This window comes from Phocoena phocoena, chromosome 11 (genome assembly GCF_963924675.1).
Source record: "Phocoena phocoena chromosome 11, mPhoPho1.1, whole genome shotgun sequence".
NCBI classification, from domain to species: domain Eukaryota; kingdom Metazoa; phylum Chordata; class Mammalia; order Artiodactyla; family Phocoenidae; genus Phocoena; species Phocoena phocoena.
Genome location: NC_089229.1, coordinates 42,248,981 through 42,321,069, shown reverse-complemented (window position 1 = coordinate 42,321,069; position 72,089 = coordinate 42,248,981). Strand labels below are relative to the sequence as shown.

At 40.1% G+C, this 72,089-nt stretch overlaps 2 protein-coding genes across 6 annotated transcripts; both read right to left on the bottom strand.

The window, feature by feature from the left end:
• Positions 1 to 18,851: 18,851 nt before the first annotated feature.
• PHLDA1 (pleckstrin homology like domain family A member 1) lies at positions 18,852 to 19,984 on the bottom strand. The gene is given in 2 exon segments (XM_065887991.1): positions 18,852 to 19,552; positions 19,555 to 19,984. Coding segments are annotated over 2 exon segments (1,131 nt in total).
• Positions 19,985 to 34,861: 14,877 nt separating this feature from the next.
• NAP1L1 (nucleosome assembly protein 1 like 1) lies at positions 34,862 to 68,231 on the bottom strand. Of its 5 annotated transcripts, XM_065887923.1 has the most exons (16): positions 68,072 to 68,231; positions 57,588 to 57,624; positions 53,228 to 53,313; positions 51,426 to 51,528; positions 44,567 to 44,708; positions 44,237 to 44,317; positions 43,377 to 43,505; positions 41,516 to 41,587; positions 40,557 to 40,696; positions 39,979 to 40,124; positions 39,866 to 39,885; positions 38,257 to 38,379; positions 37,467 to 37,496; positions 36,906 to 36,956; positions 35,830 to 35,901; positions 34,862 to 35,140 (listed from the first exon to the last, which is right to left on the bottom strand). In XM_065887923.1, the coding sequence occupies exons 2-15, from the start codon at positions 57,602 to 57,604 to the stop codon at positions 35,866 to 35,868; spliced, it is 1,176 nt and encodes a 391-aa protein (XP_065743995.1). In that variant the 5' UTR covers positions 57,605 to 57,624; positions 68,072 to 68,231; the 3' UTR covers positions 34,862 to 35,140; positions 35,830 to 35,865. The 5 variants fall into 5 exon arrangements, with proteins under 5 accessions (XP_065743995.1, XP_065743998.1, XP_065743999.1 ...); XM_065887926.1 differs by lacking the exons at positions 51,426 to 51,528; positions 53,228 to 53,313 and having other exon boundaries at positions 68,072 to 68,178; XM_065887927.1 differs by lacking the exons at positions 34,862 to 35,140; positions 68,072 to 68,231 and having other exon boundaries at positions 35,866 to 35,901; positions 57,588 to 57,646.
• Positions 68,232 to 72,089: the final 3,858 nt, after the last annotated feature.

Genomic DNA, 72,089 nt, shown 5'->3' with positions numbered 1-72,089 from the left:
GAAAGGAGATGAACTGATTATCAGGGATCACCCCGGGAGGGAAGGCAGCTCAGGGCAGGTCCTGCATGAGGACCTATGTTGAGACACCTGAATATCACATTTGCTGTCAAATGGCATCTGGCCCCGGCACAGGGAAGCCTTTCTAAGGTCCTCAGTGGATGACTCAACTCCAGGAATCTCAGAAGGTCCTGGTGGCCACGGGAGGGACAAACTGAGATGGCTATGACAGAGTCATGCTGATAATGGCTTTGACTGAAGGGTCAACACCAAGCATCCAACAAGCTGTCTAGACCTTCAAAGGAAAGGAGGCGAGAAGGGAAAGGTAAGTGGGTAGGGAACCAAACCAAACACCACTGTTGCCCAACCAAAGTTATCTCTGCCGTCAGGGGGATCTGGGGACATTCGGATTTCTTAACAGTACCATGACACGAGGACAAGATCAGCTCCTCTCCCCTTCCAGCCACCTGTGCTGACTCCCACCTGCAGTTCCCCACTGGGCCTCAGTCTTTTCTCAGCCATTTGTGACTCTGTGACTCTCATCTCCACCCCCAGCCTCTTTCTTTGCTGGTGATGCGCTATCACACACGCCAGCTGTACGTGCTTGCTACCGAGGAAAACGGAGCTGCTCCGTTCCCGGAATCCTGGCCCTCTCAAGTCCCAGGCGTTCCACGTGAGAAGCCTCCTTCTGGGAACTGCCCTGAGCACCCTCGTGGTAAGTGGTCAGACGTGGGCCAGAGCTGATGGCGTGGAGTGGGCCAGGAGAGGCTCAGACTGTAGGCAGGAGTCGGAGATGAGGTCCCCGTCCACACAGTAGGTGGACTGTTCAGACATCAAGGGCGAGGGCCTTGGAGAGATGAGGCTGTAGGCAGACCAAGGTGTGGCGGAGTGGGGAATACAGAAACACAGCTCTTAGAAAGATGCTCTCTGTTGGGCAACGCCATCAGCTGCTCTAGGAGGCACGGATAGAACCAGGTAAAAATGTGAATGCTTCCTCATTACGCTTCTGGGCTCTTCGCCCTTCATCTTCTCTTGGCGAGAGCTGGGGTTTGCATCTCCACTCAAAATCTCTCCCCTTTCTGCTTCCCGGCAAAGTCTGTCCTGCTTTTCACATCTCTGCCTTTTCTATAACTTCTACATTCCTTAGAAAACTCATCCTCCTAGGAAAACGTCTTCCACACCCCCCCCCACCTCCTCCCAAAGGGAGACGGAAGGGGTCCTTTAGGGCAAGCAGGTGGCTCTCAGACCTGGGGAGCAACATGTATTCCAAAGCCTTGCCTACGCCTTCAGCCTGCAGACTGAGGGGCAGCTCGGATCCAAGGCTCCGCGCGGTCTCTAAAGGCAAATGAGACACAAAGCTGGAAGGAGATGGCTCTGTGCTCCCACACTGAGCCTCAGCACCCCTTCTGTATGGGTGGCAGCACTGCCTTCACCTCCTGGGCCCTGAGGGTTAGGCCTGAACCCAGTAATGCCCAGGAACCATGAAGGAGCTGGTGGAAACCGACCTCAGGGGTCTCCCAGTGAAATCACTGTGGCCGGAGCACCTGCCTGTGCGTAGGATGCAGTCAGATGAGAGCCAGAGAAGGAGGGGCTACAGGACAGCATCACATCTGCGATGCCACAAAGACCCTCAAAGTGCTTATCTTCTTAGAAAGGGAGAAGCAAGAGGGCCAGAGGAGACTTTGATAAATTACCAAAAAAAAAAAAAAAAAAAAAATCTGATGAAATCAAGTGATGGTGGGAACCAGGTGAAGGCTGAGTGGTGAGTAGACCAGCTCTTGAGTCCCCATCCCCCTGCCTCGATTTGAGCTCCTTTCTGCTTGGATCCTGTGCCGGTGTCCTCACTCCATTGGCTGGACAGTTGTCCACCAGACTTTCCGTTCACCGTGATTTACGTGTTTTCCTCGGTTATGGCCCAAGGTTGAGCCTTGGCAAGGTGGGGGTCTCTGGGATGACAAGGAAGTAATCCTTGTCGTTGTAGTTGGAAGACAAGCCATCCATTCCATTACTTATAAAGGCATGTGTTTTTCTTGAATAGATGCTAAGTGAAACTAGTCTTTACGTCTTTTCCCATTGATCCACAACCTCGTCATTCCATAAATAAAATGATGCCTTCAGAGAACACAGACTGCTTGGCAGGGTGGTCTGGGGAGAGAATCTGCAAACTGTGGGATGGCCTATGACAAGGCACTCTCCTCCAGAAAGTCACAGTGGCCATGAAGCTGCCGTCTGCCAGGCCCCACTCTCCCTGAGGAAGGTGAGCCCTGCTGGGCTTGGACTCCCCCATTGCTCTCACTCTGAAGGGCTGGAAGTTGTGGAAGGCTTAAGGGCCTCTGGAGTCTCCCAGATCTGCATCATTGACTTCTTTATATTTATTTATTTATTTTTGCAAAAATATATATTTTTTACTAAATTCTTCTATTTATTTACTTATTATTTTTGGCTGCGTTGGGTCTTTGTTGCTGTGCGCGGGCTTTCTCTAGTTGCAGCGAGAGGAGGCTACTCTTCGTTGCGGTGTACGGGCTTCTCATTGCGGTGGTTTCTCTTGTTGCAGAGCACAGGCTCTAGGCACACGGGCTTCAGCAGTTGTGGCACACGGACTCAGTAGTTGTGGCTCACGGGCTCTAGAGCACAGGCTCAGTAGCTGTGGCGCATGGGCCCAGCTGCCCTGCTGCATGTGGGATCTTCCCGGACCAGGATTTGAACCCTTATCCCCCGCACTGGCAGGCGGACTCCCAACCACTGCGCTACCAGGGAAGTCCCGTATCATTGTCTTCTGATCTTGGGGATTTACTTAACTTCCCTCAGCTTCTGTTTTCTTATCAGTAAAAGGGAGATAATTACCTACACCTCATAGCACTGTTATGATAAAGAACCTGTCATAAAATAAATGCTCGGAAAATAGCAACTATTATTGTTCAATTTGTGTTACTCCCTCAATCTTTATTCTCCCTGGTGACATTACTGAAGTAAAATGTAGCTCATTAGTGTGTTCAAAGTAATAGAAGATTCAGCTTAAACACATTTTCTGCCTACATCAAGTCATTCAGAAGCACCCATTTTCATTTCAGGCCATGGAGTAGAAAATAATTCTAGATCATGTGAGAATACATTCCAACCTTAGAGTGTAATCAGGTAGTTGGATCATTTAGTATCTGTCATCACTCCGATCAGTAGATCTCGTTGTACCATTGGGTTTTCATTGGATAGGAGTCGGAAGACATTGAGTTGAAGGCACATTGGGCTGTCAAAACAACAAAACCAAAACCAAACCCCCCCAGAGTAGCATGCCTTGTTGTAGTTTTCTTTTTCCCAAAGGAAGGAGCGGGATAAAGCACAGAATAAAGACAGATGGTTTTGTAAGTTGTTAGAGATTTTTGCTGTCTGTGGTTCCAGGGGTTGAAATGAAGAGGTCATGAGACAGGGATGCTCTTTAGCTGACACTGGAGACAAACTCTTCCTAGATGTTTTGCCTGAATAGACACAGGCTTCCCAGTGGGGAAAGAGGTCTTTGGTGTTGTATCTAAACTCACTAGATGAACTGAAAAGAAACATTTTTTGATCTATGGGTACAAACTGTAAACCCCTTCCTTTCTTGTCTCTCTCAAAGCAGAGAGGACATAAAAACTCTCTCTCTCTCTCTTCTTTATTTTGGTATAAAGTAGATATTAAGCATTAAGCACTAAAAAGGAAGAGCTAGTATGGGTTAATGACATATCTATTGATCACATTTAGTGATCATCTGCTACTGTGAAAAGTGCTTTCACGTATGTTATTTATTTCAACCCTCACAATAGCTCTATGGGACAGGTTTCATTATTCCCATATGACAGGTGAAGAAGCTGAAGTTCAAAAACGCCAGGTGACTGGTGCAAAGTCACACAGTTTATGAGGGGCTAAGCTAAGAGTCAAACTCGTGTCCTCCAAATGCAAAGTCTGTACTCTTTTCCAAAGGCAACTGAGGCTAAAAATATCTAAGGATTATAAATATCATACTTGAAAGGGAGCAATTGAGACATCTTTACTTGAAAGATGAGGAAACTAAAGTCCTTACTATATATAAAATAAACAACAAGGGCCGACTATATAGCACAGGGAATTATATTCAATATCCTGTAATAAACCATAATGGAAAAGAATATATACATTCTTTCAACATTGTAAATCAACTATACTTCAATTTAAAAAAACAAAACAAAACAAAACAAAACATTGACGTCCAGAGAGGCAAAAATCATCTAATTAGGCTCTCACAACTTGTTAGCAGCCAAGCCAAGCCTAGAATCCAGGATTCTTTCTACCACTCTTTGCTGACCCTTGAAGGAACTCCCTAAAGAATAAGAAACTCTCAGGGTAGAGTAAACACTAAGGTACTCCTCCTGTTTAGCATGAATAAAAAGTATTCATTTCTTCTTCTATTTCCCTGATTTGGATCTTGTCATGGAATCTATGAACGGTGATAGACAGAGCTGCCTGCTGGAAAAGCACCACTGATGGAGACTAGCTTTAGAGCTCCAGATTCCTGAGAACCTTAGATCTTTCTTCTCTCTCTCCAATGTCAATATGACTCCGACATGAAGACACAGAAAGCAACTACGTATTTCTGTTTTAAAAATCAGTTGTGGGCTTCCCTGGTGGCGCAGTGGTTGAGAGTCCGCCTGCCGATGCAGGGGACACGGGTTCGTGCCCCGGTCCAGGAAGATCCCACATGCTGTGGAGCGACTGGGCCCGTGAGCCATGGCCGCTGAGCCTGCGCATCCGGAGCCTGTGCTCCGCAACGGTAGAGGCCACAACAGTGAGAGGCCCGCGTACCGCAAAAAAAAAAAAAAAAAAAGTCGGTTGTGTTCTATTTAAATTGCTCTTTTGTAAAAAAGAACCAAGTGAAAAAAAAAAAAGAAAGAACCAATTGAACATCATTACAACAGTACCATATTTGAAAGGAAAATGTTAAGACCTTAGTAAGAATGGTGAAAGTATGTAAAAGACTTTAAGCTAATATTTCTAAGCATCTTCCCATCTCTGTGAGAGGTCTATTTGCATTTTCATGCCAGCACATGGGCACAGTTTGCATCGGGGTCAAACACAAAGGCAGTGGAATTAGACTCCTGGATGACAATCCTGGTCCCACCATTTGCTGGTGAATTTCTCCAACTCTCAATCCTCAATTTCTTATCTAGTAACTGGAAGGTGATAAGAACTATGGCAGAGACTGCTAGTTTCCTTCCCAATAACCATTCTCCTCTTCTTCTTTGCTCACAGAACCCTGATTTTGTCTGGGATGGCAATGTGCCCAGCTGAAGGAATACATTTCCAGCCTTCCTTGCAACTTTGGACAGAAAATAAGCTGTAATTGCAAGTCATCATATGGGGGCTCCAAAATTTCTCTAAAAAGAATTCTTTATCTCCAAGGTGTTCCCTTCTGCTCTACTCCCAGTTCCTCTTTTTTCCTGTCTAGCACTCAGATACAGTGTCTGGAGCTCCAGCAGCCATCTTGGACTGTGAGGATACAAGCCCTGTACACCAAGGATGGTGGACGAGAAAGGTAAAAGGAGCCTGGGTCCAAAAAGTCACCATACCAGCTCTGGACAACCCACCTCCGGATGTCTTTCAGATAAAAGAGAAGTAAATCTTTATCTTAATCCACTTATTTGGAATCACCTGTTATACAAATCAAATCCAATTCTGATCTTTATAATAAATAAATAAAATAATCCATATGAAACATGTGGCATAGGACCTGGCATTTAGTAAGTACCCAATAAATGTTAGTTGCTGCTACTTCTATTACTAATACTCTATGAAGTACTATGATTAGTACTACACCACTGATAGGATTATGTCTCATCTTCCCTTTGCTTCAGATGTAAGTTCCTGGAGAGCAAACCTTACAACTTACTCTTATTTGTATCCCTGTAGGCCTGCCACTGTGCCCTGCACATAATTTTTTTTTAAACCACCTTCTACTTACAGAAAAAGTAATTTTAAGTTTATTTTTCAGTTAAATCTGCTGAGTAGAATCAGGCTTATTAATACGATAAAACCTGAAGAAATAGTTCCAATTTTTATATAGGTGTCTGTATTTCCTAATTCTTATTTTAAAGTACCTATTTTATTTATATCTGAATTAGCAACCAGTTTTGTTAAAGTGTGTTATGAATAAAACATTATCTTTTTTTACAAAAAAAAAAAGTGCAAACCAACCATGGGAAGTCTGGCCTCTGGCCCCAGAAACTGTCTTACACGCCCCATCACACACCTCGCACTGTCTCATTGTTATTGTAGCCATTCTCTATGGAGCACTTGCTATGAACTTGGCACTAGGATAAAGCACTTAGGTACCTTGCCTGAATTAATTGCTCATATCAATCCTGTGGGAGAGGTATGATTACCGCCGTACACTACACTCCTTATGGTAAGGTTAGGATCTAGAAGGAAATAGTCTAATGACTGTTCTATTTTCAAACTCAAATCAAATTACAGAAAATGTTTCTTAAGAGCTTTGAGCCTATAGAAAACTCGCAGAAGTTTCACTTTATTCTGTGTTAATTTCCTTTTTCAAAGACCGACTTACAGAAGAAACGAAGTCTTCAAAAGCGAGAAGAAAGCTTAATTCTTCACTCCCCTTTTCCTCTAAAATATTTTCATTTTTTAAAACGTAGTGTTCTTAAGCAAAGGTCCGTAGGAACTTTACAACCTGAGAAAAACAGAAACTTTCATTGCTACTTGGGGAAAGCAAGAATTGAAGAAGTTTTTAAGAAAAATGTCTTCCTTTCCCCTCCATTTTCCTGCAAGATCTCTTCACTTCCCAGGCCTGCCTGGGTCCCCCTGCCTTGCTTATCAGGAGGGTGGAATCCTCTTGCCAACCTTTATAACTCACACCCTCCCATTTCAGATCTGATTCTTTCCATATTTCGAATTCACAAACACTCTTTGTCTCTCATTCCTGTTCTGTTGGTCAATTTCTGTGCAATAAGTTTGAAGTAAGCGTTTTGATTTTATATGTCAAGTTAAATAAATGCATATAAATAAGAGGGTACCCTGATTATGATACCAACATCATCATGAATTTGTTTAGCGGCACCAAGAACCAGCTAATCCCACAAAAGCTGCTCTGTGGGGGCTTCCCTGGTGGCGCAGTGGTTGGGAGTCCGCCTGCCGATGCAGGAGTACACCGGTTCGTGCCCCGGTCCGCGATGATCCCACATGCCGCGGAGCGGCTGGGCCCGTGAGCCATGGCAGCTGAGCCTGCGCGTCCGGAGCCTGTGCTCCGCAACGGGAGAGGGCACAACAGTGGGAGGCCCGCGTACCGCAAAAAAAAAAAAAAAAAAAAAAAAAAATCTGCTCTGTGTACCTATTTTATGTAGTCATTTGGTTCAACTGGATATTGTTTTTTTAAAGCCACGTTGAAATCAACGCGTTTTCCCAGGCTCTTGGAGTGCCCGGGTCAGGAATGCTGACAATCTGCCGTCAGAGAGAGGCTGTCAGCATCACCCGCTATCAAGCCCTCCCAGTCATCACTTGCATAAGAACAAGCAGGCAACCCGCTGCCTTGTGACAAATGCTGTGACTCCGGAGCCAAGTGCTATGAATGAAGTCCTGTAAAAGGTCATTTTACGTAAGAGGAAATAATGGCGTCACCCGGGGTGCATACATAATTTTGAATTAAAAACCTGTTCACTGGATTCTGGAGTACATACACTTATTAGGGATCCCTCTCCTTTTTTTCTCCCCCGTCATCTCATTAAAGGTTACAAATTCTGAAATCTTGTCCAAGTTGTCTATTTGGGGTATTTCGTGTCCTAGGTAGGTCATAAACTGTTATTTATGATTGAATTCTGGGCTATGTGAGTTACATTCACCTAATTCCCTGGAAGAGCAGCAACAAGTTTTACCACCCGACCTATTAGCATTTCATGGATACCTATGGATCTATCACCCTCCATAAACATTTTTCAAGGAATATTTCTCCTGACACCTACACAGAGCAGCTAGAAAAGCCAGTGAGCTATTTCCTCAAGTACCCGTATAAACATTCAAATCATTTCAACTTCTCAGCTCCAGAGATAATTTCAAGACCTGGGGGGGTATGTGGAGGTGACTAGTAACACCAGAAACATTCCATGAATATTTTAGGAGCCAGGTGATAAAATAAACTGCAAGCAGTTTTTTAGCCCAGGTTCTAAATAAATGATTTTCAAAAAATTTTTGAAAAAGAATATATTCTAACAACTGTATTTTAAAATATGCCCATTTCAAACTATTGCTTTCTTTTGTGAATTTTCTTCCTGCTTAAGGTTTCTTTTAACCCACATGGATTATATTTGGAAAGACTAAATCACAAAGCACATTTTAAAACAGTAGAATTGGGCTTCCCTGGTGGCGCAGTGGTTAAGAATCCGTCTGCCAATGTAGGAGACACGGGTTCAAGCCCCGATCCGGGAAGATCCCTACATGCCGCAGAGCAACTAAGCCTGTATGCCACAACTACTGAGCCTGTGCACCACAACTACTGAAGCCCCCGTGCCTAGAGCCCGTGCTCCGCAACAAGAAGCCACTACAATGAGAAGCCTGCGCACCACAATGAAGAGCAGCCCCCGCTCACCGCAACTAGAGAAAGCCTGCACGCAGCAACGAAGACCCAACACAGCCAAAAATAAATAAATAAAATATTTTAAAAAATAACAGTAGAATTAAACAGCTTATTTTCAATATCTATAAACCCCTTAAGACAGTTTGTATAATTTAAGTAAAAATTTATATTTTGGGGGGGAAGAGGTGTGATGTCTGAATACTTCGAGTGATTATTTGCAAGAATAACATCTTGAGTTTACATAAACTATCTTCCAAGCCTCACAAAGCAGTGCCACAGTGGAAAGAGCGTTAATTAAGGATCAAGGGAGCCGGATTTGGGTTCTAATCCTGTCTTTGAGTTTAATTGGCTGTGTGACCGGGGGCAGGTCACTGGCCCTCTTGGCTTCATTTTTTTCCTCTGCAGAAAGGGGAGAGATGAATGAGACTTTATCAAAACTCCTAAAATTCTGTTTTCAGCTCTGATCTCAACTTACCATTTATACAGGTAGAGAAGAGGTATTACTGCTTACCACTGTATAGAAAGCAAATACAAACCAGGGTCCACAAGCTGTCAAGACAGCCATGCAGCTCAGGTCTTGGGGTAGCTATGCGGCACTTTTTACAGGCATCAGGGATTTTAATTAGAATCCTAGGCAATAATTACAATTATTCTATAGTGAGCCAGTGCATTGTGGCAAGGATAAGATTCACTCTCACGCCTGCAAACACAACTCACACTGTTGTCTACCTTAAGGACCTCCTTTGCTGTAAGAAACTAAGACTAAGTCACCGAATCGTCTCCCACAGAGACCCGTCATTCCCTCCAGTGGTGGTGTCGAAACACGGCAACAGGAAATTACAAAGGGGATCTGGCACCACCACAGCCCACTGCTTTGTCATAGTGGTTTAGGCAGGGTGGGGCTAACCCTCAAAGCAGGATGCCCCAAGCTCTGAGGAAGCCAGCTCTGCTCAGTACAGCTTCAAATCCTTCAGATGTCAAGTTCCACAACAAAAAAACTGACCATCCCACCTTCACGGGCCATGAACATTACTAGCAAGAAAAGTGTATATGTATGTACAAATACACACACACACACACATATATATACATACATAGATGTACATACCCACAAATGTATATATACTGGGAATTACTTGGAAGGATCATTAAAGACAGGCATGTGTTTAAAAACTGGAACCAAGCTTTGTAAAAATGAACATCTCTCCAGCAGCTAAAAACTAGAAGGAGAATATGCCTAAAACTATTACAAGTTTGGCCTCTTTGACTGTGATGACTCACAAAGCCGGTCTGCTCTTTTGAGGTGATGAGTCAGCCCTGACAGAGTAAGCCACACCACTCGGTAGAATTTGTTACAGCAAAGTTCAAAATACTTGCAACATAACTGAACTGTCAGCTTCAACAGGAACTGAACTGGATGAACTACCAGCTTCAGGAGAAAGCCAAAGGAGGACAGTGACTTAATTGAAACTTTGAAACTCCTCAAGAGTCATTTCCTGTTGCTTTCTGTACAGTAGTTGAATACTCATTTATCAGTTACTTCAGAAGCACAGGTTGTCAGGTCTTAAAGGACTATGGAGTATGTTTGCCCACTCTGTTAGAAATGAATTTGGCAGGGTTTGAGAGCATGCAAATAACCACATCGACTATTTTTTTCAAGTGTTCATTTCTGGCATCTAACTAACCATCCAATACTTCAGGTGAATGCCCGGGGCAGGGAGCAAGTGACTCCCACATGGACCCTATCTCAGAGCAGTCAGTTGTGACTCTGCATCAAGGGGTGACAAAGCGGTCCTTTCTGTCCTCAGGTCCTAACAATCCCTTCAAAATAAAATCGGATTTAGAACAACCTTCAGACCAAGGAGACCTGCCTACATCTATAGCCCACCCTAGAGCATCTAAATCTTCAAAGCCCTCTTGCACCACCTGTGCCATCTTTGATAACCTGACTCACTTTGTAGGCAGGTAAGGCCAGGGGTCAAGAGCACCCATGCCATGGCATTTATTGCCTTTCTATGTGGTGAAGATTTCCAACAAGGTCTTTGAGAAAGAAACAAAGCAAGGAAGAACACCTTGCTAAATAGATTCATGTGGCCAGTGAGTTCATTGCTCAGGGTTTTCTGTGTCAATAATTCTAGACAGTTGTAACGTTGTATTCACATGATTCCTTCCACTTAAATACAAATATAAATTTGGCTCAAGTTCTACAAAAAACTAGGGATTACTGGATGCTATTTTTCTAGTTGTGATAACATCCTATTTCTTAAATCCAAATTATTTGGATTGGAATACACATATGTGTTTTATACACACATACAATATCTAGATATGTAAGTATAATAAATATATAGATATAGTATCTAACCCCTCTTAAAATGGTATCCGGGTAATAGTATTTTCATGTACATAATGCTTCACTGTGAGTAAGGTGGTTAAATGGTGGCTCTAGGACTTGAACTCATGTAGATTTCACTGCCACTTCACTGTATGTCCATAATAGCTCCCCAAGGGCAAGGCTGTTATTCTCACTTACAAATGAATAGACTAGGCTCAGAGATTAATGTCAAAAGACTAAACAAAGTCAGAACTAGAATCCAAGTCCACGTTCTTCTCAATATGACGAATGCATGAAGATATTTATTGCAGGAGTGTTGAAAACAGCATGAAAACAGAAACTCACTAGAAGACAATAGGCAAATGACTGAAATAATACGTCGACTCAATGGGATATCATGCTGTCATTAAAATTACCACTTTAAATAATAATGAGGGTGATAGCTACCATGTATTGAATGCTTACTTTGTGACAGGAACAGTGACAGCTCATTGCTAACTACCTAATTTTGGATTCACAACTCCATGGGACAGGTACAATCACCATCTGCATTTTACTCACGAAAACTGAGGCTAAAGTAAATTACATCACTTGCCCAAGGGAATTCAGCTAATAAAATCAAGACTTTTTGATTTTAAAGCAGGGTTTCTCAACCTTGGCACTCCTAACATTTTGGGTTGCATAATTCTTTGTTATGGAGGACTGTCCTGTGCATTGTTGGATATTTGACAGCATCCCTGACCTCTACCACCAGTTATGAAAACCAATAATGTCTCCAAACATTGTCAAAGTCTCCTGGGGGAGAAAATCGCTCCAGGTTGAGAGCAACTACTCTAAAGCATAAGGTTAATCATTATGCTGTAGACCCCCTTCCAACACCACCAACCTTCCTACAGAAGCATGGTGGTGGAAATACACACACACACACACACACACACACACACACAGTCATAGACAAGATCCCCTGAGAAACAGGTTCTTGACACTCTGATGTTTGACTGCAGGAGGTTTTGGGGGGTGTTCTTGAGAGCCTCACCTGTGAAGCAGCAAGGGAAAGAGGATTGGGCAGAGGGAGAGTTGAACTACAAGGCCACCTCCTTGTTGAGACAGGCCTCGGCCACTTCTCCAGGGAGCACTGGAGCTGGGACGGCCCTTTACAGTTGTCGGACTTGAGACAACAGGGCCTGGTCTTTAGCCACTCCCCATAGACCAATCGCACCCAAGGAGGGGGTATGTCCTAGGGCAAGGTAGCTCTCCCTGAGACAAGGCTGAGGACAATTCCAGGGAAAAGGCTAACTGACATCATGACAGCCACCGACAGTCTCATATCTGGGGACTGAGTACCCTCTCTGTCCTCAGGTGGCAATCTGGGTGGAACACCACAGCATCCTCTCCAGACGCATATATGAGAATTCTGATTGTTTCATTGTAACTCACTTAAAATACATAAGCATGTGAACGAAGACCGGAAAGTAATAAGCAAATGAAAATAGTAGTGCTATAAATAATGCCTTTTTTGTCTTTTTTCAAAGTTGAAAACAAGAATGTTGCCATCATACTGTTCTTACAATTTAAAAGAAGGGCTGAGGTATCAGAAAATACAATTCATACCTTTAAAACACCGTATATTATATATTCACATGGTTATAATGATCCCCAAACCTGCTTATGTGCCCTAAAATGCAGGGAGCTTCCTTTCATAGCTACACCAGGCACTGTTCTAAGCACTTTTACTAACTTATTAAATCTTCTCAATAACCAGAAGGTGGGAACCTTTATTAACTCCATATTACAGAGAAGGAAATTGAGTTTCTAAGAAGTTAAGTAACTCAGGCTGTACATGGCCTGTAAGTGGTAGAACTGGGACTTGAACCCATGTACTCACAAATCCTGACTCTTACCAACCCTGCTTTACCGCCTGCTTCACACATTTATTTCACATTGTACCTCTGAAATTCCCTCACAACGGCAGTAGTTTGTCTTCTCAGATTTCATTTCTTCTTTAAAAACAAAACCAAACGGGGAGGAATCAAGATGGCGGAGGAGTAGGACATGAAGCTCATCCCCTCACACAAATACATAAAAAATACATCTACAAGTGGAATGATCCGCACAGAACATCTGCTGAACACTGGCAGAAGACCTCAGACTTCCGAAATGGCAAGAAAACCTCCACATAACCAAGTAGGACAAATGAAAAAAGAAAACAAAACCAAACAAAAACAGTAAAGTAATAAAGCTCTCAATGTAAGACTATGTCAAGAGATAAAAAAAATGCCTTCAAATTTCCTATTTTAAAGTCTTTGAAGATTTAAACACTTTTAGATGTCAATGGAAATTGTAAGTAAAGATATGGCATATTCCTTTAAAGAATCAAGTCTCGGGACTTACGCGGTGGTCCAGCGGGTGAGACTCTGTGTTCGCGCTCCCAATGCAGGGGGCCCGGGTTCATTCCCTTGACAGGGGAACTAGATCCCGCATGCATGCAGCAACTAAGAGTCTGCATGCCACAACAACTAAAGGTCCCGCGTGCTGCAACTAAGACGTGGCGCATCCTTAATAAATATTTTTTAAAAAGAAAAAAGAATCGAGTCTCTCTTCTGCTCTCAACACAAAACAGGAAGCTTTATAGATACCCGCTTGAAAGATGATTCTCCTAGAGTCAAGGCCTCACCCTCTCAATGGACCTAGGAGGACTCAAATCTCTCTGGAACTCAAGAAGGAATTGCCTCCAAGCTAATTCACTAGGGGCCATTTCTTCTCCTCTGGGCACTATGGAAAAATTCAAATCAAATTCATTAGCATTCAAAAAGCAATAATTATTTCACCAAATAACCTGAGTGAAATTCTATACCCTATATTCAAAATGACCAGGTAATTTTTAAAATAAATTTCCAACCTCAAAAGATCATCTTTTTCTTCCCAGAGTGGTCACGGCCTTTACAATGCCCAAGCCCTTTAGAACATTGCTCCCACAGGTACACGCAGCGCACAGAACTAGTGAACAAGGCCTTCAAAAGGTCCACAGGTCAGTCATCTTGACAGATACTTTATTTGAAATGGAATGCATTTTGAAAATACGAAAAATAAATCACATCTCTCCAAAATCATTTAAGAGACATATTTACACAAATGACGACCACTTAAGTTCACAAACGTGATAGTTTGTAAAGCATTTGGTACATGGTGACGCTTGCTTTTCAAAGCTCGTATTTGCATATTCTGAAATTTTAAGCAGAAGGTTGACAGGGGAATGTAACAGACAATTGTTTTATCTTTCTTCTCAAAATAAATACAATGGTCTGGAAGGACCACCTGTTGTTAAAATCGGCTTCCCCACCACCCAGCTGATCACCAGCAGGTGATCAGAACAGGTAGTTTTTATGCAGCTGCATCTAATGGTCCAGGGCCCTTCTGCTTCCTTCATTGGACAATAATGACCTTTCTAGGAAACCCTGTTGGATCCTTTACTCCATTTGACAGATGGAGTCCTGCCAACAAAGTTACAGATCACGTTGTCATCCAATCTTATGTAAATCTGGATTGGCTGTTCGGCACCGCAGATCAAAATTCACCCTTTAGGGCTTCTCTGGTGGCGCAGTGGTTGAGAGTCCGCCTGCCGATGCAGGGGACATGGGTTCGTGCCCTGGTCTGGGAAGATCCCACAAGCCGCGGAGTGGCTGGGCCCGTGAGCCATGGCCGCTGGGCCTGCGCGTTCGGAGCCTGTGCTCCGCAATGGGAGAGGCCGTGGCAGTGAGAGGCCCGCATACCGCAAAAAAAAGGGGAAAAAAAAATTCACCCTTTAAACTGTGTCAAGAATTTAGAAAACAGTTCTTAAAAACCTATCCAACCCAATTCCACAATTAATACATCTTAGGTTGTTTTAGGTAAATAGGCGTATTTCTCTTGAAAGAATCACTGATGGATTCATCGAGCTCTATAATTCCCAAATTTAAATTTTATTCTACTGAGGGCATTTTACTGGTAAAGCAAAAACGAATTCGTTTGACATTTACAAAAAAAAGAGGAAAACGAATGTTCACAGGCCCATCATCATCCTACAAAGCTCTATTTTCTAGAGATTGCTCCAGTTTCATTCAAGTCTTAGATCCCTCTTGTAAACCTGCCACTGAACATGACACTGTAAACACTTGGAGCCAAACTAAAATCAAATCACTCTTCCTGGGGACAGAAAACAAGTGATGTGTTTGAACCCACACACTGGCAACAACTCATATAGTGTCAGACTTGAATGAAGAGTCTTTAAGAGAAATAGTGTTTAGAATATGAGAGCAATACAGCATTAAAACTGGCCTCTCAGCTTAAGCCAGACTTCCTAACGGTGCTAACGTGTTAAGAGGAGCTCTTTTAAGCAACAACTGGGCTTCGTTCTTTTTAACCTCCATTGAAAAAAATACGTGAAATGAAGTTATAAAGTTGGTTTGATTTCTACATGATGAGAGAATCCCCCTTCCTCTGAGGGAAATGTTCATTTTGAAAGGGCCCTTTATAGCCATTTGCTCTCTGACCTCAGCACTCCCCGTAGGGCATACGCAGATCCATGTGGATCTCCACTAAGAAAGTATGTCCAAGGAGTTCCGTCATGATGCATAGCCGGTCCCAGTGGTAGCTGTCCTCAGGGAATGGCATGAGAGCAAGTAAAGAAGGAAGCACTGTGTGAGGCCAGAGAAATCACCCTCCTGGGTGCTGGGGAGTTAAGACATTTTTTCCTTCTTTCGTTTGTCCCAACAGATAGTCATTGAACTCACTGTGTAGGAGGCTTGGTGCCAACACAAGTTCAAAGACAAAAAGTTCAGTTTCCAGATGGGACATTCCTTTTAATTTTCCAACTTTTTACATTTTATGTTTATTTAAGGGGTGGGTTTTCTACTGGACCTCTCCTCTCCTTCTTCCCTTTCTTGGGTTGAAAGAAGAATCACCTTTCTCCATGAAGGTGATTTGTCAGGCCTCAGAATACCCTAGGTGGTTTGTATCATTTTCTTACAGGTAAAACAGAGCCACCAACACATTAAATGATTTGCATTTGTATTTTGTTTTGCTGAGTATCGTTAAGTATGCTCGCTTTTTGTTGTTGTTGTGCTGGAAAAATTATTAAGCCATAATAAGTGTTAAATAAAAACAAAATCCCATCCTACTCCTCTCCTTTCTAATTTCTGAGGTTTCACAGTTAAATGCTAAGAGGGGTTCAGACTAGAGAGTCACTAAGAGGGTCAACTCAGTATAAATATCACAGCAGAGCAAGGACTAAGGGCTGTGGAAAGATAATACAAGGAACCATGATTCCGGTGGCCACATTACAAACCAGAGCCATTGTGAGAAAGAAAAAAATTCTAGCAGCCACGAGGGAGCCTGGGCATACTTTTTTTTGACAACACTACTTAGCCAGTATGTAAGCTAACAACATACAAGTGCCTTTAAAAGCCTACAAGAATCTTAATTTTAAAAGTATTTGGTATGGATTTTAATTTTTTTATAGCATGAGAATTTGAAAGAAAAATCCTTCCATCTGGAAAAAAAAGCTGTGGTTTAATTGGGGTGACATGATCTGCATGTATTAAAATGACAGTACAATGAGGCATTATTAAAAAGCACAGCAGTGGTTCCAAAGAAATCAAACCGAACTTGACTTAAGAACTCTTGAGATCTGCTCTCTGAGATGCCCATCATATATACATTTTTTCACAACTGCAACTTAGCCTCTGCAAGTGGGAGTCCACTTAAATTCTGCTTGCCATTTGGTTGACTTTTACTTCCCCCACCACTTTTTGGATTTGAGTTATGATCTCAAATTTTCATCATTTAAATATTGCACTGAGAAGTAATTTGACCTTGAAACTCCTTTTCAGATGGAGGGAGAATAAAGATATCTCTAGCATGAAATTCTATTTTCATTTCTTGACTACAGAACTTAGCAGTGGCCCAATACTGACCATTCCAATTTAGAAGCTGGAAAAATACTGATCAAGACTTTGCAGAAAAGATGATGGAAAACAGAGACCCGTTAGTAAAGCTAGGCAGATAGGAAGTGATTTTCAGCCGTAAGAGGATTTGGTAGCATCTATGGGCTCTTTTTAAACTTAAGTAGCATCTGCCCTTGTGGACTTTGACCATCCTTTTCATTTAACACAGAAGAGGGTTTGTTCTACCTTTAAAAGCACATGCTCTTCCCCCACCTCCCCCCGCCCCACCAACAACCCCCCAGACTCCTGAACAAGTCGCTGCTAAAACAAGACTGGGGTTGTTTTCTTACTGCAAATCCAGTGTTTATCCAGTCCTTCCTTTTTCAATTTCTGAGTTTAGCTAACCTAACAACAAAACATATAACCCTTGGATTTCTCACAGAGCAATAAAAAGCGAAACAGCTGGTGTTTCTGATCAACATTATTCTCAGAATGAAAACAAAAAGCTATGACTCCTAGTCCTTTGAAATATTTACAAACTGTATTTTAAACTATGAGGTTCTAGATAGAATATGATTCTAGAACAAAGTAAAAGGGCCAGAAAATGTGGTTCACATCAAGTGTGCAAAGCTCTTGGAGAAGGGTAATCTCTATTGTGGCTATGAGCACAAATGTTCTCTCAAACAAGTGGAATAATTCTTTTCCCCCACTATGTTTTTTGAAATGAAACACCTAATGCATTCATACTCAGAAATCATAGAAAACTTCCTTATTAAACCCTTCACACATAGATAATCTAAGAAAGCCTTTTCCTACAGCAGACCCAGCCCTCCTTTGTATATTCAGGATATGACCATCTTGCCATCAGTTGAATCAGCTATCATTACTACTGATTTTCTTTTAGAAAAAGCAATTCGATTTTTATAATTACACAATTCTGAACGTTTAGCTTCTTTAAACTTCCATTCTACACAAAATATATGTCGAAGGAAAAAAAAAACTCAAAAGAAAAAAAAAGAAAGAAAACTCCACGTAGTAGCACAGAGTTTAATTTCAACCACCTGGTATAACATTTAAGTATCAGACCTTCTGAAAATGAATTCTTGATGTGTTCCCCTTCACCGCCCTTTTACTTTCTTCTTTCCCAAGATTAGAACTTACTAGGGAATAGGTTTTTGAAAATAAGTTTCTTTTTTGGAAAATGGCCTACATTCAGAAATGTCTCAGAACAAGCATTTTTAAAAAACTAATAAATAATCATAAATCAAAATACATTAAAATAACATTACAGTACATCATCGCTCCTAAAAGGTCCACCATACTGGAAGATCCTCTCAAAGGTTCATAAATAAAGCCTTCTGGACTCGAAATCATTTCCTGCATTGTGATGAAGAGTATGCAGAAAAACTAAGAGGAATCGCCAAGTTATCTGTCGTATTCTGTCCAAACTACTTGGTCTGGTGCGGGCGGGGCGACTGTTTTGTTTTCGATCCAAGTGAAGACAATAGAAAGGTGCTTGTCCCACTTCCTCAAGTCCTCACAACCTGGAAAGAAATGACACGGATTGAAGTGGCTCGGACTCCTACAAGACCCAGTTCTCTTCGGGCCTGTCCCGTGGACAAAGCAAGCTCAGAAGGACACCGGGGTCGCTCCCTCGAGTCCCCAGACACACTCAAGTGGCGCTGGTGACAAGGAGAGAAGCTGCGGCGTCGCTGGGGAACGCACCAGTGAACATGCGTGGGTCAGCGTGGGCGGACGGGCGATCAGGAGAACTTCCTGCGCGGCCCGAACCCCGCACCCTCCCCTCTCTGCCCCGCCTCTCCTGGCTCCAGCTTGTTCCCTTCTTTCCGCCTCCCAGAAACCTGCATTAATTTCTCATTTTTCCACCCAAGATCCGAACCGGGGAAAAGGCTTCCTACTGCTACCACCCCCAGCCCCACTCCTCGGAACCTCCCTCGGGAGCCGAGCTGCCGGGACCTTACCTCGTCTGGCTCGGGTGCTGCCCTCTTCAGGCAGAGTTGGAGGTGCTACGGAGAAGCCGGTGGCCGTGTGGCTGCGAGAGCGGTAGTGGGTGCGGGTGCGGATGTGGGTGCGAACGCAAGTGCGGATGCGGATACGGATGGAGCGGCTGCGGCTGCGGCTGCGGCTGCGGCTGCGGCTGGGGCTTGGGTTGGGGCTGCGGCTGCGGCGGGGCTTGGGGGTGGGACTGGGGCTGAAGCTGCGTCTGCGGCGGCTGCTGCTGGACCAGGTGCTGCTGCTTCTGCCGCGTGGACTTGACCGCCAGGATGGCCTGACGATTCTTGTACTGCACCATCTGAAGCGTGATCTCCGCGTTCCAGCCCTGGTCCTGCGGGCACCGAAAGTCGATTTCCTTGCCCTCGGCCATCACCACAGTGAAGTACATATACTTGCCTTTGCGCTCCACGCAGTCCACGGTCTTCATGTTGGAAAAGTGCAATTCCTTCAGCTTGACGGGCGGCTCGAGGCTGCCCACATTGGGGCCTCCGGGTTGGGATGGCTCGACCGGCCCCTGCCCGGGCTGCTGCTGCTGGTGTTGCAGCTGTTTGGGCGGGATGAGCAGCAGCCCCTCCTCAGTGAGGATACAGCACTTTTTCTTCCAGAGCTGCAGCAACCCGTCGCTGCGCTTCTCCAACACACCCTCCTTCAGCGCCTTGCAGCCGCTGCTCTCCAACATCCTCCCGGCATAGGAGGGCCGCCGCTCGGCTCGGCCTCTCCTCTTCCAGCCACCCGGGCCCGGGGGGGCAGCAGCAGCCGCGCGCCGTCCTCGCCCCAACGGCTCCCGCGGCCGCCCGCCCGGAGCGCGCAGAAGAGGCTAACGCGCAGGAAGCAGAGTGGCGGCGGCGGCGGCGGCAGCGGCTGCGGCGGTTCCTCGGGGTCCGGGCAGCAGGGCAGCCGCGTCCTGATGCGCCACAAGGTCCGGGAGCTGCGAGCCGCCGGGCCTCTGCCGTCCTCTTGCGAGCGCTCACTGAAGGGCTCTGGCCGGGCCCCCTCGCGGCGCTTTTGAATGGGCCATCCCCCCCACCCACGAGTGACACCCAGCGGAAAAGGCGGCTCCTGGCGCCCGCACCGCGGGGGAAAGCCCAGCTCCGAAAGGCACTCCGCCGCCGGCGCACGCCTCATTAACTTGGGGGCTTTCCAAAGCCGGCCGCGTCCACGCCCCCCGCGTCCCTTGCTCCGCCTCTCGCCGCCCACTCGCTTCCGCGCTCCTTCCCCGGGATGGCAGCAGGGACCCGAGCCCCGGAAACTCCTCTCCTCCGCCGGGGGCCACAGCCGAGGGCGCCCGAGATGGCCAGCGAAGGATGCCGAGGCGCAGAGGGCGCTAAGAGGCCATCCCCAGCCGTCCCGCCTCTCCTCCCGGTGGGGCTTTCTGCTAACAGCCTCAGAAAATGAAGATGGGGCTGCGAGGACGGGTACAGCTACCAGACAGTGCCTGGTACGCCAAGCTGACCCTCTGCCCTCGGGAACCCAGCCCTGGGGATTCGCGCTGCGAGCAAGGAGCCTGGGGGTGAGGCTCGCGAGCCGCGGAGTCCCGTGGAAGCGTGCCTCCCCCGGACACTACGTAAACATCTTAGTCCGCAAAGGCCGAGAGGACACGGTGTCTTTACACTCACATTCGGTTACGGTCACTAACTAGCTCTTCTTGGAGCCGAAGGGGCGATTGTTAAAGCAACAGCGCTACCGTCTGTCCCGTTTGGAAGGGGTAGAAGAAGGGGACCACTTCGGATGGCATCTCGCCTTCCTTTTCTCGAGCCAGGAGCGCAGGCACTGCCTATCTTTACCCGTGACACGAGCGCTCTAGCTTCCTTCTTGACCCATCCGTACAGCCCGCAATATCTCACAACAGTTAATTCAACTCCAACGACAAATTCAGGTAATGCCCGGTCCCAACACTTTAAGGCAGTTTAGCCTTCCAAACGGCAGGCTAGCCTCCGCGGGTCCCTCTCTTTGCAAACGCCAAACGGGTCCGATCTCTTGTAATCTCATTTATCTGTAACCTGGGGCAAGTAATGCGGTACTCGCCCCTAGCTCCCTCCTACTCCATTTAAACAATTTCTATAGAAATTGTGGGAAACAAGGCAGAATAAAGAGCCTAAGCCGAGACCAAACCTCTTGGGGGAAATGTATTAAGTAAACAGAGAACCCCAACTATGTACCGACCCTGAAAATACGAAGAATTAACACAAAGAAGAAATAAACCAGGGGTGGATAAGTCAGAGTTGGCCAAGGTAAGAGGAAAGGCTGCTACTTGAACTCAGGAAGAAGGGAGAGCTTAGCTCATCTGTAGTTTCATCAGGCTGGTACAAAGAATTCAAAGGGGAAGAAGTGAGAGATGAGCTTGGAGAGCGGAGCAAGATTCAAATTGTGTGTGTCACGCTTAAGAAATTCCAGGTTTATCCCAGGGTAATCGAGAACAAAGGATAACTTTTAAACACGGGAGGGTCCTGAATCTTAATATAAGGAACAATGTTTCAGCAAATGGGACAATTCCAGCACAATCCTGAGACCCACTGAATTGCACTTGGTGGGCTCTCAGGGCCTTCACATTGTTGATTAGTCTTTTAAGGAGAAAGGCAAAGTCATGTAAAGATTTCTTTACATGATTACATTTTTTTTTTTTTTTTTTGCGGTACGCGGGCCTCTCACTGCTGTGGCCTCTCCCGTTGCGGAGCACAGGCTCCGGACGCGCAGGCCCAGCGGCCATGGCCCACGGGCCCAGCCGCTCCGCGGCATGTGGGATCCTCCCGGACCGGGCACGAACCCGCGTCCCCTGCATCGGCAGGCGGACTCCCAACCACTGTGCCACCAGGGAAGCCCATGATTACATTTTAAAAAGGTTACTTTTTAAAAAAATTCTGTATACCAATGAATGACAAACACTGCACCTAACATCTCAGTTTTTCCCCTGCCTTTGCAGGACAAGTGAGCATTCCAGAGAATTTCCACATGACCAGCTGTTCATCTTTTTAACAGAATGCCATTCTTCAGCTCATTTAGAAAGGATACTTCCTTTAAATGTGTAATTCAGAGTCTCTGAGGGCAGGTGTAGTTGGGAAGGACATTTCATATGGAAAATTGATACTATACAAACCAAACTGGGTAAAACATTAAGATGTATTCTGGAAGCCCAAGCCATTTTCTTGAGAAACGCAGCATTTGGTGTTTCTATCCTTCTGCAGTTTATCAGGATGCAACAAATGCATTCTATCTAAGCTACTTCACAATGTCTGAACAACCAGCAGCACGATTTTCAAAAGCACTTGTTATTAGAGACTTTAAAACTCAGAATTTCCAGTTGGGTATTTCACAACTTAGTGACTTTGTGAACAGCTCAGAAGTATACAGTTTGCCTTCTCCAACCATAGTGCAACTGATTATTGGAAATCTCAGTAGTATAATATAGGAATTGTAGATAGGTGACAACTTTGCTTTTAATTTCACCAGTCACCACCAACTCACAAAAATGGCCATATTACCATTTTTAAGACAAATAAATTCACAGAAAATGAATTACAGGAAATAACTGCCCCCCCCCCAAAACCCACTTCAGTTGTAGATAATGAAAACCTACGAATGTCACTTAAAAATGACTAAAGTTTAGAAAGCTAGCTAACAAGTCACTGCTTTGGTAAACAAGTCTGAAAAGGCTTCAAAGTGTATATTATGGCCAGCTGCATCAAGTTGTCTATCAGCAGCATCTGAGCGTTGACCATCTTCTGCTCTAGGACAGTTCTTCACTGGCTTCGAGGACATCAGTTAGCTTTCCTTCCACCTCCCTGGTCATTGTCTGTCTCCTCTACAGGTTCCTCCTCTTTCCAATCTTTTGAGTGCCCCAAAGCTCAGCCCTTGGTTTTTATCTACACTCACTCCCTTGATCTCATCCAGTCTTATTATTTTCAATAAGACCTATATGCCCAAGACTCCCAAATTTATATCCAGCTGCTTGTTGTCAAAGAATAAAACAAAGACTACCAAAGTTAAAAAATAATAACACCCCCAGGCAAGGGAACACATACTGGTGAAGACATGCACTGAGTAGTTCGCTAGAGGGAAAAGTCTGAGGAGTTTTTCGATCACAAAAAGCAGGGTTCATGGAGCTTTTGCGAATAAAAAATAGCATGCTGGATAGGATGGAGTCCATAGGCTTATATATGACTGGTTAAAACAAATGCCTGGGTAGAACTGGTTCAGTAAGGGTCTGAAGTCAAAGTTCATGGTTTGTTAAAGAGCCTTAGCTGGTTAGAATGGCTGTAATGAAAAAATACCCTTCAGTTTTTATATATTCCAGGCCACTGTTACTGTAAATTGAATTTTTTCCTTTTCCCTTTCTCTACAGTACTATTTGGGTGTCTATTAGAGAACCAGAATATATGCACTCCCAAACTTATCTCCTCACCCTGACCTGTTCTACTTACCTGCAATCCCCCTCTCAGGTGATGGCAATTCTATCTGTACAGTTGTTCAGGCCAAAACCCTTGCAGCAGTACTGCCCTTAGAACAAGACAAAAGGAGCCCTGTGCTTTGAAGAGCCAGTACTACATGCCTATCTGGAACTCATACTTGTTCTAGACTATACTCCAGGTACTCACTCCAAATACCCTGCCTAAATGACCTCGGCTATTTCAGAGTATTACATGACCATTGTGTGCACTAGTGTGTAAGGTAGGTGGACAGATTTTGAACATGCAGGCTAGGAATGTCCACACACACGTGCAGGAGGCCCCTTGCCATACAATTCAGAGGCAGGAACGGGAAGACAAGTAAAGTGGGACACAGGCAGAGGATCAGCTTCCTCACAAGGAAGCTTCTGGCACGGTTTTAAGGATCTGAATTTCAAACCTGGACCTCCAGGTACTTGTGAAGGTGTATTTGGCAGGATAGTAGTGTGGGATCTTTATTGAACAAAACTTTAAAATATTTAATCACTGGCGTCTCCATTGCACTCCTACCCCAGGACGGCAAATGTTTAGAAGCATGCCTGCCTTGCAAAAATCCTTGCACTCCTACCCCAGGATGGCAAATGTTTAGAAGCATGCCTGCCTTGCAAAAATCCTTTACTCACTTTCCAGTACCCAATCCACAAACTGAGTCAAGAAATCCCAACGGTTATGCCTTCAAACCATATCTATATTCTGTCCATTTCTCTCCACTTCATCACCACGCTGATAATCTCTCCCCTGAAATACTGCCGTGGCCTCCGAACTTTGCCTCCCTGATTCTACCCTTGTTGTCTTATCATCTATATTATAATCTATTTAAGACATCCCAATCACTTTCTTCAAGTCTCTGCTCAAATGTCATCTCAATGAGGGCTCTCCTAATCACTCTAAAACTGCAACCACCCAATTTCCCTTAATTTTTCCCATAGCATGTATTACCTCCTAACATAACTGAATAATTTATAATTCCTATTGCTTATTTCTGTTCCCATTCCTAGGGAATGTCAGTTCTTCCAAGAGGTCAAAAATCATTGTTTTTATGTGTCCCGATCACCTAATACATTTCTTGGCACACAGGAGGAGCTCAACATATGTAGAAATTTTAAGACTCAAAAGCCCACATCTGTCATAAAAAGAAAATCAATGTCTTCAAATGCTTGACAGATTTTTCATAATGCATCCTACTTTTTAAAGTTTTCAAAGTTATAAAAGTTATAAAACAAGAATTTATGAAAAGACTTCTAAATCTTGCCATACCAATACATGTATTTGGTAATAGTTTTTTTCTTTTTAAGTAAGTTTATTTTTGGCTGCGTTGGGTCCCTGTTGCCGCGGTGCGCGGGCCTCCCACTGAGGTGGCTTCTCCTGTTGCGAGCATGGTAGGAGCACGGGTTTCAGCAGCCGTGGCACTAGGGGCTCAGTAGTTGTGGCCTGCAGGCTCCAGAACGCAAGCTCAGCAGCTGTGGCTCACGGGCCCAGCTGCTCTGAGGCATGTGGGGTCTTCCCAGCCCAGGGCTCAAACCTGCATCCCCTGCCTTGGCAGGTGGATTCCCAACCACTGTGCCAGCAGGGAAGCCCTGGTGATAGTTTTAAAAAATGGAATTAACAACTATACATGCTAGGCCTCTCTGAACTTTAAATGCTACTATAGTCTATAAATGCTATCTAAAATACATCCTACAAACCTTCCTTTTCCTGAGCAGCATGCAGCTTAATATTGAGAGGTATTTATACATCATCCTATTGCTTGCTAGTAAGAGTAATCAAAAAAAAGAAACAACACAGTAATGGAACTGAATTGATAGAATTTTCTCTTAGTTGGCAGATACCTGCTTAGAAGTTCATTAATACTGGCTTAAAGACATTTAACATAAGTTAGAAAGTTATAAAGTGTTTACTTTCATTTACAACATGATTACAAGATTATAAAACTTTTAATCTATAAACTTCCTAATTTGCAATATAAAGTAGAAACTCATGAAAAATATCATTATTAAAGATTTGGATAAAGTTCAAATGTCTTTAAAGAAATAGTTAAAAGCCAAGTAATCATGAAAAGTCAGGTCACCTTCATTAGTGCATAAACGTCTGTTCAGACTGCAATTTAGACTTCTTAGCCATTCACCTCTTCATTTTTAAAAATTCTATTCAGTAAAAATATTTTACAAAGATTCTTATTTCCAAAATGCTGAGTTGAAAAGGTTAACAACTCTTCAACTGAATACAGAACTATTTTTCTTCACAGATGCGTCCCTCTAGCTGCCTTCCTTTTCGCCTAAAGTTGATGAACTGTGCCTCCTAGTGACCAACTTGTATAACACAGCTTAGAGCAACTGAGAATTGTGAAGCGTTCAAAACACGGCTATTACAACCCGTTTACAGATCAAACACTGTCAATCAACTGTCTCTGTCCTTTCTATTGTGTCAACAGCCTAACTTTAGGTTCTCTTTTCTCTCATTCATGCTCTTGTAACAGCGCAACCACTTGAATCCACACTATCTAATACACTGCACTGCTACCACTTCCATTCCTAAATTATGACAAAATTTTCGGTCTCCTATTCACATAAGAGAACATCTCAACTCCTTACTCTAGCATGAAAAGCCCTCCACAGAAATGTAAAGCCCTACCTGCCCTTACAATTTAGACGCTCCTTCCACTCAACCCTAAGTGAGCTCGTCACTTATCTACTTTGTGCTGCTTTTGCTTTCCCTAAACCTCAGTAACATTTGAGCAGGCAACACTGTACTGATACTCTGACTTCCGTGCCTTCAGGGATGGCAGTAGAGAAACACCAGGTACTTCAGTGACTGACAGTGGAAGCATTGGAAAACTTGTTTGCAGGTTTACTTTGAGCACTGCCCTGGCAGATTAGCATCCAAGCCTCTGCCTTCCAGTAAGAGCCCATAAACACCTAATATCCTAAATCTACTTCTACTCAAACTAGGTAAATGCTCCTGTTGCTTGCAACTCAAGTATCTGACGGATAGCCAGTGGGCAAATCTCTCCTTTTAAGGGACTAGAATACATGGGGAAACTCCCTCTTTTGCAGTCTTCTTTTACAACATAGCACAGTCTGAGAACAGACTTCAGTTTGATCATTGACACCTGCAAAAAAAATGAATAAATCAGTAAATAAGCAAAGGGCTTTTTTAGGTGGTAGAGGAGGAAAAGTAAAAGCAGTGAGTGTACAGAATTCCTTCCAAAAATTCAAGGATACAGGAAAACAGGTGGTATGATAAACTTGCTTGGGTGCTGCTGTAAATGGCAAGGTTACTTAAGAAGAGGAACTCAGGTTTCAAAGACCAAGATTGCAGGGTGGAGGGTGCATCACAGATGTCAGCTGACAGAGAACCAAGGAATAAAAGAGATGGAATAAAAGAATTCTGTAGGGTGGCCAGGCCCAGAAAGATGGAGGAACACTTTTTACCAAAGATAGAACCCAGGAAACCTTTTTATGGCAAGCTTCCACACTGCCACTAAACCTATCAGGAAAAGCAAGGCCCCAGGTTAGAGGCCAACAAAATCGCCACACAACTCATGACTACAAACTATTTAACAATCGGCATCCTTTAACAGATCAGAAACTGGAACATTTAGCAGTTCTTGCTTCTAATGAGATTCTATTTACACTTTTGCTTAAGTCATTGTCTCAACTTCACTTGTGTATGCAGGGGCTCTGGGAAAGATTATCACGTAAGGAAAAGCGAAAAACCCGGAAGACGGATAAGACTCCAATCAGAATTCATCTTCAAGTTGTATTCCTAAATCACCTTTCTGGAACTGGTTTACTTATTTCTGAAATGCAGCTGTTTGCCTCCCGTTTTCCAGGATATCCTAAACCCTTTTCTAAACCCGAAGTTCTTCAGCATGCATGGCTGATGTGGCTGTGATCCCAGCCTTTGTTCTACCCAGGGTCTACTATATTAAGCAGCCCCACTTTTGTGCTGAAAGCACAAATCGTAAGCCCATCTCTAAAGATGGTTGGATGCCAGGAGCCTTTTGCGTCCTTCAGCCCCACCTGCTGCCTAAAACCTGCAAATAATGGGTAAGAGTGGCAGCAGCCATGTCAGACAGTAAAGCAACTTTAAAGGTGGAAGCCGTATGTCAAGGAAAACAAAGCAGAAGATGAAGCTCTCAGAGCAGGTGCGAGCACTGACAGAGGCCAAAATAGCTGACATCAAACACCTGACTCCAACAAAGATCAGCTGGGCAGCCCCGTTATTTACCTTTTACCCTTACATGTCGAGAGGGAATAATTACCATTTTCAAACAAGTATTAAGATTAAATAAAACATTATTTCTATTACCTTAAATGGCTGAATACACATTTGGGTGTTTTTCTTTAATGCTGATTAAGATTTATAATGCAAAGTCCCACCTAGTCTGAAATACAAACAGTACAGCAATGAAGCTTTCTTCTGAACCCCAAACTATGTAATACACCCAACCTTTGAAAAGAAATATGTACTTAATTGTCATCGTATACTTACCATTTAAGGTTCTTTTACTAATCAAGCCTGACATTTTAATGATCAGTGAGCTAATTATGTGCACATTTGGTAATCTCAATTGTCCAGATAAATTCAAATGGTAAGATTCCAGTATGATAAAGTAAAACGTTCTTTCTCCACAAACAGGCATACAATATATAATTTAACCTTTCCTGATGTTTCATTTTGGGAAACTATTGTAGCCTTTGTTTTATCAATAGTATTATAGCTAACTGTATTTTCCAAAGACAAAATGTGGCCACTACAAGATTCCAGTTTCTCTCACCTTCCCCAAACTTTTATCATTCCTCCAGCAAGATGTAGTCCTCTCCCATTAAACCCTGGTGGCTTTGACTATAACCAACAGAGTACAGAAGTGATGACTTCCCAGGGTAGGATAAAACTTGGCCTAATTCTTGGAACCCAGCCACCATGCTGTGAAACAAAGTCTAGGTGGAGCTCTAGCCACAGCCCAGCTGAAGTCTCATCCAGCACTGACCACCTGTGCATGAAGAGCCTTCAGATGATTCTAGGCCCCATCCTTCAAAGCTGCCCCGATGATGCTCAGTAGAGCAGAAATGAACTACCCAAGCACAGTCAGCAAAAATAAATCTTGTTGATGCTTTAAGTGTGGCGAGTGGCTTTTTTATGCAATATTAGGTAACTCCAACAATTGATTCAACTCTCCACATTCTCATAGCCCCACTGAGTTCACAGAACAATATACACGGTCCAGTTTTGTGGTTTTATTGGTTTTCCCAAAATAAGCAACTCAGTATGCAGAAATGTGACAACTACAAAGGAACTTGGAGCATCTTGGTTGACTTAGGAGATTGAAATAATGAGAATCAGTCACTTGTTACATGGCCCCATACAGTATTATGGCTGGTAAACTGGAAGGAGTCCAGATAAACCCTACTCCATCTACGCATTGGCTGTATAAAAATTTCCTGTACAGCTACCATCTTCCTGGCTCCACACTGGAAATCAGAGAATCCAGCAGTGAAAAAGCATTCCTAGAGTCCTTCTTGAACTGGCAATACCAGTTCAGAACTAAAGAACCAAAAAAAAGTACGTGTTAATTCAATGAAAAAGAGACTTGAGCTAATAAGGTATGTGCACAAAAGACCCAGGAGAAGGAAGTGAAAGAAAAGACAGCCAAGCATAACTGAAACAGTACAAATGTAGGTTAAACAGGGCAGGTCGTAGATGTGCAAGTTGCTCTAAAGGTTCTGGGTCCACTCACCAAGCCAACTCAACAGCAAAAAGACAACTAGCCTAATCCAGGTCTAAACCCACATCTGGCCTGAAGACTGACAAGTCTCACTGTCCACCCCTAGACGGTCCACCCACAATGTCCAGGGATCCAGGTTAATAAATGTTTGGGATGGAAAGGGATGGGCTAAGTAATGACAACTTGGAAGTTTTGGAGCATGAGGTATCTAAATACAGTCAAACTTCATTTAGTTTTACCCTAGATGATTTCTGAACTTCACAAAAGGAAATAAATCAGCATTTTTTAAAAATGAAATCAGATTTTAAAGACTGATTTTAGGTAAGGGGGATCAATTATTCTTTTCTTCTATTTTTCTTATCTCTTTATAAAAAACATCAAACACCTTCAAAATGGGGGCATAGGTTTATATTTATAATCCAGTTTTAGTCTCAGGGTTCTTTTGTACAAGTATGGACACCTCTTAGCCAGGAGCCATTTTGCCTTTAGAATCAACAACAAAAACAGAACAAAAAACCCCCAACTAATTCTGAAATTAACTGTCAGAATCTATTATAAAAGCTGATCCCAACCACAAATTCTAGATTTTCTTATGTTTAGGAAGCATGTTTACTAATTGCTCATTATATGTATCAGGTTCTAAGTACTCCTGAACTACTTCAAGAACTAATGTGTTCTCTCATCAGTGCCCACTACCATCTTTCACAAGACAGCAAAATAATGAAGCTAAAAGAACAAGTGGTAGATTAACTCCAAAGCTTATATTTAACCATTCTACTATCCAATGTATCAACTATTTTATTCCCATATTCATTAAAAACAGATGGTAAGGGTCGTTTGTCTAGGGCTGCCAAGGTTTCAGTCGAAAATCTTTTCCACTTTTATTCATGGTTTCTTATTCCTATAGAGCAACCTCACCTACAATTCTCAGTTGGATCAGCTACTACTAAGCCCACCTGTTTGAAGGTAGTTACAAATATGTACTGGGGTAAGGCCGGAAAAAAAATCCTATTGTGTTGGATTAACTTTGAAATATTCAGTGTGTACTCAGTTTTTAATATATTTCCTAAGTGTGTCACCTGAAAAGACCTAGAAATAATAACATCCCAAGAACAAGCAAACCCATCACCTAGACTTGATTTCTAACTACCACTGCCCATTAAAGGGAACCAGGGATCCTTGGGGAAATAGCCAGTTTCAGAGCTGGTACAAAAAAGCCTAAGATGATCCCAGAAAATCTTTCTGAGCTATAAAGTATGCAAGAGCTCAAATGATGCAGGACACACCAAAAGCACACAGGAACCAATTGTAAAAGGATACCATTGATCAAATCTGAGATGACTGAAGCATCAAAATGAATTATGATTACACAGTAAAATTTCCTGACTTTGATTAATCATACTGTGATTCTGTGTCTTCCTAATGAAAAAATACAGCATTTAGAGGCTAAAAGGGCACAATGCCTCCAACTCTGTCAAGTACTATAGAAAAAAGATATATGCATGAATATAGAATCATGTAGCAAAAACAATAAATGGTGATTTTGAGCAAAGGATGTACAGGAATTCTTTCAACTATTGTAATTTTAGAGTTAGAGAAAAGTTGCAATATCCATAAGGGCTTCCTTGCAAAAAGCAATCTGGAATTTAAGAGGATTCATTGCAGATAACCTTGAATCTATTATTTAAAAAACAAAAAAACCCAAAAATCTTCATCCCTTACTTTGACACTCTACCCTACTTTTAGACCCAGCCTCTAACCAGCCCCAATGTTCTTACCTACGAATGGTTGACTCTTAGTCTTAATCATGTCTTATTTAAAGTTATCTTCATGGAAAAGTCATCATCACTTGAAAACCCCTTTAAAAGGACTTCTACAGCTAAGCCTTCCATGGCTTCGCCCCTTATGTCATCCATTCTTTCACTGCCTTGAAAGTGCCATGGATTGTCCTACTTCAGGACCCTCATGCTGTGTCTCCTCTGAAACCTTCACCTGAACTGCTCTCTGCTCGGAGGCTCCATCCTCACTACACAAATTCCTACTCATCCGTGAATTCCCAGCTAAAAGCTCTTACATAAGATTTGAGTATTCTAGCAGAAACTTTTACCACTCCATGGAAGTTTCTGAGCAACAACTGCTTAACTTCATTATGAAAGAAAAATGAGTATTAATACTATGCAATCTGTCCACTTCTGGCACTTGCATTTTTCAACACATCCCCCAGTTCCTTATTTTCAAACGTAAAATACATGAAGACCTAGCCTGTCTGAAGAACCGACAAGACAGCAGAAGTGGAAAGCAGCAGACCTTCCACGAGCTCACCTACTGTGGCTTGGACCTCGACCCACCGCTGGACATATCCTAGGAGCAGCCAAGGCAGCTTCTTGGCGCGCGAGGCAGTGGCGGCGGCCGCACTGCCGCCTGCGGAGGAAACAGCACTGGCTGCCGAAGCGCCTGCGCAAGGTCAGGTATGCGGCACCGCCCAAGGAGAAGCCCGAGGTGAAGCCCGAGGTGGTCAACGCACCTGCGCAACATTATCATCCAGTCCAACGTGACGGGCAGCATGGTGGGCGTCTACAACGGCAAGACCTTCAACCAGGTGGAAATCAAGCCTGTGATGATTGGGCACTACCGAGGCAAGTTCTCAATCACCTAAGAGCCAGCCCGTGCAGCATGGCCGGCACAGCACGGGGCCACCCACCCCTCCCGCTCCTTCCGCCTCAAATAGCCTGCCGGCCAATGAAGACACAGACTTCTCTTTAAAAACAAAAAGCACCCACACAGATGAAGAACTAAAAAGTACTGCTTTTAACTAACACATCCCGAGTTTCAAAATAATAAAACTCAAAATAAGAGATCTACAAAAGCTATAAACTCTCAACATGAAAAGTAAGCAATTTGGTTAACTTGTTTCCTGCCGGCAATTCATTATTTCTAAATTGTTGTGCTCTGTTTCTCGTTTACTTTACACTTAGTCAATACCTCAATTTTTAAAAAAACTGAAAAACAAAGTATGGTATATAATGTCAAACGGAAGAAACACAAGATAGCGCGTATATTGTATTTTTTGAAAATAAAATTAACTGAATACAATTTAAGTTTTCTAATGAACATTTATCCTTAAATAATTCTACACTCCAACAAAGATGTTCCCATTTCTCTGAAGTAATCCTTAATTAATCCAAAAACTTGGCTCTTTCTCCAAGTTATAATTTTAGCATCTGGATTTTTAAACCAGTATACAAAAATCACCACTATATAAGTTAATCTCAGTTAATTTCACCATTATCATTTACATTTATTTTTCAGCTATTAGCGACTTAGTGCTTTAAGTAGCAAACTACCTAAATTATAAACACGGATTTTCAAAACAAAATCCAGTTCACAATTACCAAGTATATATACAGTGCAGAAGATTAAAATCTATGTTAGCATATGATTTCTCTTTCCTAAGGTTCCTATAAAGAATGTATGCTTCTAAACTATCCATTAATTCTGTACATTTAAATAACATTTGGCTTGACTTAAATAGTCAAAAATATAAAGGCTAAAATTTTTATAAGACTAACTCATAAAAAAGGACTCAAATTCTAAACCAAGCCCTAAAACCAAGCAAAGAATATTTGAATATTAAATAGTTTAATACTTCTGCATGGTACAATGAGGTTTTCACAATGATTCAGTTTTATTTTTATTTTCAATGATGGGAATGGCCTACAACTCAGATAACCCACAAATTCACTGTCTTACAAGCAGCAGTAATATACAGTTAATTCAGTTATCTTAAGGGCCTTATCAAATACACCAATGAATACCATAACCCGTTCACAGAATAATTAAAATGTTTCTGTCAAAGCCAATGTGTCCTTTTAAGGTTTACATGTTGTTATTAGTGTTAAAAAGGAAACAGAGGTAGAATCCCACGTTTTAAAGCACTACTCTGTAAGCCAATTCCACACAATTAAGACATTTTTATGTCACATAAATACTAATACAGCTTCAGTGAACTAGATAAAATAACGTTCAGAGATCCATGTTAATCTAAAAACCAATCAATTTATGGAACTGTTGTTCTCTGCTTATAACCATATTTGAATAAAAAAAAATTTAAGCATTACTTTACAGGTGATCATATGGGATTTTACCATTTCTAGAGAGAAAAAGAGAATTTCTTGGTAGTCACTGCCTGGGCTAGAGAATACTATAAACTGAAAATGTAAAGACAAAATTCGAAGGGCCTCAAAAGCATCTATAGTTAACTCAGAGTATAATCTGTAGAACTAGGGAATTCCTTTCTGTCTAGTCTTCCAATAACAAACACGATTTAGCAGAGCTTGGGAGGTTGCTCTTAAAATGACACATTTTACAGGCCATCATGGCCTAAGCATTGAATAGCCTACTCAAAACATCTCTACTCTCCACTCTTTCAAAAAAAAAAAAAGAAAGTATATACTCATTCTTTTTTAAAAACCACCCAAAATATCACCAGTACATTTTATAAAATTAAATGCAGTTTTATTAAGGATTTCAAATTACATATGTCAAATTTCTAGAATGGAATAGAACCATTTTGAAACTGGAAAGATGGCATAGATGAACACTGATATCCCTTGAAACTCCAACTTTATTTAAAAAAACAATTCCTCTGCAAACCATATTCCCCCTTATATAACAAGATGAAATGGTATCTACCTCTTCACTTTGGCAACAGCTATTTCCTAAAGGAGTAAAAAAAAAAAAAAAGTAGTGATTTTGCTACTTCTTTAAGTTCATTAAAAATGGGATTCTATCTTTAGATTAAAAAATTTAAGTTCAGAAAAAGCTGTGTTCAGGTGAACTATGGGTACAAAAGAAAAAAAAAGTCACAGAATGTCTAATCAAAACAACCAAAATCATTTTGAAAATAAAGAGGAAAAACAGGCGTTTTCATGGCATTTTCCCCTTTCCCCCCCTATAAGCTACTGCAATTGGTTAAGGATTTCCAGTAGTTAATTAAAATCTCAGGAGAGGAACGGACAGTACTATACAAAGAACACAATGTGTTTACATTCCAAGACCTTAATACTAAATTTTTAAAACAGAAGCTCTATCACCTCTAAAAAGGAACGCAATGTAATTTTATTAATATAGAAGGAACTCTAAGGCCTTCCTATAATTACAACCCAATTAGTCCATCCTCACTGTCAAAGCTTTAAAGTTCATCCCCAAAAGTAACAGTAATTCGCCTGAGGTATTTTAAACGTGGCTCTACAGTCTCTAATTTAATGGCATTTCCCCCGCTCTAAAAATGGTCTTATTTCCACTTTAGTCCCATGATATCTGCAGTATTTACTACAATATGGTCATAATTAAAAGAGCTGGGAAAAAAATTCTTGGACCTTTTCAAACAGTTGCTCATCCATCCACTTCTATTAAAATAGGAGCCACACAAAGATCTGCAAGGGTTGCCTGACCGGATCCAGAATAAAGGTCCTTAATCTTTGTTTTCCAGTTTAACTATCAGACCTTGGTATAAATAAAATGCTGAATATCACATACTTGTGGTACAAATAGGTCCAAACTTTTGAGCTTTTGATGAGACTGAGAAACATTTCATAAAATTTGACTTAATATGCCTTAACACATCTGTGAGGTAGTTAAGTAAACAGTACTACCCATTTTAATAGATAGTAAAACAAAAGGCGTGGGTAAATGACACACTCATACTTTAAGGAATAAGAATTGGAATTAACTGTAGAGGCTTGGGGCCTTTTGTCTAGTTCTGACCAAAGGAAATAAAATTTACCCTTTTAATCTTTCTATTAAAAACATTAAATCATTTAAGATTTTGTTTTCTTTTTTAATACTCTCTCATTAGTAGATGTAGTACCTCTTCCAAAGTTGGCACCCTTTTCAATAATGCGGTAAACTGGGTACATAATTTAAGCTAGGCCTCTGCTTCTACCTGAATTAGTACAAAATTAAGACATTATCTCTGGAGAACTAAAATTATATTTGACATTTTTATTTTAGGCTGCAAAAACAAAAACGAGCAAACAAACAACAAAAAACTTGAAATAGGCTTGTCAAATGATGTAAATTCATCCTTTCCAGGGAAGCAGAAGGTAGACCCTACCACAAAGAAAAGATGCTTAGTTAATGGAGGTTAAATTTTAAAAGTACAGTTAAAATAAAAATAATGAGACTTAACTTCTGAAAATACTAGGTTTTATTCACCTCCCTGTGGTAACCAATAACCATACTATTAGTTAATAAGATTTCTTTATAGTAACTGTCACCTGAAATACAAAAATCCATTAACAATCTAAGTTATCAGGTGTGGTCTTACTGGAAATTCTTAACCATATACTTGTCTTGACAAGTATTGTTTTTTAAATGATGAATTGTCTTAGTACAAGTCACCGTATTTCTGTAACAAAGTAATGAAAGGCACAGCTAGTGCAAGCGAACTTAAACCCATTCAACTACCCGCTGAAAAAATACTTTGGTTCTTCAGGAAAAAAATTAGCAAGACAAAAAAATCTGGTTCATTTCACAGTTCTGTTCATTTTCATAACTGTAATCTAGTAGTTACAAGATAAAAATACTTCAGGAAGAACCAAATATGTAGCAATGAACAAACATGCGTGAGAGAATTCGTGCATTCAATGTATCTGGCAGAAAAACTAGTTAAAATGCTAAGTAGAACAAATTTGGTCTTTAAAATATCAGTTCCTTTCCTTTAAAAAAAACTTGAGTCTACCAAGAAAATACAAAAACATAAGGCTGTAAGTAAATAATAGCTGTGTTTAGGCTATTACAGTGCAGGTTATCCTCAAGGCCACATACATCCTGCTTCACTGCTGCTTGCACTCTGCTGGGTTTTGATCCTTCTGTTAAAGGAAAACAACAAGTCAATCTATCTTTTTCTACCTGCTTCAGTTTATTTTTCAATAGTAGTTAACTATCTTAATTATCACATTATCTCACTGTTCTGTCAAAATTTCTGCCAAATTAAAAAAAATAAATGATGGCAAATTATTTATTCAAATATTATCAAGTCACAAAAATGCTAAAAAATAAAAGCCCGAATTTTACATTGTAGAATGAACTCCATAAAGTGAACACATTAAGCTACCATCTTAAAATAGCCAAGCAATTTAAGTCATATTACCAATTATTTTTGCCTTTTAACAGATCAGTTATTCTAAAATACTAATTCCATTCATATTTAGCTGTTAACCCCAATTCATACCTATTAGAATATTTGATTTTTTTTAACTACCTTCTGTTACCTGCTCACTAGGTTAAAGTATCTTCTGGATATTTTTACAGCACAAGCAAATGAATAAATACATTAAAGAAAAACCAGAAGTTCCAAATGAATTCTGATAACATACTAAGCATTCTGTGGGAGATAAAGTCCACATGACAACTTCCCAAGAATAAGAAACTGGGACTCTCAGATATGGAGCAAAGAGATGACTGGGAGAACCTAGGAGTATTGCTCCCCTATTCCTGTGCACTCCCGCTTTCAGATGATTTAAAAACTGACCTATTATAAGCTTTCCTTTGGGGAGAAAACAACCTAAAGAACACAAGCAATAAGTAATTTTAAGTGTTTCTAAAAAAAACATTAAAAAAAAATGCCCAAGATAATGTGCCATTAAAATAGAACCTAGGGTTATTTCGCCTGAAAGTAGGAAAAATAAAGGTCAGAACCAAAAATAAACATTTCTTAGGAAAGGTGCATTGAAATTACATGTACTATTGAAATGCCAGTGAGGAGAGATTTATTAAAGACTTTAATAGACTAAAATAAACTTTACATTAAAAAACACTAACTCATATTTAACCTGCCTTAAATTTAACAGAAAGCAGCACTAATTTTGCTCACCTTTGGGTCATAGTCTGGATCATTTTCCTCATCTCCTTCTTCTTCCCCTTCCTATATTAAAGTTCAAAATGCATCCATGAAGTAGGTACATAATAGGAAGAAACGGCTCATAATGTGGGGAGAATTTAATACAAGTTACTCTATAAGTCAAAAGATTTTCATGATTACAGAGTTTGGTGACAATGCAATTTAATTTGAAAGCTTCTAATATGAAAGATTTCCCAACACAACTTGAGACATCCAGACAGGTTTTATTGAAAAGATTTACTGCAGCCAACGTTGAAAAAGTTTACTGCAGCTTTTGACTTCTTCAAAGAGCTGATAACCCTGCAGCAGAACAGAATTATTTGAAATAAAAAAAATGTTCTGAGTTTTGCAATTTATTTATTGAAACCTCATACATACATTGTTTGGCTGTAGAATTCTAAAACCATATTTTTTTCCAAAAACGTTTTTATCCCATATCACAGAGTAATGATTTATAGCAAAGGAATACATAAGTCACTCAATTTGCTTCTCAATGTGTTAAACAGAATTATTTGCTCATTTGGTAAACATTACCTCATCCGCTTCTTCACCTTCTTCATCATACTAAAAAAGGGGAAAAAAGGAGACATTTGAATGACACTAACAAACATCTGAAAGTAGCATTTAGTTAATATCCACCATTGTATCCCCTAATATCTAAAGAGAGGAAAAAATACATCCCCTATAGTGACTGATTATAAATTAAAACAAGGACAATAGCTTCAGGAATCACCCAGCTCAGTGCCATTATCTAAACCTGACACTTTAAAAAATTAAAATAAAGAACACAGTACAATCATGGATGAAGTATGATCAGATAACTATGACTGTAAATATTACTTGCCTGTACAAAAAGGACCTAAAGGCTATGTGAATGATTGCCATTTAACAAGAAAGATATACAAAATATTTGAGAGCAGCCTAATTTTACCTTAATCATTACTTAATATTCCTATGGATAAAAATTCCATGCTTCCTAATAAAGATTTTTATCAGTAGTAGAAAATGTACAAGGTTACGTTTTGTTTGGTCAAAGATGTGTAATGGATTTACAACACTAACCCAACATAGTAAAGTTTTACTACTTCAGAGAAAGTAGCCTTCCTAATAGCAGGAAAATAAAAACTATAATAAATGAACCCAAAGATCCTAAAAGGACCTACTTAATTCAAGGAGGTTATCTGAAAGGACATAAGTAATCAGCCTAATTTTGAATTATTCTGTCTTGCTTTTTAACAATTGCATCTATTCATTAAACCTCTCACCGATTCTGACTATCACACCCTCACCAAACGATTTCACTGCTGGATTCAAATTCACTCACATCATCATCATCATCTTCAATAGCTTCTCCAGTAAAGTATAACACTGATCTTGGGATTATGCGCTCACGTAAAAAGTGACCAATTTCAAAGTCCGCAGCAAGGATAGCTTCAGCATCATCATCCTGTTAAAGAAAAATAAAAGCACAGAATTTAATAACTTATTTAATTTGGCATATGCGAGACTTGGATTTAAATCATGCAGAAACTCTCAACTTCACTTTTAACTTTAAACTTTTAAAATTATCTTACATGTGCATGATCAAATAGTCTCTACATATGCCCTAGGTTTACAGGTTTTTAATAAAAATAAGTTAGCAGGCCAGTATACATACTGGTTATCGCTTAAGTTTTCTCTAGCTTAAAAGTTACAAAAGCAACTTTGCTATATGACTACAACTTTCTTTTTAAAATATTAATTACTGAAAACACCAACGGGAATAACAGTAAGAAAGAATCTCAGGCTTTTCCAAATAACATTATGTATATGGCACATAAGACCAGAGAAGATCGTTTCACACTTCCTAAAAGACAGCATCCAAGCGTCTGTGTAATGCCAAGTGAGATACTGTCCTACTTGATAAAGACTAAGTCAATCTAAGATTTCTACTTAATGGCAAAGTACAGCACAGAAATGCTGTTGATATTATTCAAAATTAAAATCACTCCATGATACTAAAGTTCTAGTTCTGTGATACTAAACACTGAGTAACTATTTTGTGAATTCCTGGATGTTTATTTTGATTCATCAACATAATCCACTCTAACAACAACAATAAAACACCAAAGGGTCGTGGGGGAAGATTTTGAAGGAAAGGATTCTAATCACAGGCAGAGGTGTTCTATCCATAACTCAAGATTGTTTTGGTACCATCAACATTTCGTAACAGACTTAAGCCAAATTCAAAACTGAACTAGCCTACCTTGCCTGTGTAGATTTCTTTAAGGCTGTTCCTCATTCCTGGCTGTGTGCTAGGCACATTTCAGTTTTTGGCTATATGACCACATACATAAAACCAAATTTCCAATGGAATAATAACCACACAAAGAACTCTAAGTACAATCTGGTTAGTGTTTAGTAAATAGTATAAATGATTTAATACATTCTATTTTCAATAAGGAAGAAAACTAGTCTTGAAAACTTGAATCCCTCACAGCAGTATTTGCAAGTCTCAGAAGAAAGGACTCTAGCCTTTCACCATTTCTCAGTAGAAGCACCAAAAGCTTTTTTTTTTTTTTTTTTTTTGCGGTACGCGGGCCTCTCACTGCTGTGGCCTCTCCTGTTGCGGAGCACAGGCTCTGGACGTGCAGGCTCAGCGGCCATGGCTCAGAGGCTCAGCCGCTCCGCGGCATGTGGGATCCTCCCGGACCGGGGCACAAACCCGCATCCCCTGCATCGGCAGGCGGACTCTCAACCACTGTGCCACCAGGGAAGCCTCAAAAGCATTTTAAATGGAGTAATTTTTCATATGCGTAAACGTCTTCCTCTATGCATTGCAAGCCTCAGAACAAAATACTAGTAGCAACTATTCTACTCCTTACATTTAAGAACCAGTCCTTTAATTTCATATTTAGTAAACAATTCAACAAATAAATAACAATTCAGCTTACCAGATCTCCACTCTCAGGAACTGCAAAATTGAGAAAAGAAATTCAAATGAATAAAAAGTAAACAAAGCTTACAATAAAACAACCATAAATACCCAAAGTAAAACACTATTTACCTTCAGGAGGGGCAAAAAAATTAAAGAAAGAGTCATTAGAAACTGTTTTGGTCACAGTACGAACTGTCCCACGTCCCTTGTGTTTCTGCTTCTTCTTAATGGTTTTCAAAGTGACATTCTTCCCTTTTTTCCAATCTATCTGGCACCTTCCAAAACAAAGGGGAGAGATGGTCTATCACAATTAACACATTACTTTCAACTGCTAGGAAAGCTGAGATTTTTCTAATTAAATTTCTATTTAATTTCAAATTTAGAGGGGAAATTTGTGCTGCTTTTTGTAGCAGTACAAAGAGAAAATTTTTATTTCTAAACAAACTTTTTCAATAAATATATTTACAATTACCACAAACTCACAATAAATTTAAATGTACACTCCTTTGGAAAAATATCTGTAATGGTCTATGGAGAATTCTAGGAAAATGAATAAGCCCTTCTCAGCAAACGTTTTACTGAAATGTTTGGAGATAAAAATGTATGTATGTACTAAGCAGACACACTAGAAGATACCAAATATCACAAATCATAAGTAAAGCAAAAGCAGATATAACACCCTGTTAAAGTAATAAAATTAAACTTACCCTGTACAACCCATAATTTCTGGTCCATCAAAAGAAAAAGGATCAGAATCATCTGGTTCTGACCTCATCCTATATGTCTTTGTCAACACTTCATTTGTGAAATATTCATTGGGTTCAAAGTGAAATTCTAAGACAAAACTCTTAAAAAAAAAAAAGAAAAAGCATAAAAAGTAATTAAATTCCTACATGATAAATTTCAATGCTTCAGTAAATAAAGCTTAATCTATGATTTTTATAAACATATAAAATCTTAAGTGACAAAGTCCTACTCTGGGAAAGAAAGGGTCAGATAAATCCCGAAGTATCTTAAAAGCAAAATGTGGCACAAAATAAACTGAATAAAACTTAGTTCAGCTAACACTACTATTTAGTAACATGTTTATGACATAGGTTAGGTACAGCTGAATAAACTGACCAACCCCCCACCCCCCCATCTCCACAGAGAGGACTTTAAACCTTAGACTAGAACCTAGCTTGACAGAGAAAAAGCCCAACCGTATCACATGTAATATAAGAACTAATAGCCTACAGAGCCTCTGCCCATGCTTTACATAATATTGATGGTTTTGGAGAGAAGCCGTTGGCTGATCTTTCATAATGGGGAAGTGGGAGCCCTCTAACGTTTTTGTTTTACTTAATTCCCAGACACATGTCTTTTAATACAGAATAAGCATTTTCTTATTCATGTTCCTTTGCTATTATTTTTATATACATTTTTAATCTAGGATCAAAAATTGACTATATTTCAAAAATAGTTTACAGAGGGAGGAAAAGGAATAAATACTGCATCACAACTGTCAACGTCCAAACATTTATTTCCTACCATCAATTAAGTATCAGTTTTAATTTCTTCCCACTCCCATGTCTAACCCTTGAATGTCACCTTTCTTTAGAAAGTTCCATTTATCTACTTGTAAACAGCTAATGCTACAAAATTGAAAATATTTCAAAATTTTTACCATAGGCTGACCAGCATCTGAGAACTTCACTTTAATATCTTTCAAGTGCTTCAGAATAGGTTCATCATGTTCCTTCAAATTAAAAAAAAAATTAATTTGATAAAAATAAAAAAAATTAAAATGAGTATCTGAATGGCATACTAGTGTTCTGTTATTAGACAATAAGCACTTAACTGACAGACATTTTATTGGTCAGTTTTATGTACTATTATGAACCATAAAGACTTAATTCTCCAGGTTATGCCTTATACTGAAGCTAGTTTACTTAGTTCTACCTTCTATCACCATTGGCTGAAAAAAGGTGACTAAACAGAGAACTACATCATTATATAGACTGAATGGGCTGAAAAGTTCAAAATCAAGTCTAAATAATTCATGTTTGCTTTAAAAATGTTTCCAGACCTGGACTTCCCTGGCGGTCCAGTGGCTAAGACTCTGTGCTTCCACTGGAGGGGGCACGGGTTCGATCCCTGGTCGGGGAACTAAAGATGCATATACCACACGTCGTGTGGTGCAGCCAAAAATATTTTTTAAATTATTATTTATTTATTTATTTATGGCTGTGTTGGGTCATCGTTTCTGTGGGAGGGCTTTCTCTAGTTGTGGCAAGCAGGGTCCACTCTTCATCGCGGTGCGCGGGCCTCTCACTATCGCGGCCTCTCTTGTTGCGGAGCACAGGCTCCAGATGCGCAGGCTCAGTAACTGTGGCTCACGGGCCTAGTTGCTCCACGGCATGTGGGATCTTCCTGGACCAGGGCTCGAACCCGTGTCCCCCGCATTGGCAGGCAGACTCTCAACCACTGCGCCACCAGGGAAGCCCCAAAAATATTTTTAAAAAAAAAGCTTCCCCAATCATTAATTGCTGCCTTTTCCAGCTGCTTGTTCCTTTTCTACTTTGCTAAAAAGTAGAAATGCAGTAAGCAGTCATTGTTCTGAGACAGTTTCTTTTTCTTGACATTAACATCCAACAATCACAATACAAGGTAGCAAGTACTACAATGCAGATGATAGCGGCTCAAGAAATGATTCAGATTAGGAGAGGCAAAGTTTCCCAGAGAAGGTGACATCTGTGTCAGTTTCCCAGGGAAAATGACAATTGTTAAAATAGGTAAATATTTTTACAGTATTCTTTTAAAATACAAATGTCCCTTGGAGTAGTTGTTTCAGACTGAAAAGGTCTCTGGGGTAGGACAACTGAAACTCCCCCATCCTACCACCACACTCCACATCTAAAAACAGAAGGCACAGGGATATATGAGAAAGCATCATACAGTGAGATAAGCAATTACCAAAGGGACTATTTCATTATCTAATTTTTGAAAACAAATTATAATTTATTTGATTACATTAATCAAAGCTGCAATTTTCCTTCTACCAATAACAGCTCTTTCAAAACAAAGCAATCATGGGAATTCCCTTGCAGTCCAGTGGTTAGGACTCCCCGCTTTCACTACCAAGGGCCCGGGTTCAATCCCTGATCCGGGAACTAAGATCCCACAAGCCGCATGGCGTGGCATGGGCCCTCTCCAAAAAAAAAGAAGAAAGCAATCATTATATAAAAATCAGGGCTTCCCTGGTGGCGCAGGGGTTGGGAATCCGCCTGCCGATGCAGGGTACACGGGTTCGTGCCCCGGTCTGGGAAGATCCCACATGCCGCGGAGCGGCTGGGCCCGTGAGCCATGGCCGCTGAGCCTGTGCTCTGCAACGGGAGAGATCACAACAGTGAGAGGCCCGCGTACCGCAAAAAAAAAAAAAAAAAAAAAAAAAAAAAATCAATAATAAAGAGACTAGTCATCAGAGCCATTTAAACTTCAAAGGTTTACCCTTTGAGGTAAACTGGTGTTTTTATGAATAAAATTACCTGAACCATATCACTGAGCAAGTCAACATTCTTAAAAACGGTCAACCAAAATTCAGGAATTCCTTTGGGGTCTTCTTTTTCTTCATCCTTTTTCTCATCTTCAATCTTGGTCTTTTCTTTTAGCTCCTCCTTAATAAAAGACAGCATTCATCATTACTGAATACCCAGATTAGACATCTTGATAAAATTTTTCACATCCCCTTAACTTGCATGCAGTGGGAGAGAACCCAACAAACCCTCAATGACTAATTTTAACATTTAGCCAAAAAAGTTCTAGTCTAATTGTGTAAACACTGCTGTTACCCACACCAGACCTTACTTCCATAATATTTCTACTACCATACCCCTTCCAAAAAGAAAGCCACTAGGACCATGAGCTGTAGGAAAAAAAATTCAGCTTCATGGGAGAGAAGAGGAAAAAAAAAAAAGACTTAAGCACAGTAAAGAGGAAAAGCAAAAGAAATATAAACCCTGTCCATTGCCTCACCCATTGGTGTTCTTAATCAAAATATATTCTCTTAATCACCAATGTTAAAACATCAATGCTGGAGAAACAGGTCATGTAACAGAGTACTGGATTTGTATCACAGCTTTGCCATCTATAAGTTGTGGGCAGGACATTTAGAGACCTCCATTTGCACTTTAAAAATGGGAACAATCCTTTTGTATGTCATCATGAAGTTCAAATGAAAAGTTTATATGAATCTATAAACTTTAAATGCTATAAAAATGCAAGGAAAAGGTGAATTTGGGTACAGGTGGAGTTGGGCTAACAGTCGATCACCTGCACTCACTATCCATCTCACAAAGATAATTATTTCCAAGGTATAAAAACACACTAAATTAAAGTTAATACCAACCGAAATTTCATCTTCCTCATCTGGTTTCCATTCACATTCTTCTTCTGTAGGTTCATAAATGGCATTAATGATCTCAAATCGCTAAAATGATTAAAAACAAAAATTTACATAAAAACACTGGCATCGAAGTTAAAAACTAGATGTCCCTCATTAAGAATGCTTAAAGATTTAATTAATTCATACAACTTGAATTGCTATTATTGATAGTTCTCCCAAATTCCTCTAATAACCATTTTGCTGACAGTTCTAACAAAAGTTTGTTTATATTTCTAGAGCTTTATCTTCTTCTTAAATTTTACATTAAAAAAACAGAGTATTAGAAAGCATTACCTTATCAAATAGAGGTTGATAGAGAACAGCATACTTTCTTTCAAGATCATGAACTTCCTCATAGAACTTGGCTTCTATCTGTGCACATTTAACTTGAAGGTTTTTGAGAGCATTCACGCGTCTTTTAACTACCCTAGGCAAGCTGAAAGGTTAGAAAGCACCAGTTATATACCATCACAGTAAAACCCAAATAACACTTCTTTTAGCATACTGAAATTGCAGCATAAAAGTTAGTAACAGCTTTCCTATTTGAAGCAAAAGGTACATTCAAAGTAATTAAAATTCAAGAGATATAAATACACAGACCTCTTGACCATAAAACATTTCAAAAGAGGAAATTTAACCAGGTACAGTAAATTGATAAGAAAATGTAAACCGTATCACCAACCCTAAATCTTTCATTGTAATTAAGTTCAGCACTGGGCTCGTCAGTGCTGGCATCTCAGTTGTAAAATGCAGTCTAAAAGTTAAAAAGTCACAGACTGGGCTTCCCTGGTGGCGCAGTGGTTGAGAGTCCGCCTGCCGATACAGGGGACACGGGCTCGTGCCCCGGTCTGGGAAGATCCCACATGCCGCGGAGCAGCTAGGCCCGTGAGCCATGGCCGCTGAGCCTGCGCTCCGCAACGGGAGAGGCCACAACAGTGAGAGGCCCGCGTACCGCAAAAAAAAAAAAAAAAAAAAAAAGTCATGGACTAACCATCCTAACAATAACCTGAATAATTTTAAAAAATATGTACAATTGAGGGAATTCCCTGGAGGGCCAGCTGTTAGGACTCCGAGCTCCCACTACAGGGGGCACAGCTTCAATCCTTGGTCAGAGAACTAAAATCCCACAAGTAGCACAGCACAGCCAAATAAAATAAATAAATTAATAAAATAAAATATGTACAGCTGACACTTGAAACACAAGTTTGAACTGCATGGGTCCACTTATATGCCGGTATTTTTCAATAGTAAATACTAGAGTACTACACAGTCTGTGCTTGGCTGAATCCATGGATGGAGGAATCGCAGACACAGGGGGATGACTACTGATTAACTCCTGTGTTATTCAAGGGTCAACTGCATATTCACCAGTGTCAATTATTAGGGGAAAGAAGGGGAACATATGTGTTTTTGGAAAAAGAATGGTATCCTACACCATTATTTTCTTTTTAGTCTCAGTATTTAATTTGGAATTACATTAAGTATGTAAAATTTTATGAAGAGGGGAGGTAGATTTTTAAAATAACAGCTTTTCTAAGATATAATTCATATACAATTCACTATAAGAGCATAGATTTTTTTAAAGGTTATACACACCTAGTTTATGAGCCCCTCAAAAAATGATTAAAATTATGAATCCCTCTACCACCCAAAAAATGTTCACACTCAAAAGTTCCATAAGTTCAGGGAATCTGTACAACAGATCCAAAATCCAGGTTAGAATTTCCTGCCATACACAGATTAGTGTAAAGCAAATTAATTCTCTACTTAACCACTTTAGTTAAGGTAATCAGAAAACAAACAAAACCAAAAACCTAAAATACAAACTCTTAATTCTTACAATTAAAATTAAAATGTTGTCAAGGTGGTGAAATAGCTTGGTCAGCTAGCCTCCCTGCAACTCCACATCTCAAAAAAAAAAATCAACCCTGGAAACTTTAGAACCATGAAGCAAACAACTATTTCTCACACACACCATCACACCATGAGCAATTTCTGAGTAAGACTGAAGGTTGTCTTTAACTGGTACAGACAGGGTGAGCTGCAACTTGGAAGGCAGGGATGGGGGTAGGTGGGTGGTGGTGACCAGAGTGGGCAGCAGTGAGGACAAGGTGGAAGAAAGCTTTTTGCAGAAAAGCTTTAAAGTTCTACACTTGCCTCCAACACTCACTGCCTGTCCCCTTCACCCTTCAGAGCCCAGTGCCATTGCTCCTAGGATAACATGAAGAGTTGATGAAAGCTGGACTGGCTCAGAGCCCGTAAGCACTCACTCTTCCACCTCCTCCAATCCCGGAACAATGGATTACAACCAAAGGAGACTGGTTCCTCCCAAAGCAGCCAAGAAAATTGCCTTAATTGTCAGCCAAGTCTGAGTCTGAGGTGACTGGAGCTCTCCTTAGGCTCAACCAGTCCCCTTTCTCTTTCGCCATGAGATTGTTACAGACAGAAGTCTAATCTTCATTCCTCCCTTAATACTCATTACTAGAGTAACTGATATCGCCCAGTGTGCTGGAGCTATAAGGCCAAAATAACTAGACACTTGAAGAGTACTATGAAAGAATGAAATATTTAGCATCTGAAGCATTATTAAACAAAGGATTTAAACAAGAATGTAAATACATTTAAAGCGTTGAAGAAAGATACATCTTAACTCTGAAACAAGACCAAGAAAGCTAAAACAAGGTGGGAATATTAAGTATGAAAAATACAGTTAACTAAAGTAACCAAAAATTGGACAAACAAGGTATGTTCAACTGAAGAAAAAATCCATGAGGTTTAAAACCTCTTCAGAAAGGCAGCAGGAAAGACAGACAGAAAAGCTATGAGACATGGAGGCACTGGTGCCAAATGAAACAATAGCTGAAAAAGAGAAGGGAGGTGGATATCTGAGGAAATGAGGGTAATGAATTTCTCAGTTACAGAAACATGAAAGCCCTTATTCGAACCACTAGACACGTTTATGAGATTGATGACTATCAAAGAAAAAAGAAAATTCTAAAGATATCCAATGAAAAAAGCAAACAACCTACAAAGGAAAAGGTATCAGAGGGATATTGGGTTTCAAAGAGAACACTGTAGACAAGAAAAACTGAAGTGAATTTTTAAGATATTTAAGAACTTTGAACTTAAAATTTTCAGATATGAAGGCAAAATAAAAACTGTATAAGGTATATGAGGCTTTAGGAAGTATGCCACAAATATTATATTCATGAAAAATAATTTTGAAAAATAATTTTGAGGAAGTAAAAAAAAACCCAGATGCTATATAACATATGGGTGAATCAAAAATATCTTGATAAATTTTACTGTTTCCTTGAAAGAAAGAAAAAAAGAGGCCTAGAGGAAGTATATTATTGGTGAATTTAACAGATCAATAGGGGTAAATAAACTGAGGTATTAGGTTTTGATCCATTTTACCATAATAACAAAAAACAAAATGCATTAACTTTGAAACCAGCAGAAGACAACTTGATCTTTTCAATGGAAAACAGAAAAGGAGAAAAAAGTACCATAAATTAGATAATAAGAGAAGAGAAGAGCAATTAACTCCAAAACAATACCACTTCTAAGAAATGTAAAGAGTTTGAAATTACTAAAAAAGAAGAACACGATCATACTAGAGTAAGATACAAGGATGGAAAAAGACACGCCAGATAAATAAAAACCAAAACAAAGCTGGAGCAGCTATCTTAGTATCAGACAAAACAAAATCTATGACACAATCCACAACTGACAGAATTATAGGATGAGAAAGATAAATTAAGAAGATTTTTTTATACATTCATCCCAAAAACTGTTAGATCAAGCAGTCAATCAATACGCAAAAATAAAGAGAATCTGAACAATACAACTAATATGCCTAAGCTATTGATTTCGGCATATAAATTTTCATACTTATTCACACAGCATTTATAAAAAGTTTTATGGCCGTAAAAGAGACACATTAATTTTTTTTAATTAAATGAACTAAGCAGGCAATTAAGAAACTGGGAAGGGCATAGAGCAAACCCACATAAGGAAATAACATTAAAGCCAGAAAAAAAAAGCAATAACAAAAAAAATGCAAATGGAAAATCAAAACATTAAGATTGAGACAACTGGCAAAACTAATGCAGATACAAAATACAGAATATGAAAGGGAAAAATCAGATTTTTAAAAATATGAACTATACACTAATCAATTTGAAACCTAGATAAAACACATACAGTTTTAGAAGAGCATAAAACTCCACAATTGGCACAAGAGAAATTGAAGAGGTCAGTTAGTATGTTATAAAAAAAGAAAATAGAAAAAAAAAAAAAGAAAAAGGATAAATTCCCCAGGACCTCTAGCTGCCAAATCCCAAAGGCCCAAGTCAATTTTTAGAAGAGTTCCACCAACTGTTCAAGGAATTCCTATCTTATACAAGTTGTTCCAGAAAACAAAGAAAAAAGTAAAAGCAATCTTGTTCATTTCTAGGCAGTTGAAATCTTGACTCTAAAACCAGGGATAGAGTGAGTGAGTGTGTGTGTGTGTGTGTGTGTGTGTGTGTGTGTGTGTGTGTGTGTGTGTGTGTGTGTGTACAGGCACACACAAGCTCTTTTCACTAATAAATAAGGACCCTAAATAAAATATTAACTACCCAACTGAGGTTTCCAAAACCATATTTAATATACATTTAGTAGATTCAAAGAAAAAGTCAAAAGACCATCTGAATTGATAAAGGAAAAAAGGTCATAATAAATCACAAACAGACACATTAATGAAGAGATTACATACTCATTCCTGGTTAAGATAATAAGACAAGGATGCCCATTTTTAATGCTAATGTTTAACACAGTATTGAAAGTCTGGCCAATGTTACAAAGAAAGAAAAATAAACATGCAGTGTGGTATAATGTGGAAGATTAGAGTTAAAACTGCCACTTGCAGATAAGATCTTTGGGGCTATGTGAGAAATAACAGAACAAATTACTATACAGTAAGAGTAGCAAGGTTTCTGGACACAAGATCAACTTTAAAAAAATAATAATCAGTAGTACTCCTTTATCAAGAACAGCCAACCAGAAAATACAATAAAAAATACTATTCACAACAGCAACACAAATATAGAGGAATTAACCAAGAAGAAAACTTTGTAATAAAAGATACAGAATATGATCTGAATAAATACAAGGATATGGATGAGACAATCTAATACTAAAAAGATATTGGAATTCTTAAGAAAATTCTAGTTTTTTGTTATTTTGAGGGTTTTTGTTTTTGTTTTTTTAAGAGAACCCTGATAAACTTACTCTCAACCATACATGGGATAAAGGGCTACAGATGGTAAGATCAACCTTAAAAGTGTGTTCCATGGTGGATGAGGGGTGGTAGAAGAAAGCAACTCACCCTGCCAGATATTAAGACATACTATAAAGCCAGAGTAATTAAGTGGGACAATGACAAAAGAACAAGCAAAAAACCAATGAAGAAGAGTGCTGCTCAGAGACAAAGGTGTTTGTAAGAATTTGATTTACAATAAAGGTGGTAACACAAATAAATGGGGGAAGCATGAACTGTTTAGTGAAGCATTATAAAAACTAGCTCACCAAAAAAGAAAGGAAAGAAAGATGCCTATTGAATATGAAATACAAAGGTGATCTCTAAAGGGATTAAAGACCTAAAGGTAAAAGGTAAAACTAGTCAATAGGAAATGCAGAAGGAGTAAGGAAAGATTTATCTTCAGAAGAACAAGCCGTATGTCAAAAAATTTAACAAACATAAAAATTAAGGATTTGTTTAATAGAGGACACCATGGACAAAATTAATAGAAATGACAATAGATTATGTACAAAGTCTAAAACTGATAAGGGATTAAAACCTAGAATACACAAGGACTCCTACAAAACAAGAAAAAGACAGTAAACCAGGGCTTCCCTGGTGGCACAGTGGTTAAGAATCCACCTGCCAATGCAGGGGACACAGGTTCGAACCCTGGTCCAGGAAGATCCCACATGGTGCGGAGCAACTAAGCCCGTGCGCCACAACTACTGAGCCTGCGCTCTAGAGCCCACGAGCCACAAGTACTGGGCACGTCACAAGTACTGAGCACGAGTGCCACAACTACTGAAGCCCACACGCCTAGAGCCCGTGCTCCACAATAAGAGAAGCTACAACAATGAGAAGCCCGTGCACGGCAACAAAGAGAAGCCCCCGCTCACCGCAACTAAAGTAAGCCCACGTGCAGCAACAAAGATCCAACGCAGCCAAAAATAAATTAATTTTAAAAAAAAGATAGTAAACCCCAAAATGTGAATGGGCAAAAGGGTACAAAATGAGCAACCTAAAAGGTTCACTCGCAATCATTATGAAAGCAAGCTCAACCCATTAGAAATCAGAAAATACAAGTAAAACAAAATGAGCCTGCCCCTCTTAGATTGGTAAAAACAGAAAAACGATAAAGCTGAATGATGTCAATTGTTGGCAAGGACACAAGGGTAAAGCGACCTTCACATACTGGATACAGGCATTGCAGAAAGCACCTGGAGGTACTGACGGTCTGCATATCCCATAATTAACAATTCCACTGGTAAGTACATATCCCAAGAAATTCCCACACAGCTCCTTAAGAGGACATACACAAGCGTGAACAACATCACAACTGAATTCGTGCTGATGAAGCTTGGAGACAAACTGGATGACCATCAAGGAAAAAGCATATAATAAAGCATGGTGGACACACATCACAGAGAACCAGGAAACATTCAGAAGCCAGAAACTAATGACGAGAGATACATATAGACAGCAATGTGGAGAGATCTTAGAATTATAAAGTTATGTAAAAAACTATAAGCAGAATAAGATATTTGGGCTATTATTAGTGATTTATATCACCAATGAAATAAATAAGAAATCTGTATTTCTTTTAATTCTGTGCATTTCTAACAAATCTCAGAAATGATTTAAGATAAGTATACTCCCTACGGAGATGAACCAAAATAAACTTTAAAAGACCAACTCTAAATCTGTACTCAGCAAAATTTTAAACTCCCAATAATCCTATACTAGATACTAATGAACACTAGCTTTCCACTGTGACATACATTAAGTCCCAGATGGCCTTAAAAATATACACCTGCAACGTTGATTATAGAAAGATAAATAAGGACTATGAAAAAGAAGAACTTGTACCTTTCAATGTATCCTGTTGGTGTTTCTACCAGACCATCAAGTCTTTCTTGAAGGGCTGCAAGAATCTGAGGATTTTGCATCATCTGAACAGTCAGCTGACGCGCTTTGAAAAAAAAAAGGGCATTGAAAGAAGGATTTTATGAAAATGTATCATGCTATTTGAATAGGACAATCCAATCATGAAACTTTCCTGACTAGCTCATAAATCGCTGGTATGAGTAGAGACGAGCAGCAAGCTAAAGAAAATTCACTCTAGGAAAACCCAGTGTACAGGAAAAGTTCAGATTCTAATGATGTCTAACGTACACCATTTCTCAAGGCCACTGCCACAACTACTATGAACATTATCCTTTCTTTTCCTACTACCTTGTTTTACCCACCTTGTGTTTTGGGAAGCTCAAAGATTCATCCAGATGCCTATCTATGATCCTTGATAACCCTCTGAAGTCAAACAACACATACAAGAAAACTGCAAATATAGTGACAGTTTCAAGCCTGGGACAAAGATGGTCAAATGAATCTGAACGTTTCATTGATGCTTGTATAATGTGCTTGTGGGTATCTGAACAGAGAAAGTTAACAACTGAGATAGTCAAAAGTTGTAACTAAAGCCAAACAAAATTTGGTTATTAATGGCATCTAAAAATTATATTAAATCTAAAAATAACCCAGATTTATGCAAAACAAATTATTTTGCTATCTTATTTTCTCCATCAATACAGACTTCACCAAAAAATTACCATTAATTTTTCCAATTTGTTTTTAAACATCAATTTACTTCTAATACTGATTTTATTATTGGATGATGTACAGCTGTGATAACCAACATGCTTTCAGAAATACCAATACTGGCCACTAAAGATACAGTTCTCTATCTTTTAAAAAAACGCTGCACAATGAAAGCTGAAGCTAGAAGTTCAGCAGTCTTTTCAGAATAAACCTCATTCTGGCTTAAAAATGAGAAGTTGAGGGGCGCAGTGGTTGGGGGTCCGCCTGCCGATGCAGGGGACACGGGTTCGTGCCCCGGTCCGGGAGGATCCCACATGCCACGGAGTGGCTGGGCCCGTGAGCCATGGCCGCTGAGCCTGCACATCTGGAGCCTGTGCTCCGCAACGGGAGAGGCCGCAGCGGTGAGAGGCCCGCGTACCGCAAAAAAAAAAAAAAAATTAAGAAGTTGAGTCATCTGGTACGTTGATATTCTTGGCTCCTAAGCTACAGGGCATATCCTAAAGCAGTGTAATTCTCCACTACCATTATTACCCCCTTTAAAAATAATTTGCTATAGAAAATTTTGAATGATTTTGTCTACATTTAATAAATGTCTCTTTTTGATCGGTTGGAATGGATTAAAAACACAGACATACACACTACGTATTTTCTACATATTAAATACTAAACATTTTCAAATAAGTCTAAGCTAGTGTTATTTAGAAGCACCACTAGAAACAACTGCTACCACCACCTATAACGTACCTAAATTGAGACAAATCTCACAGGCAACTGTTTGACAAGCTATGCCATCACTCCAGCAGTAGAGCGTGCACACAGTGACTTCTGCTGGGTCACTACATCCATTCCCTCCTCGCTTACTACCACTCCTCTCCATCTCCAGCTCCCTCTGCCCCTCCCTTCCTCCCTCCCTCCCTCCCATCTCAAACATACATTTACACACAAAACTGTTACTGCAGGTTTGGCTAGTCAGTAAAGTGGACAAGTATCCAAAAAGAGAATGATATTTACTACTACCCTCCAGAAGACACGCGCCAGCAATCACTGGCTCCTGAAGGAATTTAAAATAATACCTTTGATTTTTGTTTCTTCACCAGTTTCTTCTTCTTCTACTTCTTCAACATCATCCAAATCTTGATCAAGTTCAGACTGCTCTTTGCTATAATATTATAGTATCACACCAAGGTTCAAATGTACCAATTACCCAAAAAAAAAAAAAAAAAAAAAAAATTATAGAAAACTTCAGTTCATTTTCTAGGTGAATATTCCTCTTTCAAAAATATGAAGTAGGAAATCCAAAGGGTGATTCAGTTTTCTAACTTCATATGTAAACAAGGACAAATTGGAAATACTTAAACTTTCATTTAAAAGCATATGGTCTAATATAAAGCTTATACTTTAAGCTTTAAAAATGTGGTTTGACAGGTTGTGATTCAGAGGATGTAACGTCAGAAAGTATGTGCTTTCTACCCAAATCCATTGGTTTCATTCTACCTAGTAACAGCACTCTGATTTTATATGAGATGGTAATAAACCAAGCTAAAAAGTCTACATATCCCAGCCTACCTTTCAGCTAGATGTGGCTATATAACCATCTTTTGGCAGTAAGGTAAAAAAAGAGGAATGTAGAATTTTATATATATATAAAGCCTCCTTAATAGAATGGTAAACAGCTGGAACCCTTTTCAATATTGCTCCCTCCCTAGAACAGGGATATGATGGCTAGAGCTCCAGCAGCCATGTTGGACCATGAGGCATCCTAGAGAATGGAACTCACCAGCTAAGAATAAATTAAGGAGTCTGGAAAAACAGAAGGATCCTGGATCCCTGGTGGCTGTGGAACAACCACATCAGCCTGTACTTACTATCTTTGGACCTTCCTTTTTTCTTCACTTCATAGGGGAGATGGGGAAGAACAGTAAAAGTTAAGAAGACCCAAGTCTACTTCATGCTTAGAGTAAAACCAGGAGGATGGACCATTGAAAGAGAAGGTAAAAAGTAATAACATTCTTCCCATTTCATCTTAAAAATCTAGTTTTTGAACATGAGATTACAATCAGCTTTAAAATGGGGAATTAGGATATCTAACTCAACATACAGATCATCATACAATTCCTTGTGTTATTTTACATTTTAGTACGGTATTTGGTTAGTCTAGAAATAGCATTTGAAAAATTAATTTTCATATAGGAACTATAAAAAAGGTCAACTGTATTCTGCTAGAAAAATCTGTTTCTGTCAACAAAGGGGAAAAAAACAGCCCTTCCCATCAGAAACAATACAGATTATTTTGGGAATATCTTTTATTCACTATAAAGTTAAGCATAAAGACAACATGGAACAGCTCTTCCTCCAGTGCCATCTCATTCAATCATTTATTGAACATCTAAAACTTAAAGCTTTAAAACAGAAGTCCACAAACTGTGTCATATGGCCAAATCCAGCCCAGTCCTATTTTTGTAAATAAAGTTTTATTGGAACACAGCCACATTAATTTATGTATTGTCTCTGGCTTCTTTCACACTACAACGGCAGAGCTGAATAGCTGCAACAGAAACCTCATGGCTCAAAATGCCTGAAATACCTACAATCAGGTCCTTTAAAGAAAAAGTCTGCGGACTCCTGCTTTAAAGAACAAGGATCTTCCTCTTCCTCCTACCCTCCTATGAGCTCACAGGTATCCAACAGTAAATAATGGGGTGGGAAGCATAGGGCAGAATCAAGCTATCACAACCAAGTTTTTTTCGAAGTTTAAGACAAAATGAAGGTTAGATGACAGACTGCACATACTCATCTGATCTTAATCCTTCCAAACTCTCCACTAAAATTATGACAAAGGGGTTTTTAAACAAATACTGAAGGACAAGGAGACAAAAAGCAGCAAATTCACCGAGAACTGAAATCTAAGTCAGCAGTGGTAGAGCTGAGAACGAGCCTAAACACAGAATCTTAAAAAGGACACTTTTAGAACTAGGGCTTGGGGGTGAAGGTGGATAAAATAGGGAGAACTAAGCAAAAACTAATAAACAGTTAAATCCTTAGATCCTCTTTCTCACTCTAGCAGAACAGTTTCTTCTCTGGAAACGGAACTGGAAGCTCAGACTAGAGGATCACAGATATATACATACTATTGATAGAATGCTGAATGCAGAGACCCCTCCCCCAGCTGCCTTCTCCCAAGTTAGTTCCCAAATGTATGGAAGCTGTATCTTTACCCAAACACTCTTTACTGGGGTATGTGACCAGCCTAGAAAAAAATGCCATTCTGACAGTGGGGAGTCTCACAACAAATGTCTGCCCTGGTGAGCCCACATTAAAATCCTAAATTGAAAGCACTCCCCCCCTCCCAACAGTCAAATTCGCCAATTAACTTTTAAAAAACATCCTTCAACTATGCATTTCCCCCACCCAGTCTTAAAGAGCAAACAAGTATTACCTCCTATTTGAGGAAAGCCTCCTACATGGAGACCAAAACAGGAAAGAAAAATTTAAGACCAAACGGACTATACAGGGGAAAGAACATCCAGAGAAAAGATATTACAATCAGTGAAGTAAGAACAAGATGCTATAAAAATAGGAACAGAGAGCAAAGGAACGCTTGAAAACTAAAACAACAGAAATTTAGAAACTCAATACAAGAGTTAAAAGATAAAGTTTCTTCAGCTTTGCCCAGAAAGAAGAGCAAAGAGACAAAGATGGAAACTAGGACAAAAGGTAATCACAAGAACCAGTCCAACATATAACAGAAGCTCCAGAAATAGAAAATGGGAACAAGACAATCAACAAAATAAGTCAAGAATATTCCCTAGAACTGACAACTATCAAGTTGCCAGACTGAGAGTCCACCACTGAATGCCTAACAAGAGATTTAAAGAAAAAAGACCTAACAATGTTAAAATTTCTGAACTCCAAAGCCAGAGTAGTTTCCAGAAATAGACATACATGTCTACGTTTTTTAAAAAGTGTTACATACAAATGATCAAGAATTATGACCATTTTGAACTTCAACACAGCAACACTAGAAGCAAGGTGACAATGGAGCAATGCCTTCAAAATTCTAAAGAAAAGTGATTCCTAAATTACAATTCTACACCCCAAATATCAAGCAGAAGGGTAAAATAGTCATCTTCAGTCATGCCATCTCAAAAGAATTTACTTCCCTTGTACTCTTCCAAGTACTAAACCAAAGAACCAAAAAAAGAAAACATGGGATATAGCAAACAGCAAACCCAAGAGAGGAGAGACAAAAGGAAACCCCAGGAAGATAAAATAAATCCACAATGACAATTGTGCAACCAAGGTCAAGCAATCCACACTGGAGCAGTGTGATTCAGGAGACAATAACTTTGACAGCCATTATCAGTAAAATGTCTGCTGCCACTCTTCCTTTTATGCTGAAGACAGTACACATGGGAGGATTGGCCAAATTCGTATAAGTACTTGAATGTGTTGCCCTTATGATATAAGTTTCCTGCCCTCCCACCTCCATGTTCTGCTGCCTACAACAGCTGTGGATAATCGCATCATAACCCCTTCATCCTGAAATGTTCTGTTTTACCTATTCCTGAGTTGGCAGACTATTGTGCAATTACAAATAGCAACAAACAGTGCAGGTCACCTCATTCTCCTTCACATACTTCTGCAAGACATCCATCCACACTAGAACCCTGACAGATGCCAACTTCAATAAACCTATGTTTCCAGGATGTATGACCTTGCCCAATGACTTCTCCAAAATAAGCCCTTGTAAAGACTCAGGAAAGCTGAAGCCAGTCCATGACCCAGATAGTCTCTTTTACTTTTTATTTTCCTACCTTGGACCCTTCAACTAACACTGCTTTTTTCTTTACACAGCTAAGTTTTTAACTGCTATTCAGATTTTCAAAAGTAAACACTGATTAAGAATTTGTAGGTTATAAAACTCTAAAGAAAAACAAAGAAGTGAATTAGACAAAAGGCAAGATAGTACTGACACCTCTGGAGAGAAAAGGAGGATGCAATTGAGAAGGGGGGCACACAGGGCTTCTAAAAGTAATGATCCATTTTTAAAAACTTGTACACAAGTGTACTGTTATTCTTTAAATTTTACACATAAGCTTCATACACTTTTTATCTTGTATGTATGATACTTTACAATGCAAGTAGTAAAATCCTTGAGAAATGGTAAAAATGAATTCTCCAAATATTTATGACTCATTATTGTGCTCAGCACTTCCCTAAGAATACTGACAAACGGTCTACTATATTTATGACAGTGATTCTGTATACTATATTTTGTCTTGAATACATTGTACCCAACTTTTAAAATAGCAGGCACTAAAGCATGTCATTACCATACATTTTCATAGTACATAATTTGTACTGCTGTTAACTACATCACACGGTACAAAGTGATGCCAAATCTGAAAAAGGAACCAACTATCTGCCACTTACTTGTCGATGTCTGCCATGTTGTATGAACGCCAAATATCTATGGAGAGAAACATCAATGTTAAAAAGAAAGAGCATACGACTTATTTATAACCAATAAAAACATTTGAAACCAAAACCTTTAAATGAATATCACGTTAAAACTATTTCAAGGAAAAACACGGAACATAGACACTAGTCACTGAAGTAATTTTTCAGAGGATGCTGCTTACAAGTCACTACTTGGCATTCAGAATCTACTGGGCAAGGATTTTTACAATAGCACTGTTGGTGAAAATCTAATGTATGCTAGAATCACAGGAAAGGAAAACTACAGAGTCTTTATTCAAATTCCTTTAACAACTGTGAATGGTCAATTTTTGCTTAAATTTCTGGGCTGCTTAGTACCTCACAGATCAAACCCAGTTGATTTTTTTTTTTTTTTACTTTGACAAGTTTTCACGTATATATACACCCGTGAAACCATCATCAAAGTCAAAATAATGAACATATCCATCACTCTCAAAGTTTTTCCCCTGCCCTGTTAGAACACCTCCCTTTCTCCCCTTCCTGCTTCCCACCCCAGGCAACTGTTGCTCTGCTGTCACTCTAGTTCATACTTTCTAGAATTTTATAGAAATGCCATCATACAGTATGTACTTTTTTCCCCCAGTCCGGCTTCTTTCATTCAGAAAAATTATTCTGAGATTCATCTATGTTGTAGTATTTATCAAATATTCATTACTTTTTATTGTATAATGGTATTCCATTGAAAACATATATTCTATTGTACGTTTAAATATTCAGCTGCTGATGGACATCTGGGTTTTCTTTTGGCAGGGGGCTATTATAAATAGAGCTGCTATGAGCATTTGTGTGTAAGTCTTTGTGTGGACAACTGTTTTACCTCTCTCAAACCCACTTGATTTTTAACAGTATTAATTTTTATCAAATTCATGTTAAAAAGTCAAACTCTGCCACATGCTGTACTGTACTCATTATGCTCCCCTGGAGATCTTTTTTTTTTTTTTTTAGTTTAATAATTCCTGTTATCAAATGTCAGCCCTTTAAACTATTTAATGGCAGTTATAAAAAGCTCTGGTCCCAATCTATGTCAAGTAAACTTCCTCATCTCCGCGAATGTACCTCATGTCACATCACTGAATACCACCACACCCCCAGCCTACCCCGGATATGCTGGCACTGTCCATAATGTTCTTGGTTACCAGACCTGAACACTGTTAGGACTGATCAGAGCATGTCCTAAGTTCTTTTGTACTATAAGATTAGTATTAATTTAGAGAATACTGCTTTTAGAAAACCAAAACCTTATAAAATAGATAATAAAAACCTGCTGTACAAAAAATAAAATAAAAAAAAAGGAAAGCCAAAACTTAAGACAAAATGTGTTACACTGAGCCAGAAAAATGGCTGAATGCCATAGGTAATGCACAGATTACTTTTTAAAAAATTAAGGTTAGAATCCCACATTAACATCAATTTTTACTCTTTTAAAAAATTAAAACTTTAGTTTAACTCACAAGATGCTACAAGATGTGATTAATATGCTTTTCACCTAAAGAATTAAGAGTTACTGATTTTAGCAGTGAAGTGCTTTCATTTGGAATAGTATTGCTGATCCAACATCCACCCTTTAGACAATTTAGAAATATTTCTTCCTAATGTATCCTACTCTATTTTATACACTTTCTGTTTGCTGTAAATAATTTCTAACAGCATTGATAAATTTCTCTAGTGATGCCGGTTAATTAGTTAGCATTAACAAAACATTTAGCAAAAAATTATGAAGATACTAATTCAAAAATAAGAAAAATATTCAATCAGTCAAAGAAACACAAGCGGGATTCAAACTCGTCTACGAAATCAGAGTAAGGATTTTCTTTTAATGCAGGGAAAATTATGGTGAATATGCATTCTTAAATATGGCTAGTGTTCCTATAAACCATTACCTTTCTGGAGAGCACTTTGGCCATGGGAATAACAAAAGCCTTAAATATGTCCATCTCCAGCCTTGGTTATTCACTTATGAGAACCTACCTTGAAAAAAATTAAAGGATCTCAGGGTCTGTAAATGTTTCATGCTCGCCTAATAGGTTCTTCCCAGTCCTACACAATCTTTGGCTCTCAGCTCAAAGATTTACTTCTTCAAGACAGGACAGGCTGGCATCTACTTCTTCAGAGATGCCTTCTCCAACTTGTACCTCCTGGCTAAGTAAGATTTCTTGGTTGTACACACTCCTATAAAGCTCCATTTCTTTCCATCATATGATGTCTCAAGTTTGTAATTATAAATTATTGTGATTATTTGACTAATGTCTGTCTCCCCCCAACTGACCAGGCCATAAAATTCATGATTACAGGTATTATATCTGCTTTTTCCAATCACTGCATCATATCCTTCAGAGGAGTATAGAAAGTATACAAAGCAGTACACAGAAAAAAACCTTAGTATTAATGTGCATACAATGGAACGCTGTGCAATGAAAAAATAAAGCAGATCTGAGTTGATATGGAAAGAGCATCAAAGCAGGGGTAAAGGATGTATGGCAAAATCCAGTCTGGATATATATGAATGTGCATACTCATACATGTACATACTTTTTTTTTTTTTTTTTTTTTCATGTACATACTTTCTTATGAATAAGACATTTCTGGAAAGATATACCAGAAACCTAACAGGAGCTACCTATAAGAGAGAAAAGATTGGAAGTAAATGAGAACTTACGTTTCATTCTGCATTATTCGGTTTTCCTATACAGATACTTATTTAATAACATTTTAGAATTTGCTGGGTTGAATATACAGTGTAGTAAATCCAGCAATTATCAAAAGTATGAAACAAAAAACGCCCAGAACTTCTAAATTCAAATTTTTATATCATTTTAACATGTTCACAGAAAAATGGTTACACTTCTACCCTCAGTGTCCACCTTGTGGCATTACATTTAGAATTCAAACTCTTATAATGAAATTCTTTTGATTCTTTATTACAGAGGATTCAAGATACAACAAGATGGCATTCACTTCTTCGGAGATGCCTTCTCCAATCTGCACATTCTGGCTAAATTAGGTTTCTTGGTTGTATACACTTTTGTTTTTTAAAGAAAAGTATGCCTAATTTTGCAGCCAGATCATTTGGGTTGACACCAGCTTTGTAGCAATCTAGCTCAGGCGAACAACTTCTGGCCTTATTTCATCATCTTCAAAAAGCAGGAGAAAATTTTTCCCTCATTGGATTTCTCTTATTAAGAAGCAAATTCATGTAAAAGATTCGTGTTTGACACCTAGTTAACACTCAATAAACACACACAATGTTTTTCATTCTGTCCATTTTGAACTACGCTTTACATGGGGTCAGTGTTCCTGCAAAATAATTAGCTAGGATGATGGCTAAAAACAGCTTCTTTCAGTTTTGACAAATGCAGACTGACCAGTAAATGCACCATGGCAGTATAAGATGTTAACATTAGGGGAAACTGGGTAACGGGCATATGGGAACTCTGAACTACAACTTTTCTGTAAATCTAGAATTACAAATAAGTCAAAAAACTAAAAATAAAGGAGCTATTCCCATACCCAGATTCAAAACCAAGGAGTGGACGCAAAAATCTGCATTTGAAATAAGAAACCCAGCTTCTGAGGCAGGTGGTCTCAGACATTCAGATCACACTGAAAAACACAAGTTTAGGTTAACACCTGCATTGATTTTTTTTTTTATTGCAGTCAACAACATTAAGTAAAATCAATGAGAATTTTATTTATCAGACATGAAATTGCTTTCTAAGAGTTCTGAAGAATTTCCACTCCTGGTAGTGACAAGCTAGATTATTCAGACCAACTCTACCAATGAAAACTAATTAAAAGTACAGAATAAAATATCTGTTAAAATCTTAAAAGCATGGGAAAATGTTAATAAGATAGTAAGAAATTACTAACACAAAACTGAAGGCAAAACAGGAAGCAAAAGGATAAGTAGAAGGAAGCCGCTTTTGCCCTGAGGGTAACTGCCAATCAAATTTGAACTACCATCTGGTGAAACCAAAAGCCCTGGACTTATTCAAGGTAGGAAATCTTTATAACAAACCTCCCAAATTAAGCAGGAACCTCAAAGTGCTATATTCTCAGAGATAATACACAAGTCCTCCTGTTCAAAAGCCCAAATTCACCTCATCTGCACTGCACCCAAAACCTTAAGCTATGAGCTTAAAGCCATCTCAGCATTCCTAGGCACCTGCATATCCAAATGTAAATGAAAGGTGCCTTCATCCTAGACCTTAAATAATTCATAAAGTAATTTTTGAGAACAATAGGGGCAACAGAAAAGAATACAACAGAAGCCCATCCTATGAATGGACTTAAATATTGTCAAAAAGACCACACAGAAAAAACAATCATGCTTATTAAGTTTGAAAGTACAATGTCTGTAGCAGTACCTACAAGAAACAGTCATTTACTAAATAAAGGTGATAGAGCAAATCTGGCAAAGAACTAAACAGATCTTCTAGAAATAAAAATAACAGAAATCAAACTAAATGGGCAGGTTTAACAGTAAACCAAACACAGATGGAGAGAGAATTAAGTGAGCTGGAATGGAAGTGAGCTTAGAAGAAATCTTCCAAAGTATGGCAGAGACTAGAAGATAAAAAATACTGAAAAAGCATTTTAGGATACAATAATGTCTAAAAAGATTTAATACAAGTTCTAGGAGTAGAGGATAGAATGGGCAGAATATTTGAAGAAATAAATAGCTAAGAATTTTCCAGAACTAATGAAAGACAAGCCCTACAAATTCCAATCAGAATAAATAAAAAACCCACACTTATATGAGTGAAAATGTAAGACAATAGGGACAGAAGTCACCTCAAAAAGCATACAGAGAAAAGACTTAGATTAACTTCAAAGGCACAAAAGACTGACTACTGTTTTCTCTTCAATAGACACCAAAAAAACAGAACGTACTGTGTGCTCAATGAGCTGAAAATAACTAAGGATCTCAGAATATTACACCCAACCAAAACATCCTTTAAGAATGAAGGTGAGGGACTTCCCTGGTGGCACAGGGGTTCAGAATCCGCCTGCCATTTCAGGAGACACGGGTTCAAGCCCTGATCCGGGAAGATCCCACATGCTGAGAGGCAACTAAGACCGTGTACCAAAATTACTGAACCTGCGCTCTAGAGCCCACAAGCCACAACTACTGAGCCCATGTGCCACAACTACTGAAGCCCACACACCTAGAGCCCAAGCTCCGCAACAAGAGAAGCCACTGCAATGAGAAGCTCACACACCACAATGAAGAGTAGCCCCCGCTCGCCGCAACTAGAGAAAGCCTGCGCGCAGCAACGAAGACCCAACGCAGCCAAAAATAAATAAATTTAAAAATAAGAATAAAAGTAAAAAGTTTCCTTCAATTAAAAAAAGAACGCAGGTGAAACAGAAATATCAGGCAAAAATATCTCCAGCACTCTCATTAATAAATGCTATTAAGTATATTCTTCAGGCAGAAGGCAAGTGATCCCAAACAGGAGATCTAAAGATACAAGAAATAAGAGGAAATAAGGATATCAGCATATACCTAAACAAATATTTTAAGACATAATATCACCACTGTGTAGTGTTAAATTTAAACTACCATAACAATGTCAGTGGTGAGAATAAGGGGGGAGGAAATGGATTATTCTAATGTTAAGTAAGCATGTTATAATTTCTAAGGTGACTCCAAAATTTCATAAAGAGAACATGTAGCTTCCGAAGTACAAGGAACACCAAGTAAATTATACCTATTTTTACATCAACCTAAAAGAAAAACAGGTTTTGGACAAATAAAAAGCACACACACACACAAATCAGATTTAAACCTAATCATAGTGATTACATAAATCAACTAAAGGCTCCCTCTTAAAACTGTCAGACTAGATTTAACAAAATCCAACTACATCCCACTTATAAGAAACACATCTACAACGTAAGAATACAAAAAGCTTCAAAGTAGAATACAATCCTTAACCAAAAGGTGGTATCACTGTTTTAAAGTTTAAAAAGATTAAAGTTTACGACAAAAGGTTCAACCCACTACCCAAACAATATATGTTACAGAAGATCTCAATGGAAAGACAGTTCATAACATGACTGAAGGCAAATCTTAACCCAAGAACTTGAACATGAAGAAAATCTTCCATTGGAGAAAGAGGGGGAAACAAGTGATTCAATCAGACCATCATTTGATTATTCTGTGGTCTTATAATAGCTAGATGTCCAGACATCAAATGACCTACCATTCCAGTATACCTGATTCTGTTCTCCTTACTTTCAATGAGAAGGAAAGAAAGCTAGTATTCATGGAGCTTACTCTGTAGAAAATTATTACATGCTTTCCTCTTATTTGCAGATTAGTAAGCAACTTGCTCAGCAACACACAAGTGAAAAAACTAGGAATTAAAATCTGACTTCCAATACCCATGCCAATTCCACTATTCCAAAAGCCAAGGGGCCTCCCCTATCAGCCTACTGCTACATAGATTATACAGTAACCTATAGTTATATTCCTTTACAGAAAATGACTACTTCATGGTGAAACAGCCAATCATTAAAAACTACAAATGTCTTAGGAATTCCCTGGCGGTCCAGTGGTTGGTTATGACTCCGCACTTTTACTGCCCAGGGTGTGGGTTCGATCCCTGGTTGGAGAACTAAGATCCCACAAGCCATGCGGCACAGCCAAAAATACAAAAGTAAGAAAATAAGAATTAAAAAATAAAAATTTTTAAAGAATTAAAAAAAAAAGAACTACAAATGTTTTAAAGCAAAAGAGTTCAAGGGAGCCAGTAACATCCCAAGGAAAACATTTCCCTTTACTTCAGACCTCATATCTCATTCCAAATGCATTTTAAACAAATCTGTATTTTGGACATTGCTGTTCTATTAACAATTTCGGTGGTCCAGGGGCTCAGTACTTTACTTGATTCCAGCACAACACATCTCATTCTTTATGCTTTTTTCACTTCAGGGATATCAAAAGTCAACCTAGAACTGACTTTTGTATTACACTCCCAAGCCAAATGAACTCCTATTTGAGAACACTATCTTCTGTTCAAGGGATCAAGGGATCATCTGACCCAACAGTAGAGAAACATACTGGTATTTCTTGAAAATTCACTCAGCATTAACAAACTAAAACAACTTATTCACATATCAGACATATGCTGGAAGAAATCTTCAGGATTGTAAGTGCTTGAACTTTCCCTTGAAGCCCAGTGGAACCCAAGCAGGGTGCTTTTAAATTCCAAGCAGATGTATACAGTGTAAGTGTAAGTCAAGGGAACTCCCTTTAAACCAATATAAAATCCTTATTATAAATCATCATTGTTCAGTTATGTAACCTTGGATAAGTTCTTTAACTGCTCTGTACCTCAGTTTCCTCATCAAAATGTTGATACCAGCTATCTCCAGGAGCATTAAATGTGTTAATATACAGAGTAAAACATTGCCTGAATAATCACGCAAGAATATTTTCTGCCTGTTGTGCTCTTCTTATGTACCCTCTTTACCTGAGAAAATAATTCAAATTAATAAACTCTTCAAAATTATAGCCTCCTTTCCCAAAAAAAAATCACAACGCACAAAACTTCTGAGCAAGTAAAAATACATCAAACTATGTAGCAGTAAAAGGCAGGGTTGGTAACCAGAAGTGTAGAGGCCACTTTCCATGGCAAGCCCAGTAATGTGATCTAGTGGGCTGCAGTCAAGAGTACTAAAGCAACTTACTTACAAGGATGAGTGAAAGCAACTGTGCTCACCTTCTAACCCCTACTCTGCCCAACAGGGAGAGAACTTACTCAGATGAAATTAGTATGAAATGGGTCTTAATGTTGCCGTTTTAACGAATTCCTTCATGTAAAGAATTAAAAGCATGGGAAAATGTTAATAAGATAGTAAGAAATTACTAACACAAAACTGAAGGCAAAACAGGAAGCAAAAGGATAAGTAGAAGGAAGCCGCTTTTGCCCTGAGGGCAACTGCCAATCAAATTTGAACTACTGTCTGGTGAAACCAAAAGCCCTGGACTTATTCAAGGCAGGAAATCTTTATAACAAACCTCCCAAATTAAGCAGGAACCTCAAAGTGCTACACTATCTCCCACTTCCCCCACTTTCTTTTTCTTCAGGGCACTCATCACAACTCAACACTTTATATCTAGACAACCAATTTGCCTGTTTGGCTCATGAAATAAGGTGTATGTCCAAACAGGAGCTAAAATATTTACTCAAAGAATCAACTAAGAACACAAGTAATTACAGGTTTGATTAGACTTGAGGATTTGAATAGACTGTTCATTAGTTTTCTAAATTGATCAGGGTTCATCCCCTTTCATTAATATTTCAAATTTACAATCAAGCAGAAAATAAAGTAAGCAAAGCAGTATGTTGACATCTTCATACCTTTAAGTCAATCAGATTCTACCTTTTTTAGCCCCTTTTCCTGCAAAAGGACGCTGTATGAATACATTTTGGGGAGTTCAGAATCAGTCATCTGGAGGCAATATGGGCACGTTAAGTAATAAAAAAAAAATAGCACCTGGATTAAATTAGTTCTGGTACAAGTGTTGGGTGTGTTTTTGTTTTATCTCTAGAGTACAAGGGTGTCACATTTAGTATTAGCTTAGTAATTTTCCCTGTCAATAGGTCCTATATCAAAAATAGGTACTTTGCAACATATACATTTTATGAAAATTTTCAGAGTGATATAAAAGGACCAGTCTTCTTAAAAAGTAAATGGATTTGTGCCGTTAATTTGAACTCAGAAAACTTAGAAGCATGAGATTTAGCCCCAGAAGATCACTGTAAACCTCATTTACCAACGGTCAGCTTTAAATAAGTTTTTCTAAATGTAAGGTTTTTCCCTTAGCCAAAAGTGTATTACTAAGTATGTATAGAAGTAGGATTAATTAAAGCCGACAAGAAAATAGGAACTACATACTACTCTGCAAAGGTATTTTGATGCTACGTATTTTCAAAAATGGCAAATTTCATTTTCCAGCTCAGCTCTCCTGAAATCAGGCAAGCAGTTTGAAGTTGTGAGCTTTTAAAGCGCAGTCCTTACAGTATAATCAGACAGTGAGAGAATAAAATTGGGGCTCCTTGAGGACATCATGTGCCCGGCTCTTCTTGTACTCGGAAAACCCAGCCCTCCCCTAAAGGACCTCATTACCCGTCTCCCTGCCCTGCCTCTTTTTTTGAGGGCAAAGCGGGCGCACTGACAAGGCAGCAGACTACACACTTCGCTCAGTACGTTTACATTGACGCCGCATTCCACCTCGTAATACCTCCTCCACCATAACCCCACTCACCTTAAAAACAAAACAACTGGTTAACTATCTTAGATTGGGAACGTGAACAAAGGAACTAATTTGTAAGAAAGCAATAGAAGTCCTAGAAAAATTAAAAACATTGCAGGCCAAATCCTTTACTTCCACCTTAGAACTGTTCAGGCTTAGACTGATTAGGATCAATTCTCCCCAAATAAAAAACCCTGGTCAAGATACCCATCCTAATTCTAATTTGTACTTGAGATACACAAAAGAATCTCTTGTTAATAACAGCTAACGTAAGCGCTTTACACGTGTTAATTCTTTAAAACCCTAGCAGTGGAGGCCCTGCTTCATCATTCAGCACCTAACGTTCACACTTTCCTCCGGTACCAATAAAAAGACTAAGACCAAAGAGAAGCAGGGAAGAGTTGGAAACCCAAGGGCTGGACTTACTGGCTCACTATTCATTTTCACGTCCCACCATCTCCACAACTTCCAGTAAAGTAGGGACAACCAGACAGGGGTCTTCAATCAGGCCCCGCCGGCGGCCACGTGCGAGGGAAGCCGCCGGGGGTTTCCCCTCCCAGACCCATCGCCGCCTACAGTGGGCGGGGAGCCCAGGAGCCTCGCTGCCTCCCCGCCCCCTCCCCGCCCAGGGGCCTCGTCCCCTCACAGCCCCTCCCTCCCATCGGAATTCGCAACCTCCGCGGTTCTTTCCATCCCCCAGCGGCCTCCCTCCGAGTATTATTTTTGAGTGGGCGGGGGCGTCGAGGCGGAGGTGGGCTACAGACCTGGGCCCGGGCCGCACCCCAGGCGCCTGCCGGTCCCTAGTGGCGCAGCCGCCGCCTCCTCCGGGCGCCCGGGCGTCGCCGCGGCCTCGCTCCCGTCCGCGCTGAGAAGCTGGTGGAGCTTAAAACCTCGGTGCAGACTAGCACGCGGGCCGCACCGACCCCCGCGCGTGTCCTGATCGGTTCCCCAGAGAAGCGCCGGCCGATCCCGCGGGCCCTCTCCGACTGCGGGGTCGAGACTCCGCAAACGGCTCGGGCTCTGGCCTCACAGGACGGCCCCGGAGGCCCGGGCGGCCGGCAGCCCCCGCTCGCGGTTCCCCGTCCCTTCACCCCTTCCCTCCGCGCAGGCCGTCTCTACGTCCCCCCTTCCCCTTCGAGTTCCCGTCCGTTACCAGTGGCTAGCACGGGGAGCCAGGCGGCCGGAGCTGCGCAGGCAGTGACTCAGGGCGGCGGCGGGAGGAGCAGAAGGCGGCGCGGCGAGCAGATGGCGCTAAAAAAGACCCGAGAGCCCGCCGCTCGCGCTCATATACAATTAGCGTCAGCACGTAGGGCCCCCGCCACCGCCCTCCCCCTGGCCTCGCCGTCTCCTAGCAACGCGAGCGGGAGGCGGGTCCAGGACGGGTTGCCTAGCAACAGAACCGTCCTTCTTCTCCCCCGCCCCGCGCGACCTCCAAACCTCCCGCGCCAAGCTTGGGTTCGTCGGGTTCCCGCCTCCGCCCCTTACTACGCCTCCAGCCATCTCTTTTCTACCCGCTTCGCTGGAAAGGAACTCGCAACCCCTTCCGTTCCCGGGCAGGGCCCAGACCCGCCAGCCTCGCCCCCCGCTCACCTCGTCCCCCTTGCGTGGTACTGGGAAGGGTGAGGGCAGGGGGCCAGCGACCGGGTCCCGGCTTGCCGCATCCTAACGGCGAGCGCTCCTTAGTTCCCGACGCTGTCACGGCCTAATTCCTGCAACTCTCCGGTCCCCGGTAACCATTTTCTCTCCCCGCCCATTTTTCCCCCTCAGAACAACAGTTCTTTCCTTCTAACCACTTAGGCGGCGTCTTCTGCTGATTTTGCTTCTCCTAACTCAGTGGGTATCCGTGGCTTCCGGGGATGCTCTTCATTGCTACCTCTCCATCCTTCTACCAGACTTGCGATCCTTTAGGACTTTCGATGGATGAAAATAGCATGTTTGTGTATTGTCTGGATGCTTTATAATGAGGACAGTGTTGTTTCATCTTTTTGAAAAAGTAAATCCCATGTAAAGCCTCAGGGCCTGTGAAACCTCATGGCTATTTTTCAGTTGAAGCTGGATTGACTAATATTAACTCTTAAAACAGTGGTTCTCGAAGTGTGGTCTGAGGGTCCCCAGACTCTTTAAAGGGGAAAGTCAAAAGTATTTCCATAATAATACTAAAATGTTATTTGCCTTGGCACTCTCATTCTCTCATAAGTGTAGAGTGGAGTTTTACAGAGGCTACATGACATGTGATATGGGAACACTGAAAACAGAAGCAAATATTAGAATCCAGTCATCTACTGTTCAACCAGATGTTAAAGAGATTTGCAAAAACATGAAACGATGCCACCTACTCAATTTTTTTTGTTTTGAAAAGTAGTTACTTTTCATATAAAAGATTCTTTTCTGTTAAAATGAAATGAAATAACGAATGTTTAAAATGAAATAACGAATAACTACTCTTAAAATTTCTTAATTTTAATTTCAAATATGATAATATAGGTATCTATAATACACATAAAAGTTCTTGGAGTCCTCAATTTTTAAGAATGTAAAGGGGTCCTGAGATTAAAAAGTTTGAGAACTATTCTCTCTTGTATTCCTTGAAACTTCTAACTGCTTAGAGTCATCTATTGTAATTCTCATGTTTAGCAGCAACCCCTAATCCATTTTAGAAGATATGGTTTTTTTCCTTGGCACTCCCCAACCTCATTGAAATTAGTTGCGCTTTCCACTCTGTGCTACAGATGACTGAGTTTATCCATTCATTTTGGGTTTTCTTATGTGATTATTTTGTTTGTCTCAACCTTCTGTCTTCATATACATCCTACTTGACAATGATGTAAGGCTAATAAGGATTATAATCACATCAATAATGACTCCTTGGGCTTCCCTGATGGCGCAGTGGTTGAGAGTCTGCCTGCCGATGCAGGGGACACGGGTTCGTGGCCCGGTCCGGGAGGATCCCACATGCCGCGGAGCGCCTGGGCCCGTGAGCCATGGCTGCTGAACCTGCGCGTCCGGAGCCTGTGCTCCGCAACGGGAGAGGCCACAACAGTGAGAGGCCCGCGTACTGCAAAAAATAAAAAATAAATAATGGCTCCTCCTGAAGAATCTACAATACAAAAACTAGGTAGACCAGTGCCCAAAATGTCAGTACACTTGGCACTAATTTCAATGGAGTCCTCAAGAGCACCGCAGTCTAATCAAAGGTAAATAACTTTCACCTCCTTTCCATACACGTTGGTGGTTTGAACATCTGAGACCAAATTGAGAAGTTAGCCTTCATGATGGTTTCCATCCCACTCCAGGGTGCCCCACCAATTTCAGGCACTGATCCGAGGCTCCTAATTTCTTCAACCCCCACTGCCATATTTAAAGGCTTTATCGTTACCAGTTTATATTCTCTCTTTCCTTTGCTCCAGCTCCTTCCTCCGGCTTCCTCCTCCCTTTCTTTCAATTATCCTAGCCAATTTAAGGAATGAAACACGAATAAATTGCTAATAAGGCATGCCTTTTAATGTGATCTTTTGAACCACAGTTTGTAAATCTAAACCTCTACCATTTAAGACCCAGGAAGGGCAATCATGCATTAATTCAACAAATATTTATATGTCAGGAACAACTTGACACACTGGAAATACAGCATTGAACAAGAAAGACATGGTTCTCAACATGACAAGTGTTTTTATGCCCTCTATACCCTCTGTTCTCCCCTTCTTTTTTTTTTTTCCTTTTCTTTTTCTTGGCTGCTCTGGGTCTTCGTTGCTGCGCGCGGGCTTTCTCTAGTTGCGGCAAGCAGGGGCTACTCTTCATTGTGGAGCTCGGGCTCTAGGCATGCAGGCTTCAGTAGTCGCAGCATGTGGGCTTCAGTAGTTGTGGCTTGTGGGCTTAGTTGCTCCATGGCATGTGGGCTCTTCCTGGACCAGGGCTTGAACCGGTGTCTCTTGCATTGGCAGGCAGATTCTTAACCACTGCGCCACCAGGGAAGTCCCTCTCCCCTTCTATTAATTCTTCAACAACTAGTTCAAATCTTTATCTCCTCTGGAGAACCTTCCCTATCTCACCAGGGCACAGCTGGCTGCACTCTCTTGCCTGTTTTTAAACAACTCTTTCCTGTATGTCTGTATGTATGTTCCCATGTTTCCTTCTCCCCTAACACACACTATACCAGATTGTCAGCTACTACAGGGTCGGGTCCTTGTTTGTGTATATCCTTGGCTTGAACAATGACTACTACAGGCAAAGACCTTCAATAATATTTTTTTGAGGGATGAAATGAAAGAAGCAAGGAGGAAAGCAAGAGAGGGAGGGAGAAAGAAATGTTATTGAAAACAAACCAGAAGTCATAATGCTTTATTAAATAATCCTTTTTTTTTTTTTTTTTTTTTTTGCAGTACTCGGGCCTCTCACTGCTGCGGTTTCTCCCGTTGCGGAGCACAGGCTCCGGACACGCAGGCCCAGCGGCCACGGCCCAGCGGCCACGCTCCGCGGCATGTGGGATCCTCCCGGACCAGGGCACGAACCCGCGTCCCCTGCATCGGCAGGCGGACTCTCAACCACTGCGCCACCAGGGAAGCCCTAAATAATCCTTTTTTGAAGATAATTGCATCAATTCTATATTTATCATAGAGTCTATGTGAGAAAATTTGAGACTCTAGTCTATGCAAGAAGATTTTTAGATATGGTTTGGATATTGTTTGTTTGGATATTATTTTCTCTCATGTATGAAATAACGATGATGAAAAGAAACTAAAGAAATACTGAAATCTCTGAGATCATAATGAATAAAGAAAATAAATGTCATGGTATTATTTGGAGACAGTGGGAGTGTCTGTTATTGGGAGGATTGATAGTGAAATGTGGTAGATGCACATCATAGAGAATTATACAGCAGAACATGGGATGTAATATGGCAACAGGGATGAATCTGTAAAATTTAGTGCTTGCAAAATAAAACCACAGTCAGGGAATTCCCTGGCAGTCCAGTGGTTAGGACTCCACGCCCTCACTGCCAAGGGCCTGGGTTCAATCCCTGGTTGGGGAACTAAAATCCCACAAGCCGCACATCGTGGCCAAAAATAAAATAAAATAAGATTAAATAAATAAAACCACAGTTAGATATCATTACACACCTATTACAACTGCTCAAATTAAAAAAAATAACTGATGGTACAAAATGCTGGTGT

Bases quoted from the DNA above. Each gene is read 5' to 3' on its own strand.
- NAP1L1 (XM_065887927.1), bottom strand. From the start codon at position 57,640: ATGTTTCTCTCCATAGATATTTGGCGTTCATACAACATGGCAGACATC. The intron at 51,529-53,227 runs GTATTATTTTAA...TTTTTTTCAAAG, and splicing joins TGAAGAAACAAAAATCAAAG to CGCGTCAGCTGACTGTTCAG. The intron at 40,125-40,556 runs GTAAGTTTAATT...TTGTTTTGGAAG, and splicing joins GAAATTATGGGTTGTACAGG to GTGCCAGATAGATTGGAAAA.